Genomic DNA, 72089 nt, shown 5'->3' on the forward strand with positions numbered 1-72089 from the left:
TGCTATGTCCTGTAATGACGACGAAATAAAATTTTCAAATGCAACTTGTTGAATGTACATGACACTGAAATTTGCTTTGCAGAAGTTAGTTGCTACGTCTTGCTGATTGTTGCTGAGAGAACGCGATAGTGCGTCTGCTATAACATTTTGTGTGCCGGGAATGTGAACTATTGTAAAATTAAATTCCTGTAAATATAGCTTCCATCTGCTCAACCTGTCGTGAGTGAATTTAGCCGAAAGTAAAAATTGCATCGCTCTGTGATCTGTGTAAACGGTGGTATGTCTGCCATAAAGAAAGTGCCGAAATCTCGTGAAAGCCCATACAACACATAACGTTTCCAATTCTGTAACAGAATAATTTCGTTCAGCAGGTGACAGAATGCGGCTTGCAAATGCGATGTTTTTAAATACTGTAGAGCCATCTTCTTCAATTTCCTGAAAAATGTGTACGCCTAAAGCGGTGTTAGAACTGTCGGTGGCAATGGAAAAATATCTTGTAAGATCTGGGTGCGATAAAAGTGGAGCATTCAATAAAGCATGTTTCAGGTTCACGAATTCAGAATGTGCTTGCTTATCCCAAGACCAAATACTGTTTTTACCTGTTAATTGGCATTATTTAGGTGTGTATAAAGCAGAATGATGAATGAATTTACGAAAAAAGTTAATTAATCCCAAAAAACTGCGTAATTGCTTCTTCGTTGTAGGAATAGTAATGTCACGTAGAGCTTGAAGTTTTTCCAGATCAGGTGCAATGCCTTCTGCTGAAATTACGTGTCCAAGAAATTTTATAGAAGTTTTGCCAAAGTGCGATTTACTAAGATTAACTGTGAGTCCTTGTGCATGAAAAGTTTGCAACAGTCGTTCAAGAATCATATTGTGTTCAGACCAGTTAGCTTCTGCGATAAGAATGTCATCTACGTACGTCGTGATTCTGTCTTTAAGTTCTGTCGGAAGTATTGTGTTCAAACCGCAAATGAAAGCTGCAGAAGAAATAGTTAAGCCGAATGGTAATTTGCAAAATTGATAACAATCGCCAAAACAGAGAAAAGCTGTATACTTTCTGCAATTCGGATGAAGTTGAATTTGCCAAAATCCTGATTTCAGATCTAATGTGGAATAAATAGCAGTACCATGAAATTATTGTAGAAGTTCCTCTAAAGTCTGTGGTCGATCTGTTTCATTAATGATAATGTCATTAATGTGACGTGAATCAAGTACAAGGCGAAGTGAGCCATCTTTTTTCTTAACAATATGTAGCGGGTTTATGTACGGACTAACTGCTGGTTCTATAATTCCTTGATCGAACATATCCTGCAACTCTTTTTTCACTTGTTCTCTATGAATATACGGAATAGGATAATGCTTTGCTTTAAATGTGTCATGCTGTTTGACTTGAAATTCATACATAAAGCCGTACATAGTACCAGGAATGTCGTCGAAAACTGGAGCTTGCTGTAAAAGAATTTTATGTAGTTGCGTGCGTTCGTCGTCTGTATTTGCACTGCTTTGCTTAACTTTATCGGAAATCATCTGCATTACGTCGTAGTCAGCTTCTTCTGGAGTATTATAGTTATGTACGTACGTATCCGTGAACAAAGTGGGATTACAGTCTATGTTACGTGTTGCGTAAATGACCTCTGTGCGGTTAATTGTTTGTTCTTCTGCAGATAAGGAATGCTGAAATTCTAAAGCCAATTGCACATTTTCGTCCTTCAACATTAAATAAGAATTTTGAAAATCAACCACTGCGTCGTGTTTTATGAGAAAATTAGTACCTAAAATTACGTCTGTTGTCAATAAGGGAACAATCCAAAAATTTGAGTGAAAAGTATGACCTGCAATACAAAATGATAAATGTGTCTGTAATTTACCGTCTACTCCTTTACTCGATACTGCTCCTTTCACTTTCGTTTTTCCTAATGGTAATGTGGGATAGGTATTCTCTTTGTTACACTCGTTAAAAGTTTCTTCATTTATTACTGACATAGGTGATCCGGAATCGATTACTGCTGAAAATTTCGATGAACCAATTTTAATTTCGATGACAGGATGTGAAATGGTTTTCTGAACAACTGGTCTTTCCTGTAAAAGAGTGTCTCGGATGTCGTCGAAAGTAATAACATTTTCGTGAACAACATTTTGCGTGTCAAAAGTAGTGCTTGTGTTATTGGAAGATGCGATCTTTACTGTATCTAGTCAAATTCTATCTGACGTGTTACTATTATCAGGAGGATGTTGTGGCATTTCTACAATTTGAACAGTTCTATTACTTCTTCCAGACGTATTACGCTCTGGATGATACCTACTGTCGGGTTCATTCATGAGAATAGGTTCTTGCGGATAATTCTGCTGTTGGTATGACCGACTGTTGTTAGATGTACGCTGAAAATTGTCCTCATTATTTCTACGTCTGTCGTAATAGTCATTCCTATACGATGCATTGCGATAGGAATTGAAATACTGCGTTTTCTGTACGTAGTTGTTCCTTTGCTGCCGTGCGTTACTATTTGTTGTATCAGGGACTATACGTGCACGCGGCAAAGCATTAAAGCCTGGTTGACCTTGTGAATTCCATTGTCGGTTAGGTATGCTAACCGGCTGACTTTCATGCTGTTGTGGTGGAAAACGTCTATTATTACCAAAATGTGCTTCCCGTTGCTGAAAATTTTCACGATATTGATAATCAGAATTTTGTCTGTGATTTAAGTTCTGGTAGTTGTCGTTCCTAAAGCGTCTGTTACTTTTCCTATTAAAATTACGTCCCTGATCATAATTACTGTAAGTTTGTTGACCTTGGTTATTATACGAAAAGTTTTTGTTTACAAAAGAATAATCAGATTGCTGCACTTCTAAAAGCTGCAATAGATCCCTGAATGCCGAAATATTTTCTTTTTGTTGACCTGTTAAAAGTGACACTCTTAATGATCGTGGTAATTTAGAGATACATAATTGAATGAGTGCAGATTCACCATAGGGTTCACTTAAATACTGGTTTTGTTGCACCATGTGCTCAAAAAATTGCGTCACACTGGGAAAATTTGTGTTCTCATAATTTGGTAAACTAATTAACTGATCTTTAATTCCGCGCTGTGTCGTCTTCGACCAGTACGCTGACAGAAAGGCATTCTGAAATTCATCTGCCGGGTAACATTGCCTCGCGATCGGCCTCATACGAGTTGCCGGTTCGCCTTCCAAAAAACTGCAAATAAATTCAAGTTTATGGGTTACGGGCTAAGTCGGTGGAAAAGCAAAGCTAAATTGTTGTATCCAATCCAGTGGGTGAATCTGTGTTCTATCGTTCTTAAATACTTTAAACTTTCTCACTGACAGAAAATGTTTGTAATCGAAATTATCGTCTCTGTATGATGGAACAGGATCAGGATTGTAGGAAAATCTGTTGAACTGTGGTTGTTCGGAATCTAAGTCCCGTACTCTCTGTAGATTACCCAAATTATACGCACTGCGCGAGTCTGACAAATGTTCGCAAAGTGGCGTCTGCTGTGATGTGTTATTAACTGAAATACTTTTCATCTCTGTTACCTCTTGCTGTAAACTTGACAATTTTCTATGTAAGGTGTTATTAGACGAATCGATCTCATTAATCGTCTGCTGTAAATTTTGAAATTCAGGTGTTTGGTTAAATGAAACCGGTGCAGTATCGTCTGATTTATTGTCATTAGTACTTTCAATAACATCAATATGACTGGCCAATTCATCATATTTTTCAGTCAGTATTTTTGTCTGATCATCGGTTTTAGTGTCAGTGGCATTAATCTGTTTTTGCAACTTACGTGTAGTTTCATTCAGTCTTTTAACGTCAGCTTTGACGACATCGGAATCCAGTGTTAGTTCTAATTGTTCGAGTCTGTCGGTCACTGTTTGAAAATCTGTTGTGTATGTATCTGTTTTTGTTTTAAGGTCAGAAATCTCATCACGTAATTCCGCGCTCAACTGTTCGATGGTATTAATTTTGTCCGATACCGTAGCAATATTGCTGTCTACATACGTTTTTGCCTTCGCAAACATTTTACGTTTGTCTTCCTGTCTCTGTGCTGTAATTGTTTCCATTACTTGTCGTTTTACTTTATTTTGATCCTGTATGAATTTGCGGAAACGCGTATCACTGTTTTGTATGTGAACACTAAGACGTTCGTTAATTTGAGAGTTCTGTTGGTCGAATTTCGCGTCAATCTTTTCATCCATTGGGCGTGAAATTTCTGCTGTCATTGTTTTAAACTCGTCGCGTAATTGTGTAGCCTTTTCAGAGCATTGTTTAGCGACTGTACTAATTTCCGCTCTAAGTGTTTCTGTTGTAGCTGTTTGCATTTCCCTTAATTCTTGAGCAACACATCTAATTTCTTCGCTATTTTTCTTTGAACAAGCCTCAATTTCCACGCGTAACTGTACCTTAGTATCATGACACTGCGCGGCAACGGCACTAATTTGTTCACTAAGTTCCGTGGAATTGTTGTCTAATTTTTCATTTAACTGTTCGTTCTGTTGTTTGACCTGTTCACTAAGTTGTTTGAGATTTACATCATTGTTGTCTAATTTTTCATTTAAGTGTTGTTTGAGATTTTCACTCTGTTGTTTGGACTCTTCCTTATTTTGTTTGGAATCGTTATCTAGTTTTTCAATACGTTCATTAATTCGTAGCAACAATGCCATGATTGGATCCTCAGTAACATTATCTACTCTATTATCTGTGGTGTTTAGTGGTGTACCTGGAATTGTCGCGCTTTGTGTGACCATTTGGTCATTCTGCAATTTACAAAAAGGATTATCAGTCGGACGTACACTGTCACTCACTATTTCGGAATTAAATAAATCCGTCGTACTTTGTGTATCCTGTTCATTTTCATTAGACAAATTTGTCTGTACGTTACTTGAATTTTCCAAACCGGGTGTGTTATGCTGGGCTGCGCTCATTACAATAGTGCGCCCCGCGTCATCAATTGTCGTCAAATCAACAGAAGACACAATCGAGTTCGTTTGTTCATCATTATGGTCTACATCATTATTAATGGTTGGAATGCACTGATTGTCAGTGAACGCAGGATTGTCATCATTACACTGCGTGTCACAATTACTATCGGTCACATTGTTTAAATCGGTAAATTCATTCATAATATCTCGCGAAACACTATTCACAGTCTTTCGCGGCATTTTTGCTATAGTCACAATTATTCAAAAAAAGAAATAAGCACAATGCAAAAGCAACACACAAATACAACAGAGCAACGAATTGCCGATGATCTGAGGAAAGAAAGTCACAAATTAGTAAAAGCGTTGCGCCAACTTGTAATTATATTTAAGCAAATAAGAGCAGATATCTGGCTACGTTTCAGAAGATTCTCAACGAAATACGATCCTGGACCGGGTGTCGCCAAATGTAACCTCCCCGCAAGAAATTTAAAAGTAAATATTTTTAAATGCTAATGGACATTGTGCTAAGTGTAAGCTCCCCAGAGAAATTTTGAAACACAATAATTGAATGTTAACTAGAATACAACTTAATGTAACCTCCCAGCAAATAAATTTAAAGACAATGCCAATTAAATGAAAACTAGCTATCTGACCCAAGTATAAGTTCCTCACAAAAAAATGAAAGTCAATTCAGTGATAATAAAATCTCAGTGACAATGAAAACACAAATAGACCGAAATGTCGATCTTAGGCCCTGTTCACTAATTTAACTGTAATTCTTACCTTAGTAAAAGTGCATCTGCTCTTATTTTTCGCCATAGCTTGGAGGAAATTCATTGCAAAAATTTTGAATTTAAGGGAAACTTTTCTTTAAGGAATAGCAAGGGAAATATTTCTTTCATTAAAGGATTCTTTGTTAAAAAATTGCTTTGAAAACAAAATTATTATTGGGGCGATTCTTGGACAAATTAGTTACAGTTAATTTACATCATTCGCTGAGCGCAATGCTGCTTCATTACCTTATTTAAAAATAATGTACCTCGTCCGGAATCTTGACCAGAATGCCATGTCGACACCCGACGACTGCTCACACACAACTGCTAACCCGCGACTGAACTGTCTCGTAACTCGACTGCCACTGCACTGAACTCTCGCGCGGTCAAGCGCAGACTAGACGACAAATAGCTCTCCGGTCAGAGACTCTGCAATGCCTCGCCATCGCCGCCACACAACATACGTGTTTCACCGGACGTCTCTGTTGGTAGTCCCCTCAGGCGCTCAGCATTCGTTTGAAGAGTACGGGCTGGTGATCCTGCGATTCCTGAGCTGGGGATTGGTAAGCGTCGCCAGTCACCAGTCACCGTAAGCTCTGAGCATGCTTCGACGAAGACTCTATGGCGCGGCGGTGGAGCGTTATGTGTCTGAGGGAACGAGTATCTTGGCTTGACCGCCCTGATCACGGGGATAGTAAAAACCTCTATAACAAAACCCTCAATCTCAAGGTGTGGTGTGCGCTGATGGGATGTATGGCTGTTGAGGTGGAACAGTGGTTAGAGGTAACCTCTGGGGAACCTGCCGCACCTCAATAGTATAAGGCTTACCTACGCACGCAGGGCTCTGCCTAGGTGGACTTCTAGTTCCCTAGCTGCTCGTGAGACCGAGATGGATCCTTCGAAATCTTTGCTGGTATATACCGACACCCAATCATACGAGAGAGCTCGTGTAGCCAGTAGATTAAGTCTAGTTTCCTCCGCTTCAGCGTGCGTCCTTATTTTCCTAACCCGATGCGCTGTTTAAATGCAAACGCTTTGGGCACACTACCTTGAGCTGTAAGGGGGAGCCACTTTTGGCAAATGTGGTAAGGCCGCGATCACCCTGTCTGGAGTGGGGATTGCAGTGTCTTCCTGAAGAAAGGAAGATGCAGGAAATAAAAAAAAAAAGCTAAACGTATTTCATATGGGGAGGCCGAAAAGATCTATAACGCCATGCAGCTCCCTATGTTTGCTACCTCCTTTGCACCCAGTCTTAAACAACCAGGTAAGGAGACCGATGCTGCTACCCAAACGGAAGTTGCTAGAGTCAGCACTAGCACGTGCGTTTGCCAGTGCTCTTTCGCCGCTGGAATTCTTTCAATTCCTGCTCCCAAAACACCAGATAAGTCTGTTGTCGTAAACGTTGTGGAGCTCCCTGCACCTCCTAAGGTTTACTCTGGTCCGCCGTCCAATGGTGCCACTACCACTGCTAGGTTTTGGCCCTGAAGCCTATTCTAGCCAAGAGTCTGGAAGTAAACAGTCCAACGGTGTAGATATCCTACTATCTGATGTCTCTCTTCATTCTTCAGTAGAACTAATGGAGCTTGATGCCAGACTAGGGCAATCATCTCGCCCCAAGCCTGAGCCCCCACCCATTATGAGCTTCCCTCCCCAGCATAAAGATGGGGTGAAAGTGCAACCCCCATGATAGGTGACTCCCATAACACAGAGGAACATTAATGGGTTCAAAACAAATGTGGAGAAACTAAAACACCTAAGAGAGGAACATCGTCTGTGCCTTTGTTTACAAGAAACACCTTTTATAGCCACTGACACCCCAGTGCCGCACTACCTGAATAGAAGTCCTAGACATGGATGGTCAGCAGAGCTAGCTGTAAGTTGTTCAGGCAGAAATGGATGGACCATATCACACAGGTGATCCATCATGCCACTGAATTACCCATCCCAAAGCCCTCAGGTCATCCTCAGAGGCGACCAGTGCCTTGGTGGACGGATGAGTACTATTCCGCCATTCGGAACAGGCATGCTGCATTGCGTCAATTTAAAATCCGCCGTATAGCAGACAACCCTATAGCCTTTCGAGTCGTTAGAGCAAAAGCCCAACGTGTGATTGAGGAGAGTAAGTTCTACGATAGTATGGGAAGGCATCAGGAGGATTTCTGGTAAACGCAGTCGTTCACCAATAGCAGCAATGCTGACATCGGGATGTCTCCAAACAGCGCCTGGAAACGTCGCTCAGACGCTGACGATGAATTTTGCACAAAGTGCTGCAAATGCCAGCCACGTTCCGGCATTTCTTAGCTACTGTGCAACTGCAGAGAGGAGAAAATTGAACTTTAGATCCAACGACTCCGAAATTACAAATAACCTTCCTTCATGTGGGAAATGGAATCAGCCCTGTCTGAGACTTGTGATACTACACCCGGTCACGCACGACCAGATCCGATACTGCATGGCTGAACATCTGCCAGCAGCGTCGAAAGAAATCCTCCTTGAATGCTATAATCTTATATGGCAGACGGGCAACTTCCCCACCTCGTGGAGAGAGCCAATTTTTGATAACTCTCCTTGAACCAGGAAAGAACCGCATATATCCCAGTAATTATCGGAATATCGCCTTAACGAGATATGTAGGAAAAGCCCTGGAGCCAATGGTTAACCATCGTCTGGTCTGGCTGTTAGAGACGAGGCACCGCCTTAGCCGTGTGGATTCCGAAGGCTTCGGTCCACTGTCAACAACCTGACCCTGCTAGGGGCGGCTATTCAGCAGGCTTTCCTACATAGGCATCACTGTATTGCACTATTCTTCTTCATCTGTACGGCACATGATACTGCTTGGCAACACTGTATTCTCACTAAACTGCATCAGTGGGGCTTTCGTGGTTGCCTCCGCTTTTTCATCTAGTCTTTCCTGTTTCAGCGCTATTTTACAACTCGAGATGGTGAATCGCTGTCAGATCATTGTGAGTAGCAGAATGTCGTCCCTCAGGGCAGTGTCTGAAGCGTTACCCTCTTTGACATATACATCAACAGTATCACGTCTACGGTAAGGAGCCCAGCCGGTATAGTTCTCCTTATTTGTGGAAGATTTCGCTATTTTCTGTTTCTGCCGCGCGCCCGCGTTTAATTTCGAGTAATTCCCCCGGACTTGTAATCCCTCTGGCCGCAAGAGCGCATGGAGCGTTACTGCGCCGGTAGAAGGCAGATCGGAGGCGAAGGCAAGGGCTGCGGCGACCTGGAGGAGAGGAGAGTGTGACACGGGCAGCGAAGAGGGCAGATGAGGCGGTGTGTTGTGGCCAAGCGTCTGCCGCAGGCCCGTTGGCAAGAGTTGTGCCTTTGCTCACTACTGGTTTGGCGGGACCGAGTGTTGGTCGCAGCCGTGAACATTACTCATTAAAAGGTACTTCGGCAGAACGCACAGTATAAGGTGTGTCCTCCACTACTGAAGTTGCAAGCAGTTTGTGTCTATTGTGATGCCTGGTTAGAGCCCAGTCTGACTTTTGCAAGTACTGGACGCGGTTGCGTCTACTGGATGATGCCCGTGGGTTTCCCACAACGAGTAATCTTCGTTACATTCTTCTCTCGGCGCTCTTTCAGCAAGCGTTTGTCAGTGGTCGCTGGATTTTATGAGGAATCACGGTAAGCATCCGATTAGTGAGCACGTCACTTGGTGTCGCGTGGTGACTATTTTGACTCCGTATCCTGGTTGCCCGTTGTTATATATATAAATGTGTTATTTATGAAAGTTTTGCCTGGTACTACTTTATTTCAGTTCAGTCAATGTGTGTGGGCTTGTGGCTGTCAGTATACCAAACTGATTTTAAAATCTAATGCAGATGTAATTCTTCTGTTTTACGAATTGTACTTTACAGTCAGTGAAGATAGTTTATTCTAGCTACCTTATTTCTGAGGCATGTCCATAGCTACCTGTTGGCTGATATCACGAGCTGGAGCTGTCTACTAAATTGTTTGCGTCTACTAAAAACGTAAAGAAATTTTTATGCCACAGTAGTCATGTCGAAGTTTCCTGCATAACATCTGTACTTATCTGCATTTGTAGTCCATTTAATTAAACAACTAACGAGTTGTCTCTGTATTACAAGATACGTGATTGTATATTATTTTTTTAACTGTGGTCTAGTGAAAGATGCCTGTGTACCATGAGTGAAATTTTTTATAAAGGTTTCTAGTACTGTGGTAGCGGCAACCGTTAGTAGATAAGGGGGAATTATTGCTACTGGTGTTGCCTCTGCCACCATCTCTATCATCATAAACTTGAACCACATTTGTCAGTCGTTCTAGCTAATACGAAGGAAATGGCGTTTTCATAATTACAGGCAATCGCCGATGGTTGGTATTTGTGACCTATTCATTTATTTTGCTGTTTGTAATGTAAATTTATTTTTACTTCATTTAATATTTCTTAATAAAAGGAGGTGATTTTATACTGGTGCCGTTGTGAGCTGTTTGCTATCAGTTGTGTTACTGAAATTTAGTCTCTTCAGTTCTAAAGACAATTTGTTAATGCTGTTCTTGGATTTTTGCTTTTTAAAAATAAATTCATTAAGGGGCTCCGGAACGCCCTATACTTGCAATGTTAAAATAACGCTTATAAATTACATCTTTCCTCAAAAAGTATTTGAGGTAGGAAGTTGAACTTTTTACAGATTATTTATTGGAATATGGGCTACAACTTAACACAGGGATTTTACAAAATTTTAGTTCAGTTATTAAAGATGATTTTTTTTCAATTGTAATGAAAATTCACAACTTTTTTTGCAATTTTTTATTTATATATTCAAAAATATACAGTTTTTTGGAAAAAGGCTGTGTTAAATTATGCAGAAGGTACTGTGTAACATTTACTGAAAGTTTGAAACAAATATGTTTGGAAGATCCTTAGAAAACATGTAATTAGTACGAGAAAATAAAAGTTTTGGGAATCGAGCGACAAAGATTGGATTAACTTTTTAGTGTATTCCAGGTCCATAGGATGGATTATCTTCATCCTCTGCAAACTCCTCCTCCAGCTTCCTCTTGTTCCTCCTCCTGTTTACTCTTGCTTGTATTTCTAGACTCTTTACAGCCCTGTCTGCAGCCCGAAGGCGTTCCTTGTCTAAAGCAAGCATCGCTCGATGTTGTGTTCGTAGATTTTGCTACCATTTTCTTCAGTTGCAGTTACTGCAACACTGTTCCAAAAGGTGGTCATGTATGAACACTTATCACATTTCAGTTGTATTTCACTAGCAAGTCCTACGTGCTTTATTATGGAGAGTTCCAGACCAACTTCACTACAATGAATACATCTTACACAGTTTGAAAAAATTCATTTGAGAACTGACATGTCAAATATTTCATTCACATCCGATTCGCCCATAAAACATTCATAGTTTTCACTCATTGAACCCAGCTTCTTCTGTGAAGTATTTTCTTTCCCACTTTGACTGCTATGGGCAGGTGTACTTGAGAGGTTAGGTTCACTCACTTGGTTATCGTCTTTATTGTTTACAGTAATAACACATACCTTTGGCTTTCCAACATTTCTCCTTTTCTTAAAAGCCTTCAGAGGATTTCTAATAACTTTACTTTTACTCATTATTGTACTTCAACAAAACAGAGACTTAAGAAACAGAATTAATTACGAATATTTTCGAGATAACGACAGAGTAAATAAACATGAAACAATCGACAATCACACCAGCGATATATATTGAACCATCACAGGTTAGCCACAACACACACTTTATCTCACATCACTAAAATGTACCTGATGAACACGGACGTTAATAATAACACCATTTGACAGCAGTTTAACAGCGCCACAGTGGGTCACGCCCATGTAGAACACATTTCAAAAAAAATTTAAAAATAGTTGTAGTCTTCGGAATTGAATAAATTATATATCTATTAAAAGGTAATAGTCTGCAGATTCAGAAAACGCAAAAAAGTAAAAATTGAACTTTTCATGATTTTGAGCCTTTCCGGAGCCCGTTAATGTTTTTAGAAAGGTTAATAAATTCATTATGGCTCAGTACCTTTCCACTCAACACCAGCTCCCTACCGCATTTCACTGTTCCTCCTTCAGTGTTGTAACAGCGAGTCATCACTTGCAACTTACAGTGCAGAGGTTAGAGGACTGGTCTGCAAAGACGGGTTTTCAGTTTTCTGCAGTAAGTGTGTGTGTTAATTTTAATCGTTCTCGTCCTATTTTTAATTTACCATCCTTGCACGAGGGACAACGTCATAAATTTTAGAGATTCAGTGCGGTTTCTGGGCTTTATTTTTGGCTTCAAAAGTGTCGAGGTTGCCACATCTGAGAGCCCTGAAAGCCAGAACCCTCAGGGCACTAAATATCTTACAGAGCGTGAGCCGCAGGTCTATGGGAGCGGAAAGGGCACCTCTCATCCAGTTTTATAGGGCTTTGTAGCTGGACTGCGGGTGCCCGGTGTATGGATCGGCGAGGGTTCCTGTTTGAAGATCATTGACGCTGTCCACCTTGAGTTGCTCTGGCTGGCCACAGGTGCTTATAGGATCAGCCCCATACCCAGCCTTTGTTCTGAGGCGGGGGAAGCACACCTTACCATCCGGCAGCAGCTCCTACTGGCATTTTAGGCGCGTAACTTCGATTGAGGCAGTTTAGACAAGAAGAGAATACAAGCTTTCGAAATGTGGTCCTAAGGAAGAATGCTGAAGATTAGATGGGTAGATAGCATAACTAATGAGGAGGTATTGAATAGAATTGGGGAGAAGAGAAATTTGTGGCACAACTTGACTAGAAGTAGGGGTTGCTTGGTAGGACATATTCTGAGGCATCAAGGGATCACCAATTTAGTATTGGAGGGCAGCGTGGAGGGTAAAATCATAGAGGGAGACCAAGAGATGAATACACTAAGCAGATTCAGAAGGATATAGGTTCCAGTAGGTACTGGGAGATGAAGAAGCTTGCAGAGGACAGAGTAGCATGGAGAGCTGCATCAAACCAGTCTCTGGACTGAAGACCACAACTACAATAACAATTTCCACGCAGCATCTACACACCCTACAGTTGCTCATCCGCCTCTGGAACGTCTTTTTCCATCCAAGAGTCACGATCCCGTTTGGGATCCGCGTGCAACGTGTGCTGGAGTCCCTCGGTGTGGAGTGTGTACAGCCCCAAAATCCAGGGTTTTAACAGCCTGCCGCCCTGTTTACTGGAGAGGCCAAGAGTGATTTTAGATTTGGTGCAGTACAAGAGAGATTGCACTCCTGCTTCATTTTTTAATGCGATATTTTCTGGCATTTTATCTGAGCACCACAATTATGTAGCTGTTTATGCAGATTGGTAGAAACAGGGGATTCTCTTGGTTGCGCTGTTGTTTTCCTGGATTGTGTCCTCAATATCCGACTGTCTCATGCGTTTACTGTCATTGATCAAAAATTGTATGCGGTCCTGCTGCCACAGTGCAGATGAGACGTTCTTCCAGTGCCAAATTTCTTGTCTGTTCCGATTCTGTAAGCACCCTCCACTCGTTGACAAGTTTGTTCCAAGCGGATAAAGTGGTCCAAGCTATACAGGACACCCAATTCCAAATACAGGGTGTTTCAAAATGAATACATGGGTTTTAAGGCTTTGGGTAGCACGCTCTACATTCACCTTACAATTATAAATAATATACCTAATGAAAGAGAAACACAAACGGTTTTTCTTACAATTATTCAGTGTGAACGCCGTTGCACAGAAACCTTGATCAATTGTCAGGAGTAACTGTTGCTATAACACTGTATCTCAAGTCGGATAGATCAGCTGGTATCGGAGGCACATACACATAATCGCGTCAGACCGTGTGGAGGTCATGCATAAAATGCTGTGTCAAGCGGCCCCTTGCGGCCAATCCAGCGATCGGTTACAAAGTCGTTTAACCAGTCGCGTACTGAGTTATTCCAGTGAGGCGGCGCACCATTTTGCTGTCAAATAAAGTTGAGTTGTTCAAATTCTTCGACGAGACACGGGTCATATTTGTATCACATCAAGATGAAGTCTCCACAGAGATTCCACTGAAGCTACTAATTCAGGACTAGACTTCCGGATTGATTTCTCGGGGCTACGTGTGAAAGACTCTCACTCGTTCAACACGTTCTTTAGTTGCTCTGGGTCGTTTCATACTCTTCCCTTTGCACACAGGTATACAAACAAAACTGTTTGAGTTGCTCTTGCATTTTGTGTATTATTTACAATTGCAAGTTGAACGTAATAAATGCTACAAAGCCTTAAAAGTCGTATATTCATTTTGAAACACCCTGTACAACGTCTGGGGAAGGAGGTGGCTCTCTGCCAGGTACTGGGGCACATCAGAATTGCGGGCAATGAAAGGGCACATCTAGAGCCAACGAGACGTGTCTCGATCCTCAGGTATTTCACTGTGCCATCTCCCTGCATGCTATTACCTGGCTGCTGAGCTCAAGAGTCTTGCGTCGATTGGAGGATGTGAGGCTGGTAGTGACTGACAATAAGCTCCATTTAGTAAAGCCCACAACGCCGCTGTGGTGTATTTCCTTCCAGCCACGTGGACGGGACGAGATTCTCCCCACTTGTATTCGCATAGGCCACAGCCGTATGATGCGTGACTTCTTACTCTGGCTAAAGGGTCATCCAATGTGTAGTGCTTGTTACGTAGAGACCACTGTGCGCCACATTTTATTGGACTGCGTTTTATTTGATGACTAGTGCTGCGACTGATTTGCCGACGGATCTGCAATCTCTTTTAGGTAATACTCAAAGCAATGTGGATAGTGGTTTAAAGTTTTGTGAATTGTCAAGATCTTTGGGAGAAGATTTTAATTCGTTCATAGGATGAATGGCTCACGCATATTTTACGTAAGGGGCCAGCAGTTTCCTTTGGCGTCCTTTTAGCTCCTTTCTCGTTTTACTTATGTTTTAGTATCTTGTACAGCATCTTTAATCCTATCCCGTTGACTTAGCGTGTATCACCACATTTTACTAATTTTGTCCACATTCGTTTCTTTTAATGTGTGCAAGGGCGCTGACAACCTCGGCGTTGAGCGCCAGTAAGCACCAAACACAGCCATACACACACACACACACACACACTTTTAGTAGTGATGACCCACTTGTGCACTAGCTGGGGCACTCAAAGGCGTGTGCCGACTGCGTTGCTCGCCGTCTAACGGAAGACGTTAGAGAACAACGAAGGATCATCTGTGCGAAATTGCTTGCGCGGTACGAAACTGATCAAGACAAATTTTTGTGAAGCATCTTCGCAGGACATGAAACATGATTTCATCGGTTCGAACAGGAAACAAAACGACAGTCCATGGAGTGGCGTGTCACCACTTCTACTGAGAGGAGAATGTTCAAAGACGCGTTCTGAGTCGGTAAAGTCGCGGCGACGGTCTTCAGGGACTCTCAAGAGATTGTTTTTCTTGATAACCTCCATCATACTGCAACAATTAACTCTGAAGTGTGTTACGCTACCCTGAGGAAACTGACAAAACGATTTCAGCTTGTTTGTCGCCACGAAAATGCAAACGAAATTCTCCTTCTCCATGACAACGGAAGGCCTCACACATGTCTGCGCACCAGGAGCTCGAAAATCTTCCTCAGCCACGTTACAGCCTCGTTCTCGCATGTTCCAATTTCCATCTATCCAACCCAATCAAGTATGTATGCACTTTGCAGGAAGCAGTACGTAGACGATGAGACGGCTAGTGAAGCAGCAAGATGTGGGATCCGACGTCGAGCAGTAGAGTGGTACCATACGGGCATACAGCTCCTCGCAGGACGATGGCGTGACGACGTCGCATTGAACGGAGGCTATGTTAAAAAATATGGTTTCGTAGACAGATGAGTGAAGAATAATGTGGTGTGTTGAAATCCTCAATAAGACCGTCCTGCTTCCAGAAAAAATGTGTTGCATTGTTTATTGAACACCCCTTACCATACAACATAATGAGTAAATGAGCTATTTTTCTAAATGTTGATGATAAAGGGCTGAAATGTCTTTTTTAACTAAAACTAGTGATGAACGATTCACAATAGACGCCCAGGAATCACGCGACTGCAAACAGTGCGAATCTGAATACCGCAAAGTGATATGTTCAATTAAAAAATATAACATCACACGTAATATACAGGGTGATCCATTGATAGTGACCGGGCCAAATATCTCACGAAATAAGCACCAAACGAAAAAACTACAAAGAAAGAAACTCGTCTAGATCGAAGGGGGAAACCAGATGGCGCTATCGTTGGCCCGCTAGATGGCGCTCCCGTAGGTCAAACGGATATCAACTGCGTTTTTTAAAATATGAACCCCCATTTTTATTACATATTCGTGTAGTACGTAAAGAAATATGAATGTTTTGCTTGGACCACTTTTTTCGCTTTGTAATAGATGGCGCTGTAATAGTCACAAACGTATAAGTACGTGGTATCACGTAACATTCCGCCAGTGCGGACGGTATTTGCTTCGTCATACATTACCCGTGTTAAAACGGACCGTTTACCAACTGCGGAAAAGGTCGATATCGATGTATGGCTATTGTGATCAAAATGCCAAATGGGCGTGTGCTGTGTATGCTGCTCGGTATCCTGGACGTCATCGCCCAAGTTTCCGGACCGTTCGCGGGATGGTTACGTTATTTAAGGAAACAGGAAGTGTTCAGCCACATGCGAAACGTCACCCACGACCTGAAACAAATGATGATGCCCAAGTAGGTGTTTTAGCTGCTGTCGCGGCTAATCCGCGCATCAGTAGCAGACAAATTGCGCGAGAATAGGGAATCTCAAAAACGTCGATGTTGAGGATGCTATATCAACATCTATTGCACCCGTACCATATTTCTATGCACTAGGACTTGCATTGCGACGACTCTGAACGTCGTGTACAGTTCTGCCACTGGGCACAAGAGAAATAACGGGACGATGACAGATTTTTTGCACGCGTTCTATTTAGCGACGAAGCCTCTTTCACCAACAGCGGTAACGTAAACCGGCATCATATGCACTATTGGGCAACGGAAAATCCACGATGGCTGCAACGACATCAGCGATCTTGGCGGGTTAATGTATGGTGCGGCATTATGGGAGGAAGGATAATTGGCCTCAATTTTGTCGATGGCAATCTAAATGGTGCAATGTATGCTGATTTCCTACGTAATGTTCTACCGAAGTTACTACAAGATGTTTCACTGCATGACAGAATGGCGATGTACTTCCAACATGATGAATGTCCGGCACATAGCTCGCGTGCGGTTGAAGCGGTATTGAATAGAATAATTCATGACATGTGGATTGAACGTCGAAGCACCATATCGTGGCCCGCATGTTCAAAGGATCTGACGTCCCCGGATTTCTTTCTGTGGGGAAAGTTGAAGGATATTTGCTATCGTGATCCCCTGACAACGGCTGACAACATGCGTCAGCGCATTGTAAATGCATGTGCGAACATTACGGAAGACGAACTACTCGCTGTTGAGAGGAATGTCGTTGCACGTATTGCCAAAGGCATTGACGTTGAAGGACATCATTTTGAGCATTTATTGCATTAATGTGGTATTTACAGGTAATCACGCTGCAACAGCATGAGTTCTCAGAAATGATAAGTTCACAGAGGTACATGTATCACATTGGAACAACCGAAATAAAATGTTGAAACGTACCTACGTTCTGTATTTTAATTTAACAAAACCTACCTGTTACCAACTGTTCGTCTAAAATTGTGAGCCATGTGTTTGTGACTATTACAGCGCCATCTATCACAAAGCGAAAAAAGTGGTCCAACTAAAACATTCATATTTCTTTACGTACTACACGAGTATGTAATAAAAAATGAGGGTTCCTCTTTTTAAAAAAACGCAGTTGATATCCGTTTGATCTATGGCAGCGCCATCTAGCGGGCCAACCATAGCGCCATATGGTTTCCCCCTTCAAGCTAGACAAGTATCTTTCTTTGTAGTTTTTTCGTTTGACGCTTATTTCGTGAGATATTTGGCCCGGTCACGACCAACGGACCACCCTGTAATTGTACTATATAAACAGAAAGTGAAATAAAAGTTCTTCAAAACAAAGTATTTTGCTATTTTACACAAAATTTGAAAAACTGATACACAGTGTCGGAAGAAAAATTAGTACACGCTGTAGGGTTTGCCAATTCACTCAAAATTTATTGTGGCAACCGAGCGTACAGAGTACATGAAATGATTGCATATAGTACAAGTGGTTATGAGGTGCAAGGAATCCACGCATGCTGAAATACTTGTGTTAGGACGTGATGTAGCCTCTGCGGATGGCAATGCAGGTCGTGGCCCCGGTGTATAGTCTATCGTACAGATGGCGAATACTATCCTGGCATACGTCATGCCGCGACTGCTCTTCATATTCATGCAGTTCTGTAAGGGTTGTTGCTTGATGAATTGCACAGATCACTTATCATATCCTACACGTGCTCAATTGGAGACAAGTCCGAAGATCGTGCTGGCCAAGGAAGTTTTTGCGCGACTTGCTGAGCATGTTGAGTTTCACTTGCAGTGTGCGTGCGATCATTATCCTGCTGAATCGACACATCACCTTTTAGTCGCAAGAATGGCAAAAGAACGTGTCTAACAATAAGCTGCACGTACCGAGCACTGGTTAGCGTTCCTTCCAGAAACACCAGAGATGAACAAGTACTGCAACTTAAAGCACCCTACACCATAAGTCCAGGGGTGGGGCCGGTCTGTTTTGGATTCTTTGAGAGAGCGCTCGCCAGGGGTACGTCGTATGTGCCAACGACGGTCAGCTGCGTCCGTGCAGAATCTGCTGCCACCTCCGGAGACCACGGCGCGCCATTCCATCCTCCAAGTGATCCTCTGACGACACAAGTCTTCCCGAGCCACGTCGATGCTGTGGCGTGAACGGAAGACACGCTAGAGGTGTGTGTGTTCCTCGTTCCACTGCTTACAGACGGTTCGCAACAGTTCGTCGTGGCACGTCTGGGCACACAGGAGCTGTTATTAGAGCTGTGGGAATTGCACGATCTGCCGCTGCTGCTCTCATAATACGACGATCCTGGAGGGCGCCCGTGCTGCGTGGACATCCAGAACCTCGCCTGTGGGTGTCTGGATATACGCGTGACCGCTGATAACCAGTATCGTTGCACAACAGACGCGGCACGTCCAGCTGGTCTGGCAGTTCTCCGAAGGGACAATCCTGCCACTAGCAAGGACACAATTTGACCCATTTCAAACTCTCTCACTTATGTATAGCAAGTACGATTGCGCCTCTGTGGCACGGTTTCCTGCTTGCTTCGTCTGAGGCGCCTTGCCACGGTCCGGGCGGCTTCCCCCGTCTGAGGTTCGGGTCCTTCCTCGGGCATAGGTGTGTGTCTTGTCCTTAGCGTAAGTTAGTTTGAGTTAGATGATGTAGTAGATCGGGTTGACGGAGGAGATAGAGAAGATCCAAAGAAGAGCGGCGCGTTTCGTCACAGGGTTATTTGGTAACCGTGATAGCGTTACGGAGATGTTTAACGAACTCAAGTGGCAGACTCTGCAAGAGAGGCGCTCTGCATCGCGGTGTAGCTTGCTCGCCAGGTTTCGGGAGGGTGCGTTTCTGGATGAGGTATCGAATATATTGCTTCCCCCTACTTATACCTCCCGAGGAGATCACGAATGTAAAATTAGAGAGATTAGAGCGCGCACGGAGGCTTTCAGACAGTCGTTCTTCCCGCGAACCATACGGGACTGGAACAGGAAAGGGAGGTAATGACAGTGGCACGTAAAGTGCCCTCCGCCACACACCGTTGGGTGGCTTGCGGAGTATAAACGTAGATGTAGATGTAGATGTAGATATAGTGTGTAAGCCTACGGACCGATGACATCAGCAGTTTCGTCCCATAGGAACTTACCAGAAATTTCCAAATTTCCTGCTTACTTCACACGTGTGCAGCACACTGAGCCTTCCGGCTGTTGAGTATTCCCTATTATAGGATAGACCAAGATTGCGCCCTGGTAGCTACGCCACTACGATATCTGTTGGCAGGCGACGTTGGAACCGTTATCAGTGCATCTGATATCCCCCACCGTGGCATATGCCGTCAAGGGACCGAAATCGACAGTCTTTATGTGTACTCTTTCTGACAGTATATTTTAAATGACTCTAGCTCCCTTGGTATTGCGTGCATAAAAAGTTATAGGAATCGATATTGTAGAGGATTTTGTGCTATTTTTAACAGGAAATACACGCCAATGCGCTACGAACACAAGTATCAAGATTTTTCATCAAACAAAAAAAAAAGTCTTAAATTTTCAAAGTTTTTGAGTAAAGAAAGTTCAGCCAACATAAATATTGTTGGCAAAACTTTCTGGTCCATCTTTCCAACCAGATGAACGAGTTAAAAAATGAAATTTTCTACTCTACCTTTTCCAAGGTTTACACCTTTTCCCTACACTTTTGAGACGGAGCGCAAGCTCAGCCAGTGCAAGTACAGGGAAGGCAATGGGTCTTTCAGTTTACAAATGAACCGTCCTAGCACACAAGATGCTAGTGTTGTATTAAAAATTAGTTTCAGTTGCAACCTTCGCCAAGTAAGCCTGCCGGCAAACAGCGAAAGAAGTGAGAGCCGTCAACATAGAAGCGTACCAGACCGGTATAGAGTCGAGAGACTAAATGCCTGCAAAAAAAGTGCGACGATGTTCTCTCGGAACCTTATTAGGTAACGTGTGCTACTAATGGCTAGAACAGTCATCCAGTCACCATGTTCGAATGCTAGGTTGCCTGTCTTCAGGAGCACACAATAATTGAAAGAATTTAAAAATGCAAAATGCTGTCGCAATCTATTCATTAAGGGAGGTGTAAAATTACGTTACTGGTATAACGAAAGAAGTCAAACATTAAAATTCGAAGCTGTGTATATTTCTTGTGGCAGAACAGCTCACAGAGCACAGATTACCCACATAATGTTTATCCAGTATTTGATAATGAGAGCACTAAACGCCATCACGTAATTTCAAAATTTCTCGAAAATTTCTCTTGCAGACACCGCCCACAAAATACGAAAGGAAAACTTTTTATCACTTACTACATTTTCACTGTTCATGCACTAAAAATTCAGCATCAAACACGACGTTTTAATTTATGACTTACCACCATTAGTCTTCGCAAAACATTTCGCAGATAGTTTCCACATATATCATGGAACGTACAAGCAAAATTGTGTCATTTACGACACATAATGCGGAACATATGACATCTGACATTCTTGAGGTCACATATTTATCACGTTAACTCATTTATAAAGTAATCAGACGTTGGCTACTGTTTTACACAAGGAAGTTCGATTCTTTAAGGAATGGATGTGTGGGGGGGGAGGAGGCGAGAGGCTTCACTGGTTAGAAAATAATTGGCACTTGTATCCAGTCCCATAATATTTAATTAATCATTCCATAAGCAGTATAAGCACTTGTGGGCAGCGTGTGGCGAGTACCCTGCGACAGTTTCAGTGCAGCGTTTTCTGCAGGGTACATGCAGATGTACCAAGAGGAGCAAATAACGACATACAACGTTACTAGTGGCAGAAGTAAGGCTGTGAGTACCGGGCGTGAGTCGTGCTTCGGTAGCTCAGTTGGTAGAGCACTTGCCCGCGAAAGGCAAAGGTCCCGAGTTCGAGTCTCGGTCGGGCACACAGTTTTAATCTGCCAGGAAGTTTCATATCAGCGCACACTCCGCTGCAGAGTGAAAATCTCATTCTGTATACAACGTTACTGTCGTATAAAGCCATTAGTGAAAACCGTAAAGGACATACACTGGTCAGGAAAACATTATGACCATTGCCCACTGCGAGGCTGGATGCCGCCTGGTGGCGTTGGGGCACGTGACGCGCTAAAAAAAAAAAAAAAAAAATACGTGCTAGGAACAGACACAAACGGGGGTCATTCCAGTGAAGACATGGGCTGCAAATGGGGAAATCCATTAAGATAAGCGACTCTGACAAAGGGCAAGTTGTTACCACGCAGAGCTTGTGAACGAATATCTCGAATACGGCGAAGCTGGTCGAGTATTCATATGCTACTGTCATAAGGATCTACGGAAAGGGGTAGAAGCACAGAGAAACTACCACTATTCGTTAAATGGTTGGACATCAACGACTCCTCAAGGATCGTCGGATCCGGGGATTTGTCTGCTCTGCAATGTAGGACAGATGGTGATCTGTGGTATCTCTGCTCAAAGAGCACGATGCTGGTGCTCTAACAAGTGTTTCGGAGCGCACCATGATACACACTCTTGAACATCGACGTCCGCAGCAGACCACCTCTACGTGTTCACGTGTTGACGCACTGACATCGTCATTTACGATTTCAATGGGCACGGGACCATCGGGATTTGGCCGTCTATCAATGGAAACGTGTCGGCTCTTCGGGTCAATCACATTTTTGCTACAGTAGGTCGGTGGTTGTCTCCACAAACGCAACCATCGAAGTGAATACCGGCTCGAAACGTGCAGCGCGCCACGGACGCAGGCTGGTAGGACCAGTACTTTGCAATGGGAAGACATTCTCCTGCGCTTGTATCGAACCTGTGATAGTAGTCGAAGACACGCTGACAGCTGCGGACCACCTGCATCGCTTCATGCTTGAAGTCTTTCCCGACGGCGATGTCCTCATTCAGCAGTATAACTGCCCGTTGCTACAGAAGAATGCTGAAGATTAGATGGGTAGATCACATAACTAATGAGGAGGTGTTGAATAGAATTGGGGAGAAGAGGAGTTTCTGGCACAACTTGAAGGGATCGGTTTGTAGGACATGTTTTGAGGCATCAAGGGATCACAAATTTAGCATTGGAGGGCAGCGTGGAGGGTAAAAATCGTAGAGGGAGACCAAGAGATGAATACACTAAGCAGATTCAGAAGGATGTAGGTTGCAGTAGGTACTGGGAGATGAAGAAGCTTGCACAGGATAGAGTAGCATGGAGAGCTGCATCAAACCAGCCTCAGGACTGAAGACCACAACAACAACAACAACTGTCCGTTTCTCCGAGCCAGAACTGTGCTATATTGGTTTGGGTATTATACTGAATTCACGTTGATCCCTCGGCGAATAAATTCACCTGATGTATATACTATGGAACCCATCTGGGACGCTATCACTGCGTACGCAAATTAGCGGCCCGTTATTTACGCGAATTATATGATTTGTGTGTAGACATCTAATGCCACATATGTCCCCAAACCTACCAACAAAGTGTCAGATCTCTGGTACGTGGAACTGTAGAATTAGTGATGTAATCGTTCCAAAGACAGACGAAGAAGCTATTAACCAGTTGGTCATAATGTTTTGGCTCATCAGTACAGGTAAAAATAAAACTCGGCTAACAACTGAATGTCTGTAGCGAAAATGAAGAACAGAGAAAATGGGAGAAATTGGGAGTCCTAGCTACAAGGAGATACAGGTAGCAGCAGGCAACTTCGACCTAAAAGTAATTAGATGGCAGTTAACTCCTTATATGGAAGGTCTAGTATTGAAGTTCACATAGATGACGTAAGAAGAATGTGGTAACAGCACAAACGCAACATATTACCATACCTAATTCTTGTGTAGGAAAACCGTTGACATTGAAAACAGCTTCTAGTCATCTCGGAATGGATAAATATAGGTCCCATATAGTTTTAAAGAGAGTCTTATACCATTGTTGCGATAATAGTGGAAAATTCGGGTAACGATGATGGATATAGACAGCGATCGTGCACATCCTCTGCAAACTACACCAGAAAGGCTCAGTAATATTGAGAACTGGTCACTGTGGTGGGCAGGGGAGATGTGTCAAGGGCACAAACGTTTTAGCGTGGTATGGACCTGACCAGCCGAAATGTTCTCATGGTCATTGGCAGTAACTCGACCATGCGAAATACCCAAGGGGCCCTTGGACTATCACGATATGACTGCCAAAATCATTACCAGAACCACGTCATGTTTCACACATAGACCGTAAACCCAGCCAGGTGCTGGAAAGCTGTGCGAAAGAAGACTCATGCGACCAAATTACTTTCTTCCATTACTCCATAGTCCAGGTTTTATGGCTTGTGCACAACGATTTCCTGCTACGGACATTTGTATTAGTGATGTCCAAAAATTTCAAGCTTATAGAGCTCCCCTCTTGTTTCGGTGCTGAGAGGGTTCACGTATGCGACATTCAGTTCTGCAGTGACTTTTGCAGCTGTCGTCTATTCATTTTCCGTTACACTACTCTTCAATGATCGCCCAGCACGATAACTCAACACACACTTTTATCTGCGTTGTGACTCAGCGGGTGGCGTTTATCCGATTTCCTTGTGTGCGGTATAAATGTTCGATACCTGCCTCTGGTAACACCAAAAAACTTGGTCACTAAATTTACTCCCTAATAACAGTATTTTTGTTAGTTCGATGAACATTCCGATTGATTGTCACATAAACGGTGACATAAAAGTAGAAAACTCATGTTTTTGAGTCCAGAAAGCTCTATGCAACAGAAACTGCAGATCATTTTGCCATTATCATTGCGAAATTGCCAGCTTATTCACGTCTGGGGTAATAATAGAGGGCTGTTTGCCTGGGTTGGCTGCTAGCGTAGTGAAAGGTGTTTGCTACTGCAAGAGAGGTCTGGTCTGTTTTCGGTTCTAATTTAGATGGAGGCAGACAGGCTATCAGTCAACCAATTTTATGAAATTCTCGCGCCCCCCAATACGTTTTATTACTACCTTTCTTCTGTACTGGCGCCCTATGGATGTCAATATGAAACTATTGAAGAATTTCATACTTGTTACTGCCTACTTCTTCCGACTGGTCTGAACGTTGACACAGACCGTTTCGCGGCCGAATGCGCATAATATTTTGCTACCGTAATTCGTGCTCCCTGCCGCCGTTGGATAAGCAGCTGCAGCAGCAAGCCGTATACTCCTAGCTCACTCATTTGTTACATAGTTTAATTCTTAATTTCTTTGCGTGTTTTTGGTACTTGCATTGTTTAATTCATAAATTTCGGGCGTATTATAGTATTTGAGAGTTGTAGCATCGCGTTTTAGTACCTGAATAGTGTAAATTCGCGTAGTCGTTTGTCGACTGTTTTGTTTTGAACGGCCAGTGTCGGTTGGTCGCAGTCAGTGTGCTCCCTGCCGCCGTTGGATAAGCAGCTGAGCAGCAAGTCGTATACTCCTAGCTCACTCATTTGTTACATAGTTTAATTCTTAATTTCTTTGCGTGTTTTTGGTTCTTGCATTGTTTAATTCATAAATTTCGGGCGTATTATAGTATTTGAGAGTGTAGCATCGTGTTTTAGTACCTGAATAGTGTAATTTCGCTTAGTCTCCTTCCGCCGCCGAGCAGTTCAGCAGTGCGCAAGTAGCAGCATTACTGCATTTACTAGGCAATCTTGTATTTTAATAACCGTTTAAATTTTGTCGATTTGTTTGCGCTCTCTGTAGATTAGTTGAGACGTTCTTTGCAAAACAGTTTTTAGCATGGATAGGGACTGCAACTGCTGTGTTCGGATGCAGGCTGAGTTGGCATCCCTTCGCTCCCAGCTTCAGGCAGTGTTGGCTTCGGTCACACAGCTTGAGGCTGTTGCCAATGGGCATCACTGTGGGGGTCCGGATGGGGGTTTGTCGGGGACGGCCAGCTCGTCCCACGCATCCCCTGATCGGACTAAGACTGTGGTTGCCCGGGATACTGCCCGCATTGAGGCTGATCCCTCACCTGTGGTAGAGTGGGAGGTCGTTTCAAGGTGTGGCAGGGGGCGAAAGACATTCCGGAGGGCTGAACGGAAAGCCTCTCCAGTTTGTCTGACGAACCGGTTTCAGGCTCTGTCTCAGGCTGATACTGATCTTCGGCCTGACATGGCAGCTTGTCCTGTTCCAGAGGTTGCCCCTCAGTCTGCAAAATCCGGGCAGTCGCAGAGGGTGGGCTTACTGGTAGTTGGGAGCTCCAACGTCAGGCGCGTAATGGGGCCCCTTAGGGAAATGGCAGCAAGAGAGGGGAAGAAAACCAATGTGCACTCCGTGTGCATACCGGGGGGAGTCATTCCAGATGTGGAAAGGGTCCTTCCGGATGCCATGAAGGGTACAGGGTGCACCCATCTGCAGGTGGTCGCTCATGTCGGCACCAATGATGTGTGTCGCTATGGATCGGAGGAAATCCTCTCTGGCTTCCGGCGGCTATCTGATTTGGTGAAGACTGCCAGTCTCGCTAGCGGGATGAAAGCAGAGCTCACCATCTGCAGCATCGTCGACAGGACTGACTGCGGACCTTTGGTACAGAGCCGAGTGGAGGGTCTGAATCAGAGGCTGAGACGGTTCTGCGACCGTGTGGGCTGCAGATTCCTCGACTTGCGCCATAGGGTGGTGGGGTTTCGGGTTCCGCTGGATAGGTCAGGAGTCCACCACACGCAACAAGCGGCTACACGGGTAGCAGGGGTTGTGTGGCGTGGGCTGGGCGGTTTTTTAGGTTAGATGGCCTTGGGCAAGTACAGAAAGGGCAACAGCCTCAACGGGTGCGGGGCAAAGTCAGGACATGCGGGGACCAAGCAGCAATCGGTATTGTAATTGTCAACTGTCGAAGCTGCGTTGGTAAAGTACCGGAACTTCAAGCGCTGATAGAAAGCACCGAAGCTGAAATCGTTATAGGTACAGAAAGCTGGCTTAAGCCAGAGATAAATTCTGCCGAAATTTTTACAAAGGTACAGACGGTGTTTAGAAGGGATAGATTGCATGCAACCGGTGGTGGAGTGTTCATCGCTGTTAGTAGTAGTTTATAATGTAGTGAAGTAGAAGTGGATAGTTCCTGTGAATTATTATGGGTGGAGGTTACACTAAACAACCGAACTAGGTTAATAATTGGCTCCTTTTACCGACCTCCCGTCTCAGCAGCATTAGTGGCAGAACAACTGAGAGAAAATTTGGAATACATTGCACATAAATTTTCACAGCATGTTATAGTCTTAGGTGGAGATTTCAATTTACCGGATAAAGACTGGGACACTCAGATGTTTAGGACGGGTGGTAGGGACAGAGCATCGAGTGACATTATACTGAATGCACTATCCGAAAATTACCTCGAGCAATTAAACAGAGAACCGACTCGTGGAGATAACATATTGGACCTACTGATAACAAACAGACCCGAACTTTTCGACTCTGTATGTACAGAACAGGGAATCAGTGATCATAAGGCCGTTGCACCATCCCTGAATATGGAAGTTAATAGGAATATAAAAAAAGGGAGGAAGGTTTATCTGTTTAGCAAGAGTAATAGAAGGCAGATTTCAGACTACCTAACAGATCAAAACGAAAATTTCTGTTCCGACACTGACAATGTTGAGTGTTTACGGAAAAACTTCAAGGCAATCGTAAAATGCGTTTTAGACAGGTACGTGCCGAGTAAAACTGTGAGGGACGGGAAAAACCCACCGTGGTACAACAACAAAGTTAGGAAACTACTGCGAAAGCAAAGAGAGCTCCACTCCAAGTTTAAACGCAGCCAAAACCTCTCAGACAAACAGAAGCTAAACGATGTCAAAGTTAGCGTAAGGAGGGCTATGCGTGAAGCGTTCATTGAATTCGAAAGTAAAATTCTATGTACCGACTTGACAGAAAATCCTAGGAAGTTCTGGTCTTACGTTAAATCAGTAAGTGGCTCGAAACAGCATATCCAGACACTACGGGATGATGATGGCATTGGAACAGAGGATGACACGCGTAAAGCTGAAATACTAAACACCTTTTTCCCAAGCTGTTTCACAGAGGAAGACCGCACTGCAGTTCCTTCTCTAAATCCCCGCACAAACGAAAAAATGGCTGACATCGAAATAAGTGTCCAAGGAATAGAAAAGCAACTGGAATCACTCAATAGAGGAAAGTCCACTGGACCTGACGGGATACCAATTCGATTCTACACAGAGTACGCGAAAGAACTTGCCCCCCTTCTAACAGCCGTGTACCGCAAGTCTCTAGAGGAACGGAGGGTTCCAAATGATTGGAAAAGAGCACAGATAGTCCCAGTCTTCAAGAAGGGTCGTCGAGCAGATGCGCAAAACTATAGACCTATATCTCTTACGTCGATCTCTTGTAGAATTTTAGAACATGTTTTTTGCTCGCGTATCATGTCATTTCTGGAAACCCAGAATCTACTATGTAGGAATCAACATGGATTCCGGAAACAGCGATCGTGTGAGACCCAACTCGCCTTATTTGTTCATGAGACCCAGAAAATATTAGATACAGGCTCCCAGGTAGATGCTATTTTTCTTGACTTCCGGAAGGCGTTCGATACAGTTCCGCACTGTCGCCTGATAAACAAAGTAAGAGCCTACGGAATATCAGACCAGCTGTGTGGCTGGATTGAAGAGTTTTTAGCAAACAGAACACAGCATGTTGTTATCAACGGAGAGACGTCTACAGACGTTAAGGTAACCTCTGGCGTGCCACAGGGGAGTGTTATGGGACCATTGCTTTTCACAATATATATAAATGACTTAGTAGATAGTGTCGGAAGTTCCATGCGGCTTTTCGCGGATGATGCTGTAGTATACAGAGAAGTTGCTGCATTAGAAAATTGTAGCGAAATACGGGAAGATCTGCAGGGGATAGGCACTTGGTGCAGGGAGTGGCAACTGACCCTTAACATAGACAAATGTAATGTATTGCGAATACATAGAAAGAAGGATCCTTTATTGTATGATTATATGATAGCGGAACAAACACTAGTAGCAGTTACTTCTGTAAAATATCTGGGAGTATGCGTACGGAACGATTTGAAGTGGAATGATCATATAAAATTAATTGTTGGTAAGGCGGGTACCAGGTTGAGATTCATTGGGAGAGTGCTTAGAAAATGTAGTCCATCAACAAAGGAGGTGGCTTACAAAACACTCGTTCGACCTATACTTGAGTATTGCTCATCAGTGTGGGATCCGTACCAGGTCGGGTTGACGGAGGAGATAGAGAAGATCCAAAGAAGAGCGGCGCGTTTCGTCACCGGGTTATTTGATAACCGTGATAGCGTTACGGAGATGTTTAATAAACTCAAGTGGCAGACTCTGCAAGAGAGGCGCTCTGCATCGCGGTGTAGCTTGCTCGCCAGGTTTCGAGAGGGTGCGTTTCTGGATGAGGTATCGAATATATTGCTTCCCCCTACTTATACTTCCCGAGGAGATCACGAATGTAAAATTAGAGAGATTAGAGCGCGCACGGAGGCTTTCAGGCAGTCGTTCTTCCCGCGAACCATACGCGACTGGAACAGGAAAGGGAGGTAATGACAGTGGCACGTAAAGTGCCCTCCGCCACACACCGTTGGGTGGCTTGTGGAGTATCAATGTAGATGTAGATGTAGATGTAGATGTAGATGTAGATTCTGTCAATAATTGAATTAAGTGTGGCACTGAATGATTTTTAACTGAATTTCATTATGAATCTTCACGCATTGCTAAATTTGCACACTTTCATGGTAGGTCAGCAACGGTAATCTAGTATGACTGGTCTGAACGTTGACACAGACCGTTTCGCGGCCGAATGCGCATGATATTTTGCTACCGTAATTCGTAATGATCTGGGTTACTTTGTCTTACTAAAACAGTTATGGTATCTCGATAAACTAAATTCATTTTCATTAGTGCAGTTCATACTAATTAGAGCTTCTTCTTTGATTTATAACTTATATTTACGTTTTGTGTTTAACACACTAATCAGCATAAACATATTCTTACACATGACTGAAAACAGTCTGACAAAGTCCTGATAAGTTTGTCAATTTCACGCCTGTGGATATTATGTTGGTAGCACTTCGTCGCCTTGCCTGTTATGCTGTGTAGCAGACTTTTAAGCTGTGCGGATCAGCATAACGAAAAGGCGAGGGGTCTCGCTCGTTTTGTTCACGACTGTACAAGGGGCCTTCAGTAGGTAATGCAACGCTTTTTTCAAAAAGTGGTTCAAATGGCTCTGAGCACTATGGGACTTAACTTCCGAGGTCATCAGTCCTCTAGAACTTAGAACTACTTAAACCTAACTAGCCTAAGGACATCACACACATCCCAGCCCGAGGAAGGATTCGAACCTGCGACAGTAGCGGTCGCGCGTTTCCAGACCGTAGTGCCTAGAACTGCTCGGCCATTCCGCACTTTTTTTTTCCTCATCCGGTGTCGGTTGGAAAAATTGCGAGACTTGTGGGACATGTGGAATATTCGCGATTCAGCTCCTATGGTTTCACGAAGTTCCAGTAGGTGGCGGGGGTGTAAGTAGTGTTCAAAATGGCGTCCGCAACGGACGTGCGTTCCAAGCAGAGAGCTGACTTTGGATTTCTTCTGGCGGAAAACCAGAGAATACCAGATTTTCATAGGCGCTTGCAGAATGTCTATGGAGTCCTGGCAGTGAACAAAAGCACGGTGCATCGCTGGGCGAGGCTTTTCTCACCGTGGCAACAAAGACGCGCCAATCTGGCCGAGTTCTGGCGTGCCTGCCGGCCACACACAGCTGCGTTGGAACGTGCGGACACTGTCAATCCACGATATTGCCTTTATCCGCCGACACCGGGCAAGGACTTTCAAGTAAACAGTCTCACTCCAACGGAAATAAGAGTAATGGATGTACGATACAGGCTATATACGCATCGTTCGTGGTATATGGAAGTTCGCATCAGGTCGAGAGTCGTGCACGGCTAGCCAAATGGCAACGCGACCGCTCGAGAGAAGTGGGAAATCCGGGTTCGAATCCTGGTTCAGCACAAATTTTCACTGTTGTCATTCTGTTCTACAACTGATGGTTGTCCATATTCGCAAATTACGAATACATTTAATGTACTCTCAGTCGAGGTGATCAATCAAGCACCTCGCTGCACAACTTGACGTCCCTGTTGGTACTGCTGACAGACTCGTCCACCGGGTGGCGTATTAAAATGTGTATCTCGTTGAGTTCCTCTTCACCTAACAGTAGACAATTAAGAGCAACGAAGGACCATCTGTGTGGAATTTCGTACGCGTTACAAAGCTGATCGTTGTAGTTTTATTGGTGCATCAAGACCTTAACTCCGACGTCGACCACTGGAGTAGTACTGTGCGGGCACGTAGACCCTCCTAGTAAGTTGACGTCGCGCTGATCCGTGATTATGTTGAAAAACGGGTTTTTTCAGCCAAAAGAATGAGATTAATACAGCGTATTGGAATCCTTAAAAAAACAATGTTCTCTCAGAAAAAAAAATGTGTTGCATTACTTTCAGAATGCCTCTCGTACTCATCGTGAATACCCCTAATATATAGTGATACCGAAACAGAGCTTTCAGCAAGTAATAAGTAGCAAGTGGTGGTGCACGTTTCTGTCCGGTTGTCACTTACAACTGCTTTGTCTACGAACAATGGCTTTGTCTAAATGGTTGGAATTTACGGCATTCCGTAATTTTTGGAAAAGTCGCTTACAGACATATTTCATTCACATGTTTGCAGTGAATCTTTTAAACCAACAGCTTGTGAAAGCGATAAACGGAACTCTATAGTCTGGTATCACAAACTAGAGTGCCTCTGTTGTTTAATGTGCGGGTAGAAACTGGCCTCTCATGGTGTTCGTCTCTTCACTTCCTCCTCCCAAAGCGTTGACTTAAGCTCTTGACCTCTTCCGCCTGAATAAAATCATATTTTCATGAGCAACTTTTGTGCAGAAATAAATATATTTTCCTGTATAAGCAAGCAGTATCTTCAATAAAATTGAATCAACGGAATCTTATGCACGTCCTCTGTACGCTAAATAACAACATTTCTGTAGGTACAACGATAAAGCTTAGGCGATACGAAGCGAATGTACAGGTAGCTGGGGATGGGAGGACCAGGCGTTAAAAGTAATCTGGCCCCCTACTTACAGATTATCTTCTTTTCTTGTCGCACGTCGATCATTCTGATGCTCCCTGACACGAACAAATTATTCAATCGGTAAGAAAATACTTAGGTACGTTAAAAGGTACGGTCATTTTTCACAATTTTAAAACAAACAGGAACAAAAAGGAAAAAGACTGTCACAACACGCCGCTTTAATCTCTATAATTTTTATGTACTCAGACCTGTCCTGTTAGTTTAGTAACGGGAGGTTCTATGAAAGTTTTACAGTAGACAACTCCTATAATGCACCAACTTACAGAATTAACAAGTAGCACCAGTTATCAAGACATGAAAGGGAGAAAACATAGAATGTATCAGGAGGTCCTAAGTAAATGACACACATACGTTTGTGAGAAGACCGTAAGAAAAACTGAAAATACAAAGGCACATTGTTTTAAAGAGTAAAAGACGCAGATAATTAGCTCTAACACCTCTTATCCGGAAATCGTTTATAAACGTAACATCTTCCAACCGCAGAGAGAGAACAGGAACAAAACTGTGAGAGGAGAGAGAAACGGTGACAAGATAAACTACCAAATATATTTTCCTGTATATGCAGACAGTATCTTCAATACAATTGAATCAGCGGAATCTTATGCACGTCTTCTCCACGCTAAGTAAGAACATTTCTGTAGGTACAGCGATAATGCTTTCCAAAAAAGCAAGGCGTATGCCCTCCAGTATTTACGTTAAATAGTGTAAATCTCTGTAAAACGTGCATCTTCAATAGTTAAAGTAGCTAAAGAGTAACGTTTACCAAGGAATTGGGAAAGCTGTTAACACAAACTAAAAGCTTGAGCAATGAATAATGTGTGAGTTAGGGATGCATATTTCCTCTGATTTAGACGGAACATTTTTTGGAAGTGGTGTTAAAGGAATGCTCGATTGACTTTCGATGGTGAGGCAGTGCGGAATAAAATCCATTACCAATGGTTACGATGTGCGTAGCTCATTAACACGTTCCCCCAGGTCAATCAAACCTTTTATTTGGAAGTTTTAAGAAGATTGTGCAACAGCGTTCGTCAAAACAGACCCGATTTGTGGCAGGCAGGAGACTGGTTCTTCCATCGCCACAGCGTACCTCAACGCACACAGCCATCTCTTTTAGACAGTTTTTGGCTAAAAATGGCATGGTTCCGCTACCCGCGCACCTTGCTCGCCTGAACTGGCTCAGTGCGACTTTTTCTTATGAACACGCATGAAAAGGCGCGGTGAAAGGACACTGTTTTGACTATACTGAAAAAGTAAGAGAAAAACTGTCAGCCATTTCTAAAGATGACTACAGAAATGTTTCCAATAGTGGAAACACCGGTGGGACAATATGTATTAGTATTAACGAAGAGTATTTTGAAGGGGATAAGGTTGTTTTTAAACACTTTGGAAATATATAGCTTTTAAAAAATAACTGCGGTTTTCTTTGGGTACCCCCTCGTAATTGTGGTACATTTCTTATAGCCCAACGTCTATTATGGCCAAAAAATAAGTCTTATTTTTATATCGACTCTGTAGTACTCCCAGTGTGTTGTAATGGTTGGCGTCATTGGTTGGCGTGGAGCGGACGGCAAGTGCATACCCAACCACCAGCAGTTATTTATTGTATAGTACACTCCTGGAAATTGAAATAAGAACACCGTGAATTCATTGTCCCAGGAAGGGGAAACTTTATTGACACATTCCTGGGGTCAGATACATCACATGATCACACTGACAGAACCACAGGCACATAGACACAGGCAACAGAGCATGCACAATGTCGGCACTAGTACAGTGTATATCCACCTTTCGCAGCAATGCAGGCTGCTATTCTCCCATCGAGACGATCGTAGAGATGCTGGATGTAGTCCTGTGGAACGGCTTGCCATGCCATTTCCACCTGACGCCTCAGTTGGACCAGCGTTCGTGCTGGACGTGCAGACCGCGTGAGACGACGCTTCATCCAGTCCCAAACATGCTCAATGGGGGACAGATCCGGAGATCTTGCTGGCCAGGGTAGTTGACTTACACCTTCTAGAGCACGTTGGGTGGCACGGGATACATGCGGACGTGCATTGTCCTGTTGGAACAGCAAGTTCCCTTGCCGGTCTAGGAATGGTAGAACGATGGGTTCGATGACGGTTTGGATGTACCGTGCACTATTCAGTGTCCCCTCGACGATCACCAGTGGTGTACGGCCAGTGTAGGAGATCGCTCCCCACACCATGATGCCGGGTGTTGGCCCTGTGTGCCTCGGTCGTATGCAGTCCTGATTGTGGCGCTCACCTGCACGGGGCCAAACACGCATACGACCATCATTGGCACCAAGGCAGAAGCGACTCTCATCGCTGAAGACGACACGTCTCCATTCGTCCCTCCATTCACGCCTGTCGCGACACCACTGGAGGCGGGCTGCACGATGTTGGGGCGTGAGCGGAAGACGGCCTAACGGTGTGCGGGACCGTAGCCCAGCTTCATAGAGACGGTTGCGAATGGTCCTCGCCGATACCCCAGGAGCAACAGTGTCCCTAATTTGCTGGGAAGTGGCGGTGCGGTCCCCTACGGCACTGCGTAGGATCCTACGGTCTTGGCGTGCATCCGTGCGTCGCTGCGGTCCGGTCCCAGGTCGACGGGCACGTGCACCTTCCGCCGACCACTGGCGACAACATCGATGTACTGTGGAGACCTCACGCCCCACGTGTTGAGCAATTCGGCGGTACGTCCACCCGGCCTCCCGCATGCCCACTATACGCCCTCGCTGAAAGTCCGTCAACCGCACATACGGTTCACGTCCACGCTGTCGCGGCATGCTACCAGTGTTAAAGACTGCGATGGAGCTCCGTATGCCACGGCAAACTGGCTGACACTGACGGCGGCGGTGCACAAATGCTGCGCAGCTAGCGCCATTCGACGGCCAACGCCGCGGTTCCTGGTGTGTCCGCTGTGCCGTGCGTGTGATCATTGCTTGTACAGCCCTCTCGCAGTGTCCGGAGCAAGTATGGTGGGTCTGACACACCGGTGTCAATGTGTTCTTTTTTCCATTTCCAGGAGTGTATTTATCAGTTGTGGAAGGTTCTTGAAACACGTACCATTGGTAATATTCGATGTACATATAAATACGAGAATCCCAAAATACTCGATGTTTATGTAAGTAACTGCACACTTTGTCCAGCAGGTCAGTTCGGTTCTGCTTCTGCTTTCAGTGACAAGTGTTGTATTTCATTGACGATCCTTCTTTCGGATTTGAATTGACTGTGGTTAAGACGTGATGTTATTTTGTGGAGGTGTCGCTGGGTAATTCGAAACATCAACATCACCGTGAGGCCAATTAGGTAACATAGAAGACGTTGCCTACATGGACAGAAAACAGAATACAAGCAGTATACTGTTCGAAACGTCCTTATAGTCAGGAAACTAATGGACTCGAAGCCAGCAGTAAGCAAGTTGCTCATGAAACTCTGGTCAGGACGCGAATAAGTAGCTGAAAGAATTCGCCAAATGCAACAGGTGGGACGACCTGATGTGTTTGACAGATGGACACTTCTACATTTTCGGTACGACCCAGCAATTGTTCGAGAACAAAGTCGAGCAGCTTAATAGCTGGAACATATTCCAAGCCGAAAGGAAGAAAACATTTGGGGACAGTCAATAGCAAATCCAGTTAGCGGAAGAACAACAGAACCTAACGTCGTGGCAAAATGATGCAATCCCACATAGACAATCTTTTGGCCCTTTGCAGTATTCTGAATATGACAGAATCAGACAAAATGGAACATTCGATTAAAGGATTGCCAGAAGAAATGTTCTAAGCTCTTCTGGTAAAGGGTGTGCTGTATCTTCACACTACCGTCAGTTACCGAATGTTTTTTATTCCAGTCTTTGATCACAATATCTATTCTTTTGACGATGGCCGGTTTCAGTCCGTAATGACCATCCTCAGATCTTTTCTACACCATGTTCTAAAGTGATAAGGCCATAATGGCATCTTCAAAACATATAAATATAATCAGCACAACATCGTCACATACATCTAAAATAAGGTGTAGAATAGGCCACATCGTCCACATAGTCATTATTGCAATAACAGAACAGAAACAGAACAGAAACCAATGGGCTTAAAGCGCACAGGAGAACACAAGAACAATACCTAAGTTGCATGTTTCCTTACGTTTGGAATAATAGGTCAGCCGTTGGCGGAACCTCTTGTCCTGACTGCGGACAGTGGTTTGCGGCACTGTTTCCTTGGTGCTATTTGATGAAGTCCCACACATCTTCTTTCGCTGAAGTTCTCTTGTGATCTTCTTCCAAATGCTACAGGAAATAGTACGAGTATAGTTCCAGTAGAATAAACAAAGTCTGTGTTGTAGTTCGGCTACTTACACGATAAAAGTTACTTGCGAAAGTCAGGAAATTCACCGTAGTAACCGCTATAGCTTGGCGAAAACCGCACGCCGATTTATTTATTCATTCTGAATATATTTGTGGTGGCCTGTCGTAGCTGCCTCAACCTGTATACACGTCATGCTACAGGAGGTATTATTGGTCAAGCCTAGAAGAGACGTACCTGTAGTTATAAGTCAAGGAATCATACCTACTGATATGAGAGCCACTTGACTTGTTGAAAGTAATGTCTTGTAATCGGTGGTATAGGTCGCCATACGATGTATAGCAGTAAACTACCGTAACACGCATGTGTGCGAAGATGCAAATCCTCGAGCAGTTATGGAGGCGAGGCATTTGGATCGCTTCAGTATCAGTGTATGGACTGGTATTGTCGGTGACTAACACGTCAGCAAACGTTTCCAAGCAAAGTAACAGTTGTAGTGTCACACTGATTTCTGCATAATGAATTACCAGCGCTATTCGCGACCGTTACACTTGCAGAAAGACAAGGACCTTGTTTATGTTCCACGGGACATCAGCCTAGTGTCTTGGGATTGTGTGACAGTAATGCTGTCGGCACACGGGACGAGTTGGCTAACGTTTCTGTAACGCTGTACGAGTTTTGTAAGGTCAATTCCTGCTGTTTCTCATTGAGAAGCCATTTCGTCATATGAAACACAAAATAGGTATTGCGATATTCGGCAACGTGCCACGTAAGGTAGAACTAACAGGAAAGAAGAACGCTTCATACATTACAAGCAGAAACCAAGACGCCGTACTGAGCTTGTGGCGTTTAGTTGAAGTCCATATTCGATGGGTTTCATGTTATACGTTGCGTCCTATGAACATACACTTTTTCTGAGCACCAGCATGTTGAATGTCTTGCGAACGAATCGTTATTGGTGCGAAATGTTGTAACATTGGCAATTAAGGTATTTTCGTATTTCGTTGTTTTTGCGTTACACCTCGCGTAAATGAGAGTAAGCAGTTTTAAAGCAACGACCCATTTGAAATTCATGAAAATATGTCGTTCGTATTATGATTTTTTGTACAATTAAGTGCCCAAGGTATTTCGGATACTAAGAAAATGGAAATGAAGGTCATCAGTAGCGCAGTTGATTAAGGTACAGCGCAATGAAATTTGCAGTAGATCGGATGAGGGCCCGCATCCCGCCATAACCAACTTTTTTTCACTCTTACGTTTTATAGATGGTTGTGGGAGTTTCATAAATTAATAGAAATACTTTCTGTAATATTTGTTGTTACATAAATATAAGTGCGCTATCTGTCAGAAGCGAGAGAGTGATTCGGTGAACTTTTTATAAGTTGACGTCTTTCCTGAATAGATATGTAGCTTCCACTTTTGTCTTACTACACGTTCACGGCTACCGAAGTTTTTATTTATCTACATAACATGACTACACTCCATCATACGAATAAGCTTCACGTAAGCATTACACAATGTATTTTTCCACATTTCCTGGAACCTCATTGGATTTCGTTTTATGTGATGCAGAAGCCAAGCTGCCTCGATTACAGTGAAGTACGATAATGAGAATACGTTTTATGCATTGCGTTACGCGTACATCGATTCAACGATACTACGGGACAATATCTTTACCGGCGCATATAACTTGGACAGCACTGGCCAGTCACCTGGTCCAACTAACCTGCAGTGATATCAACAGTTGTAGTGAAGACGTAAAAAGTGACGAGCAGAAAAAAAAATGTTCAAATGTGTGTGAAATCTTATGGGACTTAACTGCTAAGGTCATCAGTCCCTAAGCCTACACACTACTTAACCTAAATTATCCTAAGGACAAAGACACACACAGCTACGCCCGAGGGCGGACTCGAACTCCGCCGCGACCAGCCGCACATTCCATGACCGCACGGCTAATCCCGAGCGGCTGACGAGAAGAGAACAATGTAGCCTTGAATGTCATCCAGTGTTTGAACAGAAGGAAATAAAGGTAAAACTCAAGCGATAAGCTTCTTAGATGATCTGATGGAAAACATAACATGCTCTCCTTCAGACATAGTACTGTGATTAAAAACGAGAGTGATGAAAATTCCTGACTTTCTGCTACGATTTCATAATGTAGTTAAATATTGAAGCCACTGAAGGTATTACAGTCAGTCGTCTGGTAATCTCTGAACTTCTTCCGTATCAGACTCCGAGGAATACGGTACATTTCAGCACTGCTACGTTGACAACGAGGCGATCAGCTACAGAATACCAAGCCACCAAAAAGTCCACATTCCGTCCTCCACGTTTATGACGCCGTGTTCTGCATTTCGCCAGCGTTCGGCAGTGACGCGTCACAAAGCTTCATGCATTAGTTCCAGTAACTTTGGCAGCTTAAATGTCTTGTTATTTCTCGCGACAAACCTCTTAAATTCGCTCCAGATCAGTTATGTTGGGTTCAGATTGCAGTATTAAGGCGACAACTGTAAAAATGCATCATTTGTATAGTGTGCTCAACTCCATGAAAATGATTGTTTTCCATGTTTCTACGACGCTTATCCCTCTGGCTAGCGTGAGAGCACATCAGTCCTACAAAATAAAGGGCATATTCAGAGAAAGAGTATTTGATTTTTCATTTTTCTCAAGAAAATATTATTGTTTAATGTTTTCTTTAGTTCAAAATCTTTATCAGTCTTTTATAAAATATCGGTGATTCAGAATGTGTTTTTGCAAATGAAATGCAGTATTTTGAATGTGATATGTAATTAAACCCCCCATGAACCATGGACCTTGCCGTTGGTGGGGAGGCTTGCGTCCCTCAGCGATACAGATAGCCGTACCGTAGGTGCAACCACAACGGGGGGTATCTGTTGAGAGGCCAGACCAACGTGTGGTTCCTGAAGAGGAGCAGCAGCCTTTTTAGTAGTTGCAAGGGCAACAGTCTGGATGATTGACTGATTTGGCCTTGTAACAATAAGCAGAACGGCCTTGCTGTGCTGGTACTGCGAACGGCTGAAAGCAAGGGGAAACTACGGCCGTAATTTTTCCCGAGGGCATGCAGCTTTACTGTATGATTAAAAGATGATGGCGTCCTCTTGGGTAAAATATTACGGAAGTAAAATAGTCCCCCATTCGGATCTCCGGGCGGGGACTACTCAAGAGGATGTCGTTATCAGGAGAAAGAAAACTGGCGTTCTACGGATCGGAGCGTGGAACGTCAGATCCCTTAATCGGGCAGGTAGGTTAGAAAATTTAAAAAGGGAAATGGATAGGTTAAAGTTAGATATAGTGGGAATTAGTGAAGTTCGGTGGCAGGAGGAACAAGACTTCTGGTCAGGTGACTACAGGGTTATAAACACAAAGTCAAATAGGGGTAATGCAGGAGTAGGTTTAATAATGAATAGGAAAATAGGAATGCGGGTAAGCTACTACAAACAGCATAGTGAACGCATTATTGTGGCCAAGATAGATACGAAGCCCACACCTACTACAGTAGTACAAGTTTATATGCCAACTAGCTCTGCAGATGACGAAGAAATTGAAGAAATGTATGATGAAATAAAAGACATTATTCAGATAGTGAAGGGAGACGAAAATTTAATAGTCATGGGTGACTGGAATTCGAGTGTAGGAAAAGGGAGAGAAGGAAACATAGTAGGTGAATATGGATTGGGGCTAAGAAATGAAAGAGGAAGCCGCCTGGTAGAATTTTGCACAGAGCACAACTTAATCATAGCTAACACTTGGTTTAAGAATCATGATAGAAGTTGTATACATAGAAGAACCCTGGAGATACTAAAAGGTATCAGATAGATTATATAATGGTAAGACAGAGATTTAGGAACCAGGTTTTAAATTGTAAGACATTTCCAGGGGCAGATGTGGACTCTGACCACAATGTATTGGTTATGACCTGTAGATTAAAACTGAAGAAACTGCAAAAAGGTGGGAATTTAAGGAGATGGGACCTGGATAAACTGAAAGAACCAGAGGTTGTACAGAGTTTCAGGGAGAGCATAAGGGAACAATTGACAGGAACGGGGGAAAGAAATACAATAGAAGAAGAATGGGTAGCTTTGAGGGATGAAATAGTGAAGGCAGCAGAGGATCAAGTAGGTAAAAAGACGAGGGCTAGTAGAAATCCTTGGGTAACAGAAGAAATATTGAATTTAATTGGTGAAAGGAGAAAATATAAAAATGCAGTAAATGAAGCAGGCAAAAAGGAATACAAACGTCTCAAAAACGAGATCGACAGGAAGTGCAAAATGGCTCAGCAGAGATGGCTAGAGGACAAATGTAAGGATGTAGAGGCTTATCTCATTAGGGGTAAGATAGATACTGCCTACAGGAATATTAAAGAGACCTTTGGAGATAAGAGAACCACTTGTATGAACATCAAGACTTCAGATGGTAAACCAGTTCTAAGCAAAGAAGGGAAAGCAGAAAAGTGGAAGGAGTATATAGAGCGTCTATACAAGGGCGATGTACTTGAGGACAATATTATGGAAATGAAAGAGGATGTAGATGAAGATGAAATGGGAGATACGATACTGCGTGAAGAGTTTGACAGAGCACTGAAAGACCTGAGTCGAAACAAGGCCCCGGGAGTAGACAACATTCCATTAGAACTACTGACAGCCTTGGGAGAGCCAGTCCTGACAAAACTCTACCATCTGGTGAGCAAGATGTATGAAACAGGCGAAATACCCTCAGACTTCAAGAAGAATATAATAATACCAATCCCAAAGAAGGCAGGTGTTGACACATGTGAAAAATACCGAACAATCAATTTAATAAGCCACAGTTGCAAAATACTAACACGAATTCTTTACAGACGAATGGAAAAACTTGTAGAAGCCGACCTCGGGGAAGATCAGTTTGGATTCCGTAGAAATACTGGAACACGTGAGGCAATACTGACCTTACGACTTATCTTAGAAGAAAGATTAAGGAAAGGCAAACCTACGTTTCTAGCATTTGTAGACTTAGAGAAAGCTTTTGACAATGTTGATTGGAATACTCTCTTTCAAATTCTAAAGGTGACAGGGGTAAAATACAGGGAGCGAAAGGCTATTTACAATTTGTACAGAAACCAGATGGCAGTTATAAGAGTCGAGGGACATGAAAGGGAAGCAGTGGTTGGGAAGGGAGTAAGACAGGGTTGTAGCCTCTCCCCGGTGTTATTCAATCTGTATATTGAGCAAGCAGTAAAGGAAACAAAAGAAAAATTCGGAGTAGGTATTAAAATCCATGGAGAAGAAATAAAAACTTTGAGGTTCGCCGATGACACTGTAATTCTATCAGAGACAGCAAAGGACTTGGAAGAGCAGTTGAACGGAATGGACAGTGTCTTGAAGGGAGGATATAAGATGAACATCAACAAAAGCAAAACGAGGGTAATGGAATGTAGTCGAATTAAGTCGGGTGATGTTGAGGGTATTAGATTAGGAAATGAGACACTTAAAATAGTAAAGGAGTTTTGCTATTTGGGGAGAAAAATAACTGATGATGGTCGAAGTAGAGAGGATATAAAATGTGGACTGGCAATGGCAAGGAAAGCGTTTCTGAAGAAGAGAAATTTGTTAACTTCGAGTATAGATGTAAGTGTCAGGAAGTCATTTCTGAAAGTATTTGTATGGAGTGTAGCCATGTATGGAAGTGAAACATGGACGGTAAATAGTTTGGACAAGAAGAGAATAGAAGCTTTCGAAATATGGCGCTACAGAAGAATGCTGAAGATTAGATGGGTAGATCACATAACTAATGAGGAAGTATTGAATAGGATTGGGGAGAAGAGAAGCTTGTGGCACAACTTGACCAGTAGAAGGGATCGGTTGGTAGGACATGTTCTGAGGCATCAAGGGATCTCCAATTTAGTATTGGAGGGCAGTGTGGAGGGTAAAAATCGTAGGGGGAGACCAAGAGATGAATACACTAAGCAGATTCAGAAGGATGTAGGTTGCAGTAGGTACTGGGAGATGAAGAAGCTTGCACAGGATAGAGTAGCATGGAGAGCTGCATCAAACCAGTCTCAGGACTGAAGACCGCAACAACAACAACAACAACATGTAATTAAAAACTAGAAGACGTGCATTGTTCTTGAAAAAATGATGGTAAAGTATGATACTTGTCAGATTGAAATAATTTAGGTATTAAAAAATTGTAGATAGTATCAGGACACGAAACGTCGCCCACGAGCAATGGCAGTTGTTCATCAAAGACGCTATCGGTTACACCACAGATTTAATCGGCAGTTTCGAATATATATTTGGCAGAAATATCCTCATACTTCAAGAAGAATATAATATCTCCAGGCCCAAAGAAAGCAAGTGTCGATGGATGTGAAAATTAACGAACTATCAGTTTAATAAGTCACGGCTCCAAAATATTAACGCGAATTCTTTACAAACGAATGGAAAAACTGGCAGAAGCCGACCTCGGGAAAGATCAGTTTGGATTCCGTAGAAATGTTGGAACGCGTGAGGCAACACTGACCTTATGACTTACCTTAGAAGATAGATTAAGGAATGGCAAACATACGTTTCTATCATTTGTAGACTTAGAGAAAGCTTTTGACAATGTTGACTGGAATACTCTCTTTCAAATTCTGAAGGGGGCAGGGGTACAATACAGGGAGCGAAAGGCTGTTTACAATTTGAATAGGAACCAGATGGCTGTCGTAAGAGTCGAGAGGCATGAAAGGGAAACAATGGTTGGGATGGGAGTGAGACAGGGTTGTAGCCTATCCCTGATGTTATTCAATCTGTACTTTGAGCAAGCAGTAAAAGAAACAAAAGAAAAATTCGGAGTAGGAATTAAAATCCTAGGAGAAGAACTAAAAACTTTCAGTTCGCCGATGACATTGTAATTCTGTCAGAGACAGCAAAGGACTTGGAAGAGCAATTGAACGGAATGGACAGTGTCTTGAAAGGAGGATATAAGGTGAACATCAACAAAAGCAAAACGAGGATAATGGAATGTTGTCGAATGAAATCGAGTGAAGCTGAAGGAATTAGATTAGGAAATGAGACACTTAAAGTAGTAGATGAGTTTTGCTATTTGGGAGGCAAAATAACTGATGATGTTCGAAGTAGAGAGGATATAAAATGCAGTTTGACAATGGCAAGGAAACCGTTTCTGAAGAAGAGAAATTTGTTAGCATCGAGTATAGATTTAAGTGTCAGGAAGTCGTTTCTGAAAGTATTTTTATGGAGTGTAGTCATGTATGGAAGTGAAACATGGACGATAAATAGTTTAGACCAGAAGATATCAGAAGATTTCGATATATGGTGCTGCAGAAGAATGATGAAGGTTAGACGGGTAGATCACATAACTAATGAGGAGGTACTGAAAATAACTTCGGAGAAGAGAAATTTTTGGCACAACTTGACTAGAAGAACTGATCGGTTGGTAGGATACGTTCTGAGGCATCAAGGGATCACAAATTTAGCATTGGAGGGCAGCGTGGAGGGTAAAAATTGTAGAGCGAGACCAAGAAATGAATGTAGTAAGCAGATTCAGAAGGATCTACGTTGCAGTAGGTACTGGGAGATAAAGAAGCTTGCACGCGATAGAGTAGCATGGAGAGCTGCACCAAACCAGTGTCTGGAATGAAGAGGACGACAACCACAACAACAGCAACAGCAACAACATATATTGTTTCTCAAAAAACCTCAAAGCTCATTTTTATCTGTAATGTTGTGAAAAACATTAAGAATGACTTCTGTGTAAGCATTAACGGTGTTCCTCGCGAGTGTTTCACTGCGAAGCAGGAAACAGTGTGATCAATTTTCGTGGCACATGAGAACTGTGGTGTCACCGACAGACACCACACTTGCTAGGTGGTAGCCTTTTAAATCGGCCGCGGTCCGTTAGTATACGTCGGACCCGCGTGTCGCCACTGTCAGTGATTGCAGACTGAGCGCCGCCACACGGCAGGTCTAGAGAGACTTCCTAGCACTCGGCCCAGTTGTACAACCGACTTTGCTAGCGATGGTTCACTGACATAATACGTTCTCATTTGCCGAGACGATAGTTAGCATAGCCTTCAGCTACGTCATTTGCTACGACCTAGCAAGGCGCCATGTTCAGTTGCTGTTGATATTGTAAGAACAGCGAGACAATCAGAACACAGGTACCGCCTACGGAGACTGTGACTGTACGCGATTTTTGAAATAAAAATAATATACGTTAAGTCCCCCCCCTGAACCATGGACCTTGCCGTTGGTGGGGAGGCTTGCGTGCCTCAGCGATACAGATAGCCGTACCGTAGGTGCAACCACAACGGAGGGGTATCTGTTGAGAGGCCAGACAAACGTGTGGTTCCTGAAGAGGGGCAGCAGCCTTTTCAGTAATTGCAAGGGCAACAGTCTGGATGATTGACTGATCTGGCCTTGTAACAATAACCAAAACGGCCTTGCTGTGCTGGTACTGCGAACGGCTGAAAGCAAGGGGAAACTACAGCCGTAATTTTTCCCGAGGGCATGCAGCTTTACTGTATGATTACATGATGATGGCGTCCTCTTGGGTAAAATATTCCGGAGGTAAAATAGTCCCCCATTCGGATCTCCGGGCGGGGACTACTCAAGAGGATGTCGTTATCAGGAAAAAGAAAACTGGCGTTCTACGGATCGGAGCGTGGAATGTCAGATCCCTTAATCGGGCAGGTAGGTTAGAAAATTTAAAAAGGGAAATGGATAGGTTGAAGTTAGATATAGTGGGAATTAGTGAAGTTCGGTGGCAGGAGGAACAAGACTTCTGGTCAGGTGACTACAGGGTTATAAACACAAAATCAAATAGGGGTAATGCAGGAGTAGGTTTAATAATGAATAGGAAAATAGGCATGCGGGTAAGCTACTACAAACAGCATAGTGAACGCATTATTGTGGCCAAGATAGATACGAAGCCCACGCCTACTACAGTAGTACAAGTTTATATGCCAACTAGCTCTGCAGATGACGAAGAAATTGAAGAAATGTATGATGAAATAAAAGAAATTATTCAGATTGTGAAGGGAGACGAAAATTTAATAGTCATGGGTGACTGGAATTCGAGTGTAGGAAAAGGGAGAGAAGGAAACATAGTAGGTGAATATGGATTGGGGCTAAGAAATGAAAGAGGAAGCCGCCTGGTAGAATTTTGCACAGAGCACAACTTAATCATAGCTAACACTTGGTTTAAGAATCATGATAGAAGTTGTATACATAGAAGAACCCTGGAGATACTAAAAGGTATCAGATAGATTATATAATGGTAAGACAGAGATTTAGGAACCAGGTTTTAAATTGTAAGACATTTCCAGGGGCAGATGTGGACTCTGACCACAATGTATTGGTTATGACCTGTAGATTAAAACTGAAGAAACTGCAAAAAGGTGGGAATTTAAGGAGATGGGACCTGGATAAACTAAAAGAACCAGAGGTTGTACAGAGATTCAGGGCGAGCATAAGGGAGCAATTGACAGGGATGGGGGAAATAAATACAGTAGAAGAAGAATGGGTAGCTTTGAGGGATGAAGTAGTGAAGGCAGCAGAGGATCAAGTAGGTAAAAAGACGAGGGCTAGTAGAAATCCTTGGGTAACAGAAGAAATATTGAATTTACTTGATGAAAGGAGAAAATATAAAAATGCAGTAAGTGAAACAGGTAAAAAGGAATACAAACGTCTCAAAAATGAGATCGACAGGAAGTGCAAAATGGCTAAGCAGAGATGGCTAGAGGACAAATGTAAGGATGTAGAGGCCTATCTCACTAGGGGTAAGATAGATACCGCCTATAGGAAAATTAAAGAGACCTTTGGAGATAAGAGAACGACTTGTATGAATATCAAGAGCTCAGATGGAAACCCAGTTCTAAGCAAAGAAGGGAAAGCAGAAAGGTGGAAGGAGTATATAGAGGGTTTATACAAGGGCGATGTACTTGAGGACAATATTATGGAAATGGAAGAGGATGTAGATGAAGATGAAATGGGAGATATGATACTGCGTGAAGAGTTTGACAGAGCACTGAAAGACCTGAGTCGAAACAAGGCCCCCGGAGTAGACAATATTCCATTGGAACTACTGACGGCCGTGGGAGAGCCAGTCCTGACAAAACTCTACCATCTGGTGAGCAAGATGTATGAAACAGGCGAAATACCCTCAGACTTCAAGAAGAATGTAATAATTCCAATCCCAAAGAAAGCAGGTGTTGACAGATGTGAAAATTACCGAACTATCAGCTTAATAAGTCACAGCTGCAAAATACTAACACGAATTCTTTACAGACGAATGGAAAAACTAGTAGAAGCCAACCTCGGGGAAGATCAGTTTGGATTCCGTAGAAACACTGGAACACGTGAGGCAATACTGACCTTACGACTTATCTTAGAAGAAAGATTAAGGAAAGGCAAACCTACGTTTCTAGCATTTGTAGACTTAGAGAAAGCTTTTGACAATGTTGACTGGAATACTCTCTTTAAAATTCTAAAGGTGGCAGGGGTAAAATACAGGGAGCGAAAGGCTATTTACAATTTGTACAGAAACCAGATGGCAGTTATGAGAGTCGAGGGACATGAAAGGGAAGCAGTGGTTGGGAAGGGAGTAAGACAGGGTTGTAGCCTCTCCCCGATGTTGTTCAATCTGTATATTGAGCAAGCAGTAAAGGAAACAAAAGAAAAATTCGGAGTAGGTATTAAAATTCATGGAGAAGAAATAAAAACTTTGAGGTTCGCCGATGACATTGTAATTCTGTCAGAGACAGCAAAGGACTTGGAAGAGCAGTTGAATGGAATGGACAGTGTCTTGAAAGGAGGATATAAGATGAACATCAACAAAAGCAAAACAAGGATAATGGAATGTAGTCTAATTAAGTCGGGTGATGCTGAGGGAATTAGATTAGGAAATGAGGCACTTAAAGTAGTAAAGGAGTTTTGCTATTTGGGGAGCAAAATAACTGATGATGGTCGAAGTAGAGAGGATATAAAATGTAGGCTGGCAATGGCATGGAAAGCGTTTCTGAAGAAGAGAAATTTGTTAACATCCAGTATTGATTTAAGTGTCAGGAAGTCATTTCTGAAAGTATTCGTATGGAGTGTAGCCATGTATGGAAGTGAAACATGGACGATAAATAGTTTGGACAAGAAGAGAATAGAAGCTTTCGAAATGTGGTGCTACAGAAGAATGCTGAAGATTAGATGGGTAGATCACATAACTAATGAGGAAGTATTGAATAGGATTGGGGAGAAGAGAAGTTTGTGGCACAACTTGACCAGAAGAAGGGATCGGTTGGTAGGACATGTTCTGAGGCATCAAGGGATCACCAAATTAGTATTGGAGGGCAGCGTGGAGGGTAAAAATCGTAGAGGGAGACCAAGAGATGAATACACTAAGCAGATTCAGAAGGATGTAGGTTGCAGTAGGTACTGGGAGATGAAAAAGCTTGCACAGGATAGAGTAGCATGGAGAGCTGCATCAAACCAGTCTCAGGACTGAAGACCACAACAACAACAGCAACAACATACGTTAAGTATGGTGAAGGAAAACGTTGGTGGCTGTTAATACATCAGAATGTGATAAAGTTTCATTTGCAGTGACACAGTTATAAGATATCTAATACATAAGTAGGACCTGCTTCCAAGAGCGGAACAACAGCAGTGTAGAGAACTACGTCTGTTTGCCAATCATCGCGTTTGTGTTCGTTTGCTTCAGGTTTCTTCTTGCGATAAATGGAGTATAGCATACGGTCAGGAAAGGAAATGTTCGTGTTAATAGAGTTAACGTAGCAATTGTACGTGCGTCCATTTTTGTGAAAGATCTGTGTGGTTTACGAGCCAAATAAATCCGACAACCGTCGCTGGAGTGCGCTGAGAGCGCAAAATCACGTCAACCAGCTCGTGCCGTGTGCAGGCGGCGCTGTATCTCGTGACGTGGGATATCGCGTCTGCGAACGCGTCAACGTTGGCTGCCTCGTCCCGTGAGCCGGCGGCTTTAGCCAAAGCAACGTCTCATGTCTAATGGGTTGGCCGAGGAAGTCCGTTAGCATGCCCTTCTCCTTTAGAGTTCAAGGCAGTGGTGTACCACAAACCATTCGACAATGTACTGACGCAACAAATATGGTTCAGATGGTTCTGAGCACTATGGGACTTAACATTTGAGGTCATCAGTCCTCTAGAACTTAGAACTACTTAAACCTAACTAACCTAAGGTCATCACACACATCCATCAGACGCCATTACTGGATATCCAGCTGAAATACACTGTCGAATAACTGGCACCACACAGGGAATCCTTACCGTACACTGCATGCAAACAAGCTCCACACATCCCCCACACAGTGAGATGATCTATGGCCGATCTCCCACTACTGTATAACGATCTTGATTGTTCCAGGAATGTAGCAGCTGCAGCAACTGGGACACATCGCCATCGCTTGTCACGGCAATGATGCATGATACCTATACTAACAAATCCAACCTTGCATGAGCTATCGCAGCTAGTAAGCCACTACTGCTCTTACTACCCATCCCACTGTCGCAGAGGTTTTTTTCCCACGGCACGAGCCATGGCACTTTTTTCCCTCTGCTCTTGAAATCGTTACCCTCACTCGCGTTTCGTCCACTATCTATCACCTGATGGACCGTGTTAATAAGTAGCCTTACCCAGATGCACGGACAACATCACAGCGCAACATCCTGTGATCCACTTACTAGACAACTAACATGTTTACGGAGGTGACAGTAGAACTTTTGGTTTGGTCACCACGTTGGTGCGCGCGTGGAGGGGCCCCATCTCTTTTTACACACATCCATGCCTGAGGCAGGATTCGAACCTGCGATCGTAGCGGTCGCGCTGTTCCGGACTGAAGTCCCTAGAACCGGTTGGCCACCGCGGCCGGCACTGACGCAACAGTAGCGTGTGACAGAGGAATGTGACGCATACCGAATGAAACCAGGTGTATCTAAAAGAGTGCGTGATTCACTGCGAATGAGACAGAAGGCTGTGTCAGGATACTTGGTAACTACATTCAGCGCTGTCAGTTCTATCTATACCGACGTAACAGACTCTTGGAAATGAGAAGACATATTGGCCGAGAGTTCAACAGGCACTGGTTTCATTATTGAGAAAATTTAGGGAACCAGCATTTGAAGCTAAATGCAACACGATTATACCCCCGCCAACATACATTGCGCGTAAGGACCACGAAGATGAGGTACGAGAAATTAGAGCTCATACGGTGGCGAATACAGGGTGATATTTATTGAATTATATGAAAACAAACGTAAATTAGTTACAATCTACGACGTGTACACACTTTATTCAACATGTAAACGTCAATGCAGATATTCGGGTCTAGTTTTTGACATGTTCGATATGCCTGACATCACTGGCGATGACGTGGTGCAGATGAATAGCGAAATTCGTCATGACCAGCTGAAGTGTACGAACATCGATGCTGTCGACGACCTCCAGAATGGCTGTTTTCAGTTCAGCAATAGTTTTTGGGTTATTGCTGTACACCATATCTTTAATATAGTCCCACAAAAAGGTGTCGCTTGTGCTCATATCCGGAGAATATGGCTGCCAATCGCGGCCCATGCCAGTGGCCTCTGGGTATCCCACAGCCAGAATGCCGTCCCAAGAGTACTCCTCCAGGACATCAGACACTCCCCTGCTTCGATGGTGTCGAGCTCCGTCTTGCATGAACCACATCTTGTCGAAATCGGGGTCACTTTGGATATTAGGGATGAAATCATTTCCAAAACCTACACATAACAGTTATGTAGTCATCGTGCCGTCAAGGAATATCGCACCTATTTTGCAATGACTGGACAATGCGCACCGCACAGTCATCCGTTTAGGATGAAGAGATTTCTCGATCGTGAAATGCGAATTCTCAGTCCTGCAAATGCGCCACTTTTGCTTATTGACAAACCCATCCAAATGAAAGTGGGCTTCGTCGCTAAACCAAACCATGCACATGCGCATACTAATTCCCATCATGCCCCACGCCCAACCGCGCAGTCTAAATGTCCTAAGGCAAACAGTTCATAAGTTATGACGATTTCTTTCGTACTGTTCAATAACTGTCACACTGCAGATAGTCGTTTTCCCTTAGCTCTGTTTGCGAGTGAAACAGGAAAGGAAATAACTAAAATACTGGCCATTAAAATTGCTACACCAAGAAGAAATGCAGATGATAAACGGGTATCCATTGGACAAATATATTATACTAGAATTGACATGTGATTACATTTTCACGCAATTTGGGTGCATAGGTACTGAGAAATCAGTACCCAGAACAACCACCTCTGGCCGTAATAACGGTCTTCATACGCCTGGGAATTGAGTCAAACACAGCGTGGATGGCGTGTACACATACAGCTGCCCATGCAGCTTCAACACGACACCACAGTTCATCAAGAGTAGTGACTAGCGTATTGTGACGAGCCAGTTGCTCGGCCACCATTGACCAGACGTTTTCAATTGCTGAGAGATCTGGAGAATGTGCTGGCTAGGGCAGCAGTCGAACATTTTCTGTATCCAGAAAGGCCCGTACAGGACCTGCAACATGCGGTCGTGCATTATCCTGCTGAAATGTAGGGTTTCGCAGGGATCGAATGAAGGGTAGAGCCACGGGTCGTAACACATCGGAAATGTAACGTTCACTGTTCAACGTGCCGTCAATGCGAACCGAGAATCGTACCCAATGGCACGCCATACCATCACGCCTGGTGATACGCCACCGGCGCCAACCTTGTGTGAATGCTCTGAAAAGCTAATCATTTGTATACCACAGCATCTTCTTCCTCTCGGTTAAATTTCGCGTCTCTAGTACGTCTTATTCGTGGTGTAGCAATTTTAATGGCCAGTATTTTAGTAGTGGTACAGGGTACCCTCCGCTACGTACCGTACCGTGGCTCTCGAAGTATCTATGTAGATGTAAATTATGTGTCATTATAATCGCAGAAATTTGTCTTTATGTTTTGAGCAATAATGCCTCCTGCAGGAACGTATGACACTTTTCTTTAACATCTTGCATTTAGTTTATGGTTACAAAACCTCTCGAAGTATCTATGTAGATGTAAATTATGTGTCATTATAATCGCAGAAATCTGTCTTTATGTTTTGAGTAATAATGCCTCCTGCAGGAACGTATGACACTTTTCTTTAACATCTTGCATTTAGTTTGTGGTTACAAAACCTCTCGAAGTATCTATGTAGATGTAAATTATGTGTCATTATAATCGCAGAAATTTGTCTTTATGTTTTGAGCAATAATGCCTCCTGCAGGAACGTATGACACTTTTCTTTAACATCTTGCATTTAGTATATGGTTACAAAACATAATCTCTGCTAATAGACGACGCACGGATACGGACTGCTATGGATGCAGGTGCAGCGGGAGACGGGCGACGTTTGCGTTTTGAATTAGCTGCTACAGTCATTCTCTTATTATTGACAACTGAAAGAAAAACAGCCCCCGGTCGCTTTAGTCACCGAGAGCTGTTTTTCTTTCAGTTGTAACTATTCACGGTCTCTGAACGTGCAGCCATGTACAAAATTTTCTTATTATTGAGTTTGCCGCCTACAAGGTTAACGTGTGACCGCTGATAAATGCAACCTTTCTGGCTGTCGATGTTACATTCATACCGACTCATCGTATTTATAAGTGGAAGCAAGGTTTAGATGTTATTACATTTTTCTTAATTTCGCACAGTGGGTCATTTTTATTAGTATTAAAGGGGGGGGGGGATTCAACGAAAGACATCATCCACCAAATCCACAAATATTTTCGTACACGACCGAAATTTTGGGCAAAGCTCGACAATAATTCAGGGCATATACGGATTATTTTTCATAATTTTATCTGAAAAATTTGAATTTGTTCCAAGTTTTTAAATTTTGTGACACCATGGTTCACAAAGGTAGCATTACGTCAGAAATTTTCCAACAAGCTGTCTTGTAAATTCTACGGTGTGACCTAAATTTGTGTAGAAAGAAATTCAGGGAAGTATTTTAATACATTGATATTTAATGAAGTTCATATGTTTAATCATTGTTAACTGAAGTGTGCATGAAAGCTGTATATTTAATATTCTGTATCTTGAGATACAAGAATGATTTTAAAATTTCTCCCTGTGTATATATCTGTTATCCATATTGCAATTATACATACTGCAGTGATCAAAAATAGTTCGAAAGCAGCAAAGTTGCCAGACAAGCCACTAAAAATGCCTGGCCGAGACACGAAATTAAGTCACTACGTACAAAGAAACAGACTTACGAAATTCAACTTCACCCGGCACAAAAATTAAATAATCCCGCTATTTTGGCTTCCATCGTGGGAAATGTCGTATGCTGCACATGTAGAGCTATAAACAACGTGCGATTAAATAGAATAATAAGAAAATTGCAAATCTCAAACTGCACCACACAAAACCCCATAACAGCAAACATATTCACACACACCATTTCTGTCTTAGGGAGACCAGCCTTAGAGACATAATACTAGATGAAAACGAAAATAAGCTCTTAGACAACGGTCTAAAAATCAATGTTGACTCACCAGCTAATGGACAACAGACAGAAGATCTCATTACAGAATCTGAGTATATTCACAAAATAGGAGAAAAATGACAACAATAATGTAAACAAAGAGCTGACTAGGGAGTTAATAATAGAAGAAATTAAAAACATAGGAATCAGATTTAAAAAGAAAGCAATAAATTCAAAAATAATTATGATGAAAAAAAGTTTAAAAATCTAAAGAAGAAACTGCCAGCCGAAAACATAACAAAATCTGTCGCAGATAGCAGAGTCTTTGTCTTGAAAGCAAAAGAATACATAGAAAAACACGAGAATTCATCAGCAAAAACAACATAAAAATGTTAAAATCAAACCCAACTAACAGATTTCAAACACTTTGTAGAAACACATTGAAAAACATAGAGTATATTTACAAAAACAAACAGAGACTTGTTCATAAAAAATCCTTCAGCCCCCAACATGAGATGTCAACCAAAGGTCCATAAAGAATATTATCAAGTATGTCCAATAATGAATTTCAGAGCTGCTTCTAGTTACCTACTACCAAAACAAATGCAGTCACACCTCACCCAGTACTATAAACTAGAAAACGATAGACCGATGAGAAACACCTCTCAACTGGTGGAACATATAAAAGACACTAAAATCTCTGGCACAGCAACACCGCTCTCCTTTGATGTAGAAAGTGTGTACAGTTGCATCCCTGTTAACGAAGCGATAAAACCTGAAAACACACAACCAGCTACTTCAAGAAAATACATATGAAGCAATAAACACTAACACAACAAAATTATTTTGAATTCAATCAGGAATACTACATATAAGAAGTAGGTTTCCCATGGGGTCGCCTATTTCAGGAACATTAGCGAATATTTTCTTTAATCATATAGAAAAATCAATAATTGAAGAAACAATTACAAATAAAAGCTACAACACTCTCTACTGGTACAGATACATGGATGACATAATATGCATGGTAGATGAACATAACAACAGAATACAGCAACTACACAAAGAGATAAAGTTCACAACAAAAGAAAAACAAGAAATCTCACTCAACTTTCTACACATAACCATAAGAAAAGACAATAACAAACACACATTTGACATATAAAGAAAACCCACAACCAGAGAAATTATCTTAAATGCAGCTTCAACCACCTGCAGAATCACAAACAGGCAGCAATCAAATACATGTTAAACAGACTGAACATGATCCTCTTAAACACTTCTGATTAGCAGAAGGAGCTAGCCATTATAAAAAATAGCATTCAAAAATGTACGCAAAGAAACAAAGGTAAACGAACTAAACAGCTAAATAAACAGTCAAATAACGAAAAACGCTAACCAAACCACACCAAAACATGTACCTGCACTACTACACAAAATGCCATTCAAAGACCTACTACAACAAATTTACACATCAAATAGGTAAAATTTTCAAAAAACAAGACATAAACAATGCTTAAAAGACAAACAACTAAATACAAAAGCACATCCCAAAACTGAAATCAAAACTAGCCAGATGCCAACCATCGGGTATCTGTCAGCTCAGTTCCAGAGATTGTGAAATGTTATACACTGGAATGACCGGCATAACATTGGACACAAGATATAAAAAAACACGTCAGAGCATTTAAATACGGTATAAACCATTCAACATTTGCAGACCATCTAAACAAGAACACCATAGACCAGTGCTGAAAAATATATAAACATCATAAGAATCGGTAGAGAGAGACACCTCCTCCCTTTCCAAGAAACTTCCCACATAAACAAACCATTCAAACAAAACAAACCGTTGTTCAACAACCAACTAAATATTGGAAACCAGATTCTATACAAAATAACTGATGGTATTACATGAAAATGAAAAGAGCTTTTTCCATCCTTCACCCCCTTCCCCCCCCCCCCCAATATCTTTTCACTTCTTGCTGTTAAACTTCTCCTATAACTCACACTCCATCGCACTTCTATACACTTATGTCCACTCATAATGGTTTATCCCTCCCTCACCCCCCACCCCCCTAAAAGCTCTTGCACAGTATATAAATAAACAGGAACATAATAAAATATAGTTACACACACGCAATAATCTAAAAAAGATTACAGGTCAAAGATAAATTAGTGGCAAGGTTATGTTGGCAACACTGCAACACAAAACCACAACACATACTTAGGAGTATAAAAACAAACAGAAACGAGTGGTTTGCGAAAAAGTGTCCTGCGTAAAATATAAAAATGCATAGGGCTCCAGAAAATCTAAAGATTAGGCCACAACTGTCAGTGTATAAAGAAGAAAAACGTCAACGATGTACTATCAGACGGCATTTCCTTTGTAAGCGAAAAACAAAGCGGAAATCACTGTAAGCAAAAGCCAGCATACTCTTAACGAACTGTTTTTTCGATCTTAAAGCAAATCAAAATGTACATAACATATTTACAGCCTTCTGACGGTGCTTTATATCAGTAAAGCAAAAAGCGTCCAGTGAAAAAAAAACGCATTTTTGTAATTGTAACTTCAGAACGAAAATACCCTGAAGATGCTGAGAAGGGATGCCACAAATCACCGCTTTAGCTATTCTAGTTTCTGAAAGAAAAGGTAATTGAATAATAAGAATGGTAATTGTGAGAAAATGTCCTTGAAAGTTGAACGTACTTTCTCCTCGCCATTCCTCGCATCAAAAGACTCCAAAACTGTAATGCGTTTCGTCCTGTTCTTGAAGAACTCTCTTCTGGCACCTTCCTTTGTATCTTTCGTTCACTGCAAGATTTTCAAATGCTTTCTCTCTTGCAGTTATATGTTGTGTTTGAGTTCTCTTCAAGACGTCTTGAGTGAATGCTCCAGCCTTGAAGCCCATTCATTGTTAGAGCTTTATCCTCTTTCGGGCTGCCACCATTAAACAGAATAACTGCACCATAAACTGAAATTTTAATTACCATGACTGATCAAAATGTTGTTTTGGGACAAAGTTACCATAAAGGGCTTTCATAAGAGTTTTGCGCTCTTTGAGAAGCTCCAGAGTTGGACGGAAACTTGAATGTTGGCTTCATGAGGTTCAGCGTCGTTTCAGGAAGACTTGCCGTATGAGTATAAGCAATGCCGTCCTTCTGGGCCTGAAGAGCCTCTTCGCCGAATGAGCGTGGCAGGATGAAGAACGACCTCCAATTGTCTTACGGAACTCATGATGCGATTGGATTATAAAACATCAGGAAAGTATTGTCAATGAATTGTATTAATGAATAAGAAATATAATTTAAAAAGTCACATAAGCTTCGTAAAACCCTTGAACGATGTCCATGCAACCCATGGTTCTGCAGAACAAAGTTTAAGAAAGGCTGCTGTATTTTATGAGAGAACAGTTAAAGGTGAATGATATACAACTCACTGATGAAATTAATGAAAAGGTATCGCATAAGCAACGATCTGTCGCTGTGCATGAACGAAAAGTACCGGATGATCAAAAGGCAGTATAAATTTGAAAACTTAATAAACCACGGAATAATGTAAATAGAGAGGTAAAAATTGACACACATGCTTGGAATGACGTGGGGTTTTATTAGAACCAAAAAAAAAAAAAAACAAATTTCACAAAATGTCCTACAAATGGCGCTGGACAGCACGTAACTGCTACCGTGACGGGTGAGAGGTACGCCGATATGTTACAGAATCGCATCATCCCCAGCCTGGCTGATAAACACCTGCTGGAACGTACGTTTATGCAGTATGGCGCTCCACCCCATATTGCTAGACGCGTGAAAGATCTCTTGGGCGCGTCGTTTGGTGGTGATCGTGTGCTCAGCCGCCACTTTCATCATGCTTGGCCTCCCACGTCCTCAGACCTCAGTGCGTGCGACTATTGGCTTTGGGGTTACCTGAAGCTGAAAGTGTATCGTGATCGGCTGACATCTCTAGGGATGCTGAAAGACAACATCCGACGCCAATGCCTCACCATAACTCCGGACATGCTTTACAGTGCTGTTCACAACATTATTCCTCGACTACAGCTGTTGTTGAAGAATGATGGTGGACATACTGAGCATTTCCTGTAAACGACATCATCTTTGCTTTGTCTTACTTTGTTTTGCTAATTATTACTATTCTAAATCAGTTCTAAGCAAAGAAGGGAAAGCAGAAAGGTGGAAGGAGTATATAGAGGGTCTATACAAGGGCGATGTACTTGAGGACAATATTATGGAAATGGAAGAGGATGTAGATGAAGATGAAATGGGAGATACGATACTGCGTGAAGAGTTTGACAGAGCACTGAAAGACCTGAGTCGAAACAAGGCCCCCGGAGTAGACAATATTCCATTGGAACTACTGAAGGCCGTGGGAGAGCCAGTCCTGACAAAACTCTACCATCTGGTGAGCAAGATGTATGAAACAGGTGAAATACCCTCAGACTTCAAGAAGAATATAATAATTCCAATCTCAAAGAAAGCAGGTGTTGACACATGTGAAAATTACCGAACTATCAGCTTAATAAGTCACAGCTGCAAAATACTAACACGAATTCTTTACAGACGAATGGAAAAACCAGTAGAAGCCAACCTCGGGGAAGATCAGTTTGGATTCTGTAGAAACACTGGAACACGTGAGGCAATACTGACCTTACGACTTATCTTAGAAGAAAGATTAAGGAAAGGCAAACCTACGTTTCTAGCATTTGTAGACTTAGAGAAAGCTTTTGACAATGTTGACTGGAATACTCTCTTTCAAATTCTAAAGGTGGCAGGGGTAAAATACAGGGAGCGAAAGGCTATTTACAATTTGTACAGAAACCAGATGGCAGTTATAAGAGTCGAGGGACATGAAAGGGAAGCAGTGGTTGGGAAGGGAGTAAGACAGGGTTGTAGCCTCTCCCCGATGTTGTTCAATCTGTATATTGAGCAAGCAGTAAAGGAAACAAAAGAAAAATTCGGAGTAGGTATTAAAATTCATGGAGAAGAAACAAAAACTTTGAGGTTCGCCGATGACATTGTAATTCTGTCAGAGACAGCAAAGGACTTGGAAGAGCAGTTGAATGGAATGGACAGTGTCTTGAAAGGAGGATATAAGATGAACATCAACAAAAGCAAAACAAGGATAATGGAATGTAGTCTAATTAAGTCGGGTGATGCTGAGGGAATTAGATTAGGAAATGAGGCACTTAAAGTAGTAAAGGAGGTTTGCTATTTGGGGAGCCAAATAACTGATGATGGTCGAAGTAGAGAGGATATAAAATGTAGGCTGGCAATGGCAAGGAAAGCGTTTCTGAAGAAGAGAAATTTGTTAACATCCAGTATTGATTTAAGTGTCAGGAAGTCATTTCTGAAAGTATTTGTATGGAGTGTAGCCATGTATGGAAGTGAAACATGGACGATAAATAGTTTGGACAAGAAGAGAATAGAAGCTTTCGAAATGTGGTGCTACAGAAGAATGCTGAAGATTAGATGGGTAGATCACATAACTAATGAGGAAGTATTGAATAGGATTGGGGAGAAGAGAAGTTTGTGGCACAACTTGACCAGAAGAAGGGATCGGTTGGTAGGACGTGTTCTGAGGCATCAAGGGATCACCAATTTAGTATTGGAGGGCAGCGTGGAGGGTAAAAATCGTAGAGGGAGACTAAGAGATGAATACACTAAGCAGATTCAGAAGGATGTAGGTTGCAGTAGGTACTGGGAGATGAAAAAGCTTGCACAGGATAGAGTAGCATGGAGAGCTGCATCAAGCCAGTCTCAGGACTGAAGACCACAACAACAACAAATCAGATGAAGCGCCATCTGTCGGACGTTTTTTGAACTTCTCTGTTTTTTTGGTTCAAATAAAACCCCATGTCATTCCAAGCATGTGTGTCAATTTGTACCTCTCTATCTACATTATTCTGTGATTTATTCAGTTTTCAGATTTATACTGACTTTTTGATCACCCGGTATGTGTGAGACATAAATTACGATTAATTAAAAATCTTCAGATCTTTTTGTTGTACCGCCCATTATCGGATGGTGCGGTGCACGGGACACAGCCGAAATGTTAATAGATTTACAAGGAGAGAGAAGAAACTGGAACTGAAGAACAAGACGTTTCGGTGACATCCGTGCGGAATGTAGAATGGCGACAGCAATATTTTACAGAAAGCTTTGGAGGAAAATCACTTGAAGGAATGCCACAGCAGCCTTCTTCCGCTGATGGTCGTTTGGTTGTTAGAGAAATGAACGGAGACCGGGAAGATCGTAATGGTGTTCCAGCCATTAGGAGGTCGCTTTCTAGTCCGACCACGTTCGCAATCTACTCATCAGTCGCCAATGACGGTTGTCGTAGTTAGAGCACTTCTTGCCCGTAGAAGCGTACGAGAACAAACGCACTTACTCAGTAATCGGCGACTGAGGAGAATGCGTACGGAAACGGTAATAACCATCGTAGCTCAAACACGACTGTGGTAATAGGGAAATTACGGGCACGTAGCAATTAGGCGGACGTTGAATGGGGCAGCAAGAACAAGGCGTTGGCGTTGGAGCGGAGTGGGGCGAAGAAACTAATTACGTTAGTTAGGATCCGCAGGCGCATCCTGTCCAACCCGGTGTCCTCCGTCGGTCTTAGCATCAGATAATTATGGCCTACAGAAGGCATTCCTGGCGCCACATCCGCCCAACAAACGTCACAACTGAAGCTATTGCGACGATTTTTGTCTTTCCATTGGTTGTTTTTGTTTTGGATGTTACGAAAGAACACACAGCGGCTGGAGAAGGAGATACAGTACCTGTGAACCATGACGGGCAATAAGCTACGCTTGAATGGCGATTGGGCAGCGCATGTTGAGTTGCTCCACATCAAAGAGCACCGCAGTTTCTTGCTCCTGGAAGCGCTGGAGTGTGCATGACTTCTGTCTTGATACCACAGATTCACGCGTAAGGTACTGTAGCTCAAGCTAGATGTCGTCACCATGGAACTGATGTGGTGTGAAGACCAAGCAAACTGAAAAGTAATACGAGGTCCACCTAAGAGGCTACGAACTTGATGGTGCGACAGGGCTATGTAATTTCTATTACATTAACATTTTTCATATGTTACTGTCAAAACAAACTGATCGAGTAGTTTGTTTATAAAGATAAAACAATAAAACATTGCAGCAGTTACGTTTTTCCTATCGTGTGTAGTAAAAGGCGCTTCAGGAGTTTAGTCCCATTATGAGATGAAAATATTAGTGTGATGCCTGAGTGTATGTTGTTATGCCTCTCTTGCCCTGCAGTCGTCTTTTTGTGATTTTACTGCAATCGGAAATTGAAAAACATGAATCTGGTGAATTTTTACGCGCTAATCTTAGAGAATCGTAATTTTGGTGTATCTACTTACTGTGCCTCCTTTACTTTGCAGAAATCTACACGCACGCAATCCGCCTGTGTGAAATAATAATATGGTACAAAGGTATTATGGCACTATTGCTTCTGAAACAGATTTTTACAGTCATAGGCTTTACGTATTTCGTGGATTGTATTGTTTACATCATCATTCTTCAACATGGCAATGCTGGCCGTTTCACTTCAAACAGTTAATTATTCGACGGATTATTTATGGACGACCTATGTTTCAGGTTATCAGCCCATTTTCTAGTACATACGGATCGAAACGATGAAAACCAAGCAAACATGAACATGTCGTCTTTTCAAATCTATCAATTCTTGTCTTAAACTGTAGAAATTATATTTCTTGACAATTAAAAAAAAAATTAAGTATGGGTCTACAATATTTAGACGACAGCATTTACAGACTTCATAAGTTCAGCATTTATAACAACTATGATTAAACAAACATTGTGAAAGAGCTACACATAAGAATGAAATTTTTTGTTATGTGAATGAAGGCACCAACAGTATTCTTCTATGTAGCATTTGAAATTACTAGGAAGATAATCATGTTGAGGAACAATCTTAACTTCACAGGGAAATACAGCATTAAGAACAATTTAGGTTTATTTAACAGGATAAAGTAAGTTAAGATTTAAACAAATGCAAATTGATTTACACAGCTTGAACCGCGCGACCGCTACGGTCGCAGGTTCGAATCCTGCCTCGGGCATGGATGTGTGTGATGTCCTTAGGTTAGTTAGGTTTAAGTAGTTCTAAGTTCTAGGGGACTGATGACCACAGATGTTAAGTCCCATAGTGCTCAGAGCCATTTGAACCATACACAGCTTGTTTTCAAGCATGCATGTGAAATATTGTATGGATATCACTGTATGTACCTAACATTAATCTAGGAGAAGATTTAACCATAATTAATACACTGGATTGTTGTTAAAATCATAATTGTTTCTGCTTCCAAGGGAGTTACTATAAGCAAGCAAATGGTCTGACCGTAGTCTCATTCTTTTCCCCATCGCTAGCAGAAATGTTAATGGACAACGGAGTCATTGATTTTCTTAAGAGTGAACCACTGGCATATCATGTAATGCATTGGTACATGGATGTCGATGATATTCTTCAGACGGGGAGAGATTCCGTTAGACAGCTCCACAGGTTCATGGGAAATGTGAATCAATGGCATACTAGCATAAAGTCAGCATGGAGTTACGGGGTTCCAACATAAATATCGTAGATACCACCTTACATCAAGAAAATAGCAACCATAAATTTCAGATTTACCAGAAAGAATACTGACACTTTCATCCCAGCTTTCTCTCACAGAAATAGAGCATTCTACCACACGATCTACCATCTTCTTTCTATCTCTGCCTCCCAAAAAAACTACGACAAGGAACTCTATACCATAAAAATAATAGACACAAATAATGAATTTGATTCCAACATTATGGAAAGAATTCTCAATAAAAAACTGAAGAAGCAAGCTAAATCCCTATTGTAGCCATTGACACATAAATAGCCCAGAAAGAGAATAAGGCAGTTTAGCTTTTGTAGGTACAGTTCGAAATAGGACAGGCAACATTTTAAAAGCAAAGGGCTTCTCTGTGATTCGCTATTCTCATAAACATTAGACAGACGTCTCTTCAGTTCAAATGATAAACATCCAGACATAATGAAAACTGCGGTTTATAAAATCATAGGCCAAGAGTTTCAATGTAGCAATATTTGACAGACTGGGAGGTCAGTCAGCACTAGGCTCAGAGAACACCATAAAAGATGGAGATTAAAGAAGCTACACTCCTGGAAATTGAAATAAGAACACCGTGAATTCATTGTCCCAGGAAGGGGAAACTTTATTGACACATTCCTGGCGTCAGATACATCACATGATCACACTGACAGAACCACAGGCACATAGACACAGGCAACAGAGCATGCACAATGTCGGAACTGGTACAGTGTATATCCACCTTTCGCAGCAATGCAGGCTGCTATTCTCCCATGGAGACGATCGTAGAGATGCTGGATGTAGTCCTGTGGAACGGCTTGCCATGCCATTTCCACCTGGCGCCTCAGTTGGACCAGCGTTCGTGCTGGACGTGCAGACCGCGTGAGACGACGCTTCATCCAGTCCCAAACATGCTCAATGGGGGACAGATCCGGAGATCTTGCTGGCCAGGGTAGTTGACTTACACCTTCTAGAGCACGTTGGGTGGCACGGGATACATGCGGACGTGCATTGTCCTGTTGGAACAGCAAGTTCCCTTGCCGGTCTAGGAATGGTAGAACGATGGGTTCGATGACGGTTTGGATGTACCGTGCACTATTCAGTGTCCCCTCGACGATCACCAGTGGTGTACGGCCAGTGCAGGAGATCGCTCCACACAGCATGATGCCGGGTGTTCGCCCTGGGTGCCTCGGTCGTATGCAGTCCTGATTGTGGCGCTCACCTGCACGGCGCCAAACACGCATACGACCATCATTGGCACCAAGGCAGAAGCGACTCTCATCGCTGAAGACGACACGTCTCCATTCGTCCTCCATTCACGCCTGTCGCGACACCACTGGAGGCGGGCTGCACGATGTTGGGGCGTGAGCGGAAGACGGCCTAACGGTGTGCGGGACCGTAGCCCAGCTTCATGGAGACGGTTGCGAATGGTCCTCGCCGATACCCCAGGAGCAACAGTGTCCCTAATTTGCTGGGAAGTGGCGGTGCGGTCCCCTACGGCACTGCGTAGGATCCTACGGTCTTGACGTGCATCCGTGCGTCGCTGCGGTCCGGTCCCAGGTCGACGGGCACGTGCACCTTCCGCCGACCACTGGCGACAACATCGATGTACTGTGGAGACCTCACGCCCCACGTGTTGAGCAATTCGGCGGTACGTCCACCCGGCCTCCCGCATGCCCACTATACGCCCTCGCTAAAAGTCCGTCAACTGCACATACGGTTCACGTCCACGCTGTCGCGGCATGCTACCAGTGTTAAAGACTGCGATGGAGCTCCGTATGCCACGGCAAACTGGCTGACACTGACGGCGGCGGTGCACAAATGCTGCGCAGCTAGCGCCATTCGACGGCCAACACCGCGGTTCCTGGTGTGTCCGCTGTGCCGTGCGTGTGATCATTGCTTGTACAGCCCTCTCGCAGTGTCCGGAGCAAGTATGGTGGGTCTGACACACCGGTGTCAATGTGTTCTTTTTTCCATTTCCAGGAGTGTAGATCTATCCTTTACCGAACACTGTGTAAATGAATAGCAGAAATATGTAATAGCTATAGATGTCCTACACATAAAACGAAAGGGTGCAAAGCTCACTCTACTAGAAACGAAGAAGCAGATTTGTATATCTCCACAAAATAAAAACTCAGTTCCATTATTCACTCCCTTTAAACAATATTTCAACTCATACATAGAAGAAGAACAATACCAGTTGCTTAAATCAAAAGAGTCTAATTTTGCATTCCTGCACACACACTACTCCAATGTACACCGATCAGCCAGAATATTACGACCACGTACGTAATACCCGGTATGTCCACCTTTGGCACGTATGACAGCGACGACGCGTCTTGGCGTGGAAGCAATGAGGCATCGATAGGTCGCTGGAGGGATCTGGGACCACATCTGCAACATAGGTCATCTAATTCCCGTAAATTCCGGGGTAGGGGGCGTGAGCTCCGACGCCACGTGCAATCTCATTTCAGATTTATTCGATCGGGTTCGGATCTGGATAGCTGGGGTGGGGGGGGGGGGGGCAGCACATCAACTGGAACTCGCCACTGTGTTCCTCGAACCAACGATCGCACTCCTGGCCTTATGACATGTCGAATTATCTTGCTGAAAAATGCCTCTGCTGTCAGGAAACATGATCGTCATGAAGAGGTGTACATGATCTGCAACCAGTGTACGATGCTCCTTGGCCGTCATTGTACCTTGCACGAGCTACACCTGACCTATGGCTGCCAACGTGAATGTTACCCAGGCGTAATGGTGTCGCTGCCAGCTTGTCTCCATCCCACACTACAGCCATGAAGGAGCTGTTCCCCTGAAAGACGATGTATTCGCGCCCTCCCATAAGCATGATAAAGAACGCATCGGCATTCATCAAACGATGCAACGCTCTGCCACTGCGCCAAAGTCCAGTGCCGACGATCACGTGACCATTACAGTCGTAGTTGCTGATGTCGTGTTGTTAACACTGACGCATTCATGTGTCATCGTCTGCGGAGGCCCATCGTCAAGAGTATTCTGTGCACTGCGTGTTCAGACACACTTGCATTCTGCCCAGCATTAAAGTCATGTTAGTTCTGCCACAGTTCGCCGCCTGTCCTGTGTTACCAGTCTGCCCAACCTACAACGTCCGACATCTGTAATGAGGGGCGGGCGCTCAACTCCACAACGTCTGGTTGTGGTTTCACCTTGGTTTGCACGTGTTGGAGACACTCACCACTCGCTGAACACCCGACAAGCTGTGGAGTTTCCGGAATGCTCCTGCCGAGCCTCCGAGCCATCACAGTTTGCCGTCCACCAATGTCAGATCGTGCGCCTTCCCCATTCTACGCACGGACAGCACGCTCATTGATACTACATGCATCGCGCATGTGTCTAACTAGCAGTCTTTTACGGGCTACTTGAGCGAAGATTTATACCACATTTCAAGGTAAGAAATATGACTCAAAGCTACTTGAGCCCAAATCACGTGAGAAAACCAAAGGGCTCTACTTCTGCAGGTTTTTTTACATTTTAAATAAACTTCTTTATACAGTTTAATTCATAAAACTGACTATGGATAAAGTTGTAGAAGGCGGGAAATTTGAAAGAAAGTCAGTTTTAAGCAATCTACACTCCTGGAAATGGAAAAAAGAACACATTGACACCGGTGTGTCAGACCCACCATACTTGCTCCGGACACTGCGAGAGGGCTGTACAAGCAATGATCACACGCACGGCACAGCGGACACACCAGGAACCGCGGTGTTGGCCGTCGAATGGCGCTAGCTGCGCAGCATTTGTGCACCGCCGCCGTCAGTGTCAGCCAGTTTGCCGTGGCATACGGAGCTCCATCGCCGTCTTTAACACTGGTAGCATGCCGCGACAGCGTGGACGTGAACCGTATGTGCAGTTGACGGACTTTGAGCGAGGGCGTATAGTGGGCATGCGGGAGGCCGGGTGGACGTACCGCCGAATTGCTCAACACGTGGGGCGTGAGGTCTCCACAGTACATCGATGTTGTCGCCAGTGGTCGGCGGAAGGTGCACGTGCCCGTCGACCTGGGACCGGACCGCAGCGACGCACGGATGCGCACCAAGACCGTAGGATCCTACGCAGTGCCGTAGGGGACCGCACCGCCACTTCCCAGCAAATTAGGGACACTGTTGCTCCTGGGGTATCGGCGAGGACCATTCGCAACCGTCTCCATGAAGCTGGGCTACGGTCCCGCACACCGTTAGGCTGTCTTCCGCTCACGCCCCAACATCGTGCAGCCCGCCTCCAGTGGTGTCGCGACAGGCGTGAATGGAGGACGAATGGGGACGTGTCGTCTTCAGCGATGAGAGTCGCTTCTGCCTTGGTGCCAATGATGGTCGTATGCGTGTTTGGCGCCGTGCAGGTGAGCGCCACAATCAGGACTGCATACGACCGAGGCACACAGGGCCAACACCCGGCATCATGGTGTGGGGAGCGATCTCCTACACTGGCCGTATACCACTGGTGATCGTCGAGGGATACTGAATAGTGCACGGTACATCCATACCGTCATCGAACCCATCTTTCTACCATTCCTAGACCGGCAAGGGAACTTGCTGTTCCAACAGGACAATGCACGTCCGCATGTATCCCGTGCCACCCAACGTGCTCTAGAAGGTGTAAGTCAACTACCCTGGCCAGCAAGATCTCCGGATCTGTCCCCCATTGAGCATGTTTGGGACTGGATGAAGCGTCGTCTCACGCGGTCTGCACGTCCAGCACGAACGCTGGTCCAATTGAGGCGCCAGGTGGAAATGGCATGGCAAGCCGTTCCACAGGACTACATCCAGCATCTCTACGATCGTCTCCATGGGAGAATAGCAGCCTGCATTGCTGCGAAAGGTGGATATACACTGTACTAGTGCCGACATTGTGCATGCTCTGTTGCCTGTGTCTATGTGCCTGTGGTTCTGTCAGTGTGATCATGTGATGTATCTGACCCCAGGAATGTGTCAATAAAGTTTCCCCTTCCTGGGACAATGAATTCACGGTGTTCGTATTTCAATTTCCAGGAGTGTATATCCTTGGAAGTCGCATGTATAAATGAAAACTGAATGAGTAAACAAATCGATAATTTTTCACTGTAACAAGTGAGCCAGAACAAAGCCTCTGGTGGACAGTATACGAACTAATAAATCTGTCCACACTGTATCACTGCTGCTACCTAGTGGATGGAAGTCGTAGAACTATCACGAATAGTGTTTCCTCTGACAACAGACTGAAAGTTATTCCAGTGTTGGGGTCAAGATAACAACACTCTCAAGGCTCAAGCAGTCCCAGTTTGCGTTCTATAAGCTATTCAGAGACCGAAGAGTGGGGCCGGATCGACAGACGACAAAAGAAGCTGAGTTAATTGGATGGAGAAGATTTTCAAGAAAAGAAGACATGAAGAGATCGCGATTTGCTTAAGGGCGGTCAGCAAGTACATGAGATCTGGAGAAGGCTGTTGACTGTTTGTGTGGTGTCACCACCAGACACCACACTTGCTAGGTGGTAGCTTTAAATCGGCCGCGGTCCAGTAGTACATGTCGGACCCGCGTGTGGCCACTGTCAGTGATAGCAGACCGAGCGCCACCACACGGCAGGTCTCGAGAGACGTACTAGCACTCGCCCCAGTTGTACGGACGACTTAGCTAGCGATGCAACAGTGACGAAGCCTCGCTTATTTGCAGAGAAGATAGTTAGAATAGCCTTCAGCTAAGTTAATGGCTACGACCTAGCAAGGCGCCATTACAGTTTATATTCTTTATACCATACCGTTAAGAACGATGTATACAAATGATGGATTAAAGTTAAGTATTCCAGCAGCAACGTACTTTTCCTTATAGCATTCATTCCGTATCCTGTTTCAGACCTCACGCCAGCCTGCTTGAGTTTAACGCGTGCATTTCGGCCTCCTCTCTCAATTAGTGTGCGTAGTATTGGCTAACTGCCAACACTACAGTTTGGAACTTTATTGAAGACGTGAGGGTGGAAGCTAGTGATACAAGAGTGTAATAGCAAGAACAGCTAATAATAGTTTCAAATGTCAGTATAGACAAATACGCTTGTATGAGCTCTGAAAAGATGCATGGACTATGTTTCTGTGGGAAAAAATTAAAAGTTGTACGGGGATGGTGAGCGTTCCCAAAAAGTTCGAGCTGTTTTGTCATTGCGAGGGCATTCATTGTGGAAAAATGTTTTTAATAAAGATGGACTTAGCCTGCGCTAATATAATGACTGTACAGGTGCTCATTCATATAAGATAAGCACTGCCTTTTAACGAAATATCTCACCGAAAATCCATCCAGTAGTCTTTCCTTCGATTCAGGAACGAGGTGTGCTAGGATAATCCGTGCAGTTGTGCAAAGACCCTGTGCTAGGGTGGCTTAGTGGTTAGCGCACTAGCCGGGTGAGCACGAGACGCAATTTATATTCCCAGCCTTGTTACAAACTTTCATTTGTCGCTTCAGCCTCTAAATGTACCTCATAGATGTTTGAGACTTGAAAAGATCTGCGGAACCATATTGTTTCATTTGACATTCAGTGAAATAGGTAATAGTTAGGTACAGGAAACGACAAGTCGGTTTCAGCCCCAAGTGACACAAGCCACCACTCTCTATTTGCATAAATCGTTTAAACTTGTTTTCATATCAGTGAAAATTGATCCCGAAAAGTATGCAGGAGAACCTCTGTGATTTTGGAAAGTAGGAAATGAGGTACTAGCGGTAGCGAAGTTTTGTGGATGGGTCGTAAGCTGTGCTTGGATAGCTCAGTGGTTCAGTCTGCTTTCGACAGTCATGCTGTGAGGATGTGGCCGCTGCCAGCTGAAGACTTTTGTTGATGAGTTTAACGCCGTAGAGCTTCCACAACTGATTAACGTTGAGTAACGGGACGTGTAACAGTGTGGTGCCTGTGACGAGCGCTTATATGCTACAGTTTTGTGTCTTTCAGAATGTTTATAGAAATGAAATTAAGGAAGAAGGCAGAACTCAGAGCCATTACCTAACATACTGTTCTCGAACAGTAATAAGAAGGTTCCAGTCCAACCGTCAGACATATCTCCATCATTAGTGCCACTGGCCTCTTGTCATAGAACGCTTGCCAGGCATTTGAAATCTAACTGACGACATCTCCTGTCGTCCTACATAGAATACTTAGACGATAATGTAATCGACATCAGTATTCAAACCAGCTAACCCCAAGTCGAAGACAGCCATACAAGTATGCACATACATTAGAGACGGTGGTGGGCAGATACCCAGTAAAATAAGTCACAGTAACATCTCGAAAATGACAGAACTTTTAAGTGTACTGTTATCTCCGTTACTGTATGGGGTCAGTGGCCAGAGACAGTGGGCTTGTGTGAGTGAGTTGTGCTTGGGTGAATATGTGTATGTTTCCTACTTTAGAAGAAGGCCTTTTGGTTGAAAACAAATGTATGTCAGTCTTGGTGTTGTGCCTCTCTCCAGCACAACATCTCTTCTGTGTAGTGATTAGCAGCCTCCACTTTTGGTAATATTGACAATTAACGACACGAAAGGAATGAGAAATGATCCAGGTGACAAGCAATGACGGCTTTGAGGGAGTCATAATCAAGCCACAGAGCTAAGAAAATAAAGACTGTGTCTACACACAATGTGCCAATTATAACCGTCCTCTTTTGCCTCACACCGGTTCCCAGAACTGAAGATAGACGTTGACTGCTGATATCGATCCACAGACACAGTCCCTTTAACTGTTCGGAGACGTCACTAAACCCGCCCAAAGCTGTAAACAATCATGCATGAGCAGCGCCTATTAGACGGAGAGGGTCCGACAGTCGATCAGTTCCAGTCATTCCACCAGGAAGGAGGTACACGGCTCCTGTTGTCTATAGTTCAACCATGCCTACATAGTCAATACTGCGGTTCAATCACGTTCACATTGTTACTTCGAACCAGAAAGGGTTCTCAATAAGGTAAGTGTCCAGGCAACTCGGAGTGAACCAAAGCGATGTTGTTCGGACATGGAGGAGATACAGAGAGACAGGAACTGTCGATGACATGCCTCGCTCAGGCCGCCCAAGGGCTACTGAAGCTGTGGATGACCGCTACCTACGGATTAAGGCTCGGAGGAACCCTGCCAACAACGCCACTATGTTGAATAATGCTTTTCGTGCAGCCACAGGACGTCGGCATGTTATGACTCAAACTGTGCGCAATAGGCTGCATGATGCGTTTCACTCCCGATGTCCATGGCGAGGTCCGTCTTTGCAACCACGACACCATGCAGCGCGCTACAGATGGGCCCAACAACATGCCGAATGGACCGCTCAGGAGTAGCATGAAGTACTCTTCACCGATGTGTGTCACATTTGACTTCAACCAGACAATCGTCGGAGACGTGTTTTGAGGCAACCCGGTCAGGCCGCACGCCTTAGTCACACTGTCCAGCGATTGCAGCAAGGTGGAGGTTCCCTGCTGTCTTGGGGTGGCATTATGCGGGTCCCACATACGCCGCTGGTGGTCATGGAAGGCGCTGTAACGTCTGTACGATACGTGAATGCCATCCTCCGACCGATTGTGCAACCATATCGGCAGCATATTGGCGAGGCATGTCTTCACGCACGACAATTCGCGCCCCCATTGTGTGTATCTTGTGACTGACTTCCTTCAGGATAACGACATCGCTCGACTTGAGTGGCCATCATGTTCTCCAGACATGAACCCTATTGAACGTGTCTGGGGAAGATTGAAAAGAGCTGTTTATGGACGACGTGACCCACCAACCACTCTGAGGGATCCACGCCGAATGGCCATTGAGGAGTGGGGTAATCTGGACCAACAGTGCCGTGATGAACTTGTGGATAGTACGAGTATGCCATGACGAATACAGGCATGCGTCAATTCAAGAGGACGTGCTACTGGGTATTAGAGGTACTGGTGTGTACAGCAATCTGGAACACCACTTATGAAGGTCTCTCTGTATGGTGGTACAACATGCAATATGTGGGTTTTATGCGGAATAAAAAGGGCGGAAACGATGTTTATGTTGATCTCTATACCAATTTTCTGTACAGGTTCCGGAACTCTCGGAACCGAGGTAATGAAAAACCTTTTTTGATGTGTGTATATTACATATGTATTTAGATATGACATATATAATTGTCAAACAGGAAGTTTTTTGCTATAAAGACATGCGACAGCAGAAGTGTCTAACTAAATGCATCTTTTTTAATTTCCTCTTACTGTCCACAATTATGAACACAACAAAAAAAAAATGAACAAATCGGTCAAGCCGTTCTCAAATGACGAACTTCCACAACTGAATTTAATTTCCGACTTTTCTGGTGTATCTTCCAAAAATTGTCTTTCATACAAACGTTGTCCTGACAATCGAACACATCAAATAAAAATCAACAACATCTATCAATACGTTCTTAACTGATGATAATTCATAAATGCTGCAACTGATTATTATTTACACAGGAGTGTGTGCGCGCACGCGCGGGCGCGCGCACTCGTGTGTGTGTGTGTTTGTGTGTGTGTGTGTGTTTGTGTGTGTGTATGAGAGAGAGAGAGAGAGAGACAAATCTCGATCAGACTGCAAGCAATCGTTGCGCGAGGCACATGGAGAGGGCATCTTGTGTACCATCTCTTAGCTGCAGCTGACGACAAATGAATAAAGCACAAGAATAGAAAAATCATTCTAGCCACTTGAAAACATAACCGTGATTATTCTTAACTGGAGAACTTTTGTTAGGATGAACAAATCGTCCTTCATTCCATTTTTGGCTCATTGGATTTCGGTTGCGGTGAAATGTGTGAAAATTTCACATATGTGTTACACTGAAGACAATATGAACATGCAGCCTGAACACATACGTCTAACTATTTATGCAACAATAATCTAACTTTTTTCTCGGTTTATTCTGGATAGTAAGCAAATGGTGACTTTGTAATCAATGCCTGGCATCAACTGGTTACCTTAGACGACGAAACATGAATCGGCACTATGTCATTTTTGTTTAGAACAAATCGACGAGACAGTTGAAGGTAAGAAAGCCTTTTCGGTATGTTTCTTTTACAGGCAGCTATATGAATGCTAATTAGCGGAGCTTTCAACAGTAATTGATTCGGTTTATCCACTATGAATTTTCTAGAACATTTAAATGTCTATTTATTGACTGCATGTACAGATAACTGCAACTGCAATCACTAACTTTTGAAATATTTGTTTGCTTGCATAAATTAGTTTTCAAGGCTTTTACGCTCATCTTGACAACAGTCGCTAAAGTCTACAGCTTCGGATGCATCGTGATAATTACAAATCGCAACCCACTTATTGACACGATACAGTTCCTTTACGAACGTAAAACTCCCACCTGTAAAGTTTTAAAGAGTTTATATATACCGATTACTTGCTGTAAGACCAAATCTGAAAGATTTGAAATACTGGCAGCTTCTGATAATAGATGGCATCTGTGAATTTTTTTACTAAGATTGTGTTTGTTCTACAGGATCATCTTTGTAATGATAATTATTGGCATAGTAACAGTATTGCGTATGACAGGAAGTAAATGCAGTAACCTAGAGACTGCTCCATATGTTTAGGGTCAAAATTGTTGTTGCTGTGGTCTTCACTCCAGAGACTGGTTTGATGCAGCTCATCATGCTACTCTATCCTGTGCAAGCCTCTTCATCTTCGAATAACTACTACAACCTACATCCTTCTGAATATGCTTAGCGTATTCATCTCTTGGTCTCCCTCTGTGATTTTTACCCTCCATACTTCCCTCCAGTATTAAACCGGTGATCCTTTGATGCCTCAGAACGTGTCCTACCAACCGAAACCTTCTTCTTGTCAAGTTGTGCCACAAATTCCTCGTCTCCCCAATTCTCTTCTGTACCTCCTCATTCATTATGTGATCTACCAATCTAATCTTGAGCATTCTTCTGTAGCGCCACATTTCGAAACCTTCTATTCTCTTCCATAGATTGCTACACTCCATAAAAATACTTTCAGAAAAGACTTCCTGACACTTAAATCTATACTTTCTTTTCTTCGGAAACGCTTTCCTTGCCATTGACAGTCTACACTTTATATCATCTCTAGTTCGACCATCATCAGTT

The sequence above is a fragment of the Schistocerca serialis genome, chromosome 1 (genome assembly GCF_023864345.2).
Source record: "Schistocerca serialis cubense isolate TAMUIC-IGC-003099 chromosome 1, iqSchSeri2.2, whole genome shotgun sequence".
NCBI classification, from domain to species: Eukaryota; Metazoa; Arthropoda; class Insecta; order Orthoptera; family Acrididae; genus Schistocerca; species Schistocerca serialis.